The 71424-nt window shown below is 44.9% G+C and overlaps 1 protein-coding gene across 1 annotated transcript; it reads left to right on the plus strand.

The window, feature by feature from the left end:
* Positions 1 to 18302: 18302 nt before the first annotated feature.
* Positions 18303 to 58986, plus strand: SLC36A1 (solute carrier family 36 member 1). Its single transcript, XM_065875601.1, has 10 exons — positions 18303 to 18445; positions 23485 to 23575; positions 24550 to 24638; positions 25112 to 25207; positions 27237 to 27321; positions 27891 to 28109; positions 33452 to 33550; positions 37839 to 38005; positions 48607 to 48776; positions 58617 to 58986. Exons 1-10 carry the CDS (start codon positions 18303 to 18305, stop codon positions 58886 to 58888), a joined length of 1431 nt encoding a protein of 476 aa, XP_065731673.1. The 3' UTR covers positions 58889 to 58986.
* Positions 58987 to 71424: the final 12438 nt, after the last annotated feature.

Here is a 71424-nt window from a genome sequence, read left to right on the forward strand (position 1 = left end):
GTCCTTCTGAGACAGCGGGGGCAGGAATTCTCCTTCCTTTAAGGTGTTTGTAGGTCGCCCTTCCCCTTCACATCCTCATGAAGCCAAACAACTCCCAGTTCCTGAATGAAGAACCCAGAGAGGCGAAGCACATATGTTCCCCCCATGCTACCCAGGTCTGTCCCTTCACTGGATGTGGACAGTGAGAGTAATGAGAATCACCTCTGTGTGGGTATATTGATCCGTACAGTGTGCCAAGTGCTCTGAAACCCAACAGACCCTCTTCTGGCTGAGAGATGAGGAGGCAGAGGCTCAGGGAGGTTAAGCCCCAAGAGGTCATGTCATGTGTCCAGGGGTATAGGAGGCTGGGAAGCTCTATCTCAACACTTTTGTCCCAGTACCCATAACCTGGGGAGGCATTCGCTCAGCTTCTCCGGGGAGGCTGGGCTCCTGCGTGTTCTCTGCCCTTTGATGGCGTTCCCCACCCTGCTGCTTCACTAACCGTGGGTGCTGCTGAGTGGTGGGTGCGGTGAGATGGTCAAGTACGTGGTCACTGGCACTCTGGCTTCAGCGATGATCAGCCGTGCGACCCTAAATGTTTTAAATCTTTCTAAAGCCCACTTTCCTCATCTGTAAAATGGGGGTAATGCCTTATGCCTAGAATGAGAAGCTGAGACAGGGTTTCTTGAGAAAGTGATTTACTAAGGGAGTGTTCTCAGGAGAAGGGGTGTGAGGGAAGCAGAAGGGAAGAAAAGGGAAAAGCTAAGTGAGGGTGCAGTCTCAGGTGGAGACTAGCTTCAGCCTGATCCCACAGGGAGCTCTGGAGCACAGGTTGCATCATAAGCTGGTCCCACCTTAAAGTCAGGGGACTGACCTTTGGTTCCCATCCCCCTTAAGTAATTGGCTGTGGACTGCACTTCCCCCATCTGTCATAGAGTGTGAAGGAAATGGATCGGGGACCCAAGGGATCCTGAAAGAAGAGATGGAGAGAAAAAGGGGAAATTGAGCAGGACTCATATGACATACACAATCAATAAACATATACCCTCTCCTTTTTATACAAAAGGCTGTATCACCATTCTCTTCATATTTTCCCTTAGGAATATAACTGGAATTTGCTTCAAAATAATTTAGGGTGCAGGGGCATTAGGTGGGAATAGATAATCGGGGTGGTGGTGGTGGTGGTGATGGTATTGGGTTGGGATACAGATAAATAATGTTGGCCAAGAACTCTCTCCAAACAGAGTTGGTTTCACTCCCAGCGGCCAATCAAATCTGCTCTTTTGAACACCATCAATGGTCATTCTTTACTAAACACAATGGTCTGTTTTCAGTCCTCTTCTTATGTGAACAAGCAGTAGCATTTGACATAGGTAGTCTCTAACCTCCTTGAAAAACTTTCTTCACTTGGCTTCCCAGACACCACCACTTCTGGTTTGCCTCCTAGCTCAGCCTTCATGGTTCCTTCTACTCATTCCTAGTCATCTTTCTATGCTCTCCTAGACTTGATTTTTCGATTTCCTCCCATAGTTATTTGCACTCACTTCCCTGGTGAGCTCATCTAGTCTCTTTGCTTAACTACCATAAATATGCTGACAATGGCCAATTTTTTATCTCTACGCTGGACCTCTCTACTCTCCACAATCATCCCAATGCCTACCTGACCCCTTCCCTTAGATATCTAGCAGGCGCTTCACACACAACCGTCTCCCCTTGCTCCCCACCAAAACCTGCCCTGCCACTGTCTTTCTGTTCTAGTAAAAGGCAACTCTATCTTTCCCGTTGCTCAGGCCAAAGTGTTTGGCTCCTCCCTCATACTCCACTTCCAGTCCATCAATGTGTCCAACCTACGATAAAATTATTTTCAGAAACTGACCACCTTCACTGCTGTCACTCTTGTCAAGTCATCACAATCTTATCCTGGCTTACTACAACTGCCTCCCAACAGGTCTCGCTGTTTCTGCCCTTGCCTATATCAACCCAATAGACAAAGCATCCTTTTAAGCCCAAATCAGATCATGGCACTCCTCTGCTGAAACTCCTCCAGTATCTTCCCATCTCACTCAGAATAAAAGCCAAAGCCCTTAAAGTGGCTCACAGAGCACTATACAATTTTCACCCATTTGTTGTTGCTCTGACCTAATCTACTTCTCTTTCCCTAGCTCTCTTTGCTCCAGCCACAGTGACCTCCTTGTCATTCTTCAAACGGATGAGGCGCAGTCCCACCCCAGGGCCTTAGCATACGCTATTCCCTCGGCCCAGAATGCTCTTCCCAGTGTTCACATGGCCTGTTTCTTCACCTATTTCAGGTCTTTATTTACATTTCATCTTCTCAGTGAGAGCTTTCTTGACTATTTTTAAAGTTGCAATCCCTTCCCTCTGCCTCCAGACTCCCTCTTCCACTTTCCTGATTTATTTTTCTCCGCAGCAGATACACCGCTGACATATGTATATTACTTAGTTATTCTTAGTTATTTCTGTTGCCTGTCTCCTCCCACTAAAATATAAACTGCACAAGAGCGGGGGTTTTTGTCTATTTTGTTCACTGTTGTATCCCTACAGCCTGGCACAATGATACTCAATAAATACTTATTGATAAAAATATGAACACATTTCCTCATCCTTATCTTCTTACTGTTTGATTTGATTCTTAATTTCTGTTATTTTAAATTTCCAAATTTTAATTTTAATTTAAAATTAATTTTAAAATATAAAATTTATAATTTTTATTTTTCTCAGAATATTCTTTTTTAAAGCATATTGTTTTTATTTCATGATTACAACATCTTATCTCTCTGAGGTTTTTTTAGGGCAGCATTTCTCCAACAAGAGGCAACATCAGAATCACCTGGAGGGCTTATTGAAACAGATTGCTGGGCCCCACTCCTGGAGTTTCTGATGCAGATTCTGGAGTGGGACCCCAGAATCTGCATTTCCAGTAAGTTCCCAGGGGATGCTGATACTGTTGGCCCAGGGACACCAGTTTGTGCTTTTATGTTTTGCATAGTTTCATCCAACGTGCTTTCATGTGTTTGTGCATTTGATTATTCTTCTTAGAGGCTTTTCTCAGATGTCTGGTAATCTCTTTCAAATTTTAAAATTAACCTTTTAAATACAGTAAAGTTCATATATTTTAATTGTCCAGGTAATGGCTTTTGACCAGCGTTTAAGCCTAGGTAGCCATCATCCCAATCAAGATGTAGCATTTTAGCACTGCCCCGGAAAGCTCTCAAGTCCCTTTGCTGTCAGTCCGCACCCCACACATCCCAAGCAACCACTGATCAGTTTTCTGTCACTAGATTAGTTTTTTGCTCATTCTATATATTGTATTAGTTGAATCGTGTAGCATGTAGTCTCTTGTGTCTAGCTTCTTTCACTTAGCATAATGAGATTCATCCTTATCAGTAGTTCCTTCCTGCTATATATGCCACAATTTGTTTATCAATTCATCTATTAATGAATATTTGAGTTGTTACTAATCTAGCTTTAGTAAGCTGCTTGCTGTGAACCTGTGAGTACAAGTCTTTGTATGGATCACAGCCAGGACTAGGGTGAGGCAAGCCGGGAAACCTAGTTCACAAAATTTAAGGAGGCCCTCACTCTTGTGTACCTATAAGTGCCAACTTTGCACTTGCACAACCCCGAGAGGGAGCCCCTCCTTAAATTTTCCACTCAAGGCACAACTACTGAATATGCTTCTATTTTTCTTGGGTAAAGAGTGAAATTGCGGGCTTCCCTGGTGGCGCAGTGGTTGAGAGTCCGCCTGCCGATGCAGGGGACGCGGGTACGTGCCCTGGTCCGGGAAGATCCCACATGCCGCAGAGCGGCTGGGCCCGTAAGACATGGCCGCTGAGCCTGCGCGTCCAGAGCCTGTGCTCCGCAACGGGAGAGGCCACAACAGTGAGAGGCCCGCGTACCACCCCACCAAAAAAAAAAAAAAAAAGAGTGAAATTGCTCCATCATAGGATAGGTATGCATTTAACTTCGTAAAAAACTGCCAACGAGTTTTCCAAAGTGGCTGCACCATTGTACACTCCCACCAGCAAGGGATGAGAGTCCCAATTGCTCCACATCCTCACTAACACATGTATTTCCACTCTTTTCTTCTCTGTTGCCACAGATGGACTGCTGCAAATATGGCTCACCTGTCTAGTTCTTTCTGTCATCCTCATCTCTTTGGCTTTCCCGATCCAAATGAGACTCAGGAGAGTTTTTGTTGTTAGTCTTGCTGAACTGTCCAAGAGTGCCGTTTCAAACAAAGGTGATATAAGCTGTGCAGCTCTGAGTGAGCTCTTCACCTTCAGAAAGAGTTTTTATTGATGCTTTTCTGAGATCTGCCCTCTCCCCTAACCCCCCACCCTGGGTCCCCTCACTCCTCTCTGAGTTTCTTCTCCTTTCTCCTGCACAGCTTCTGTCTGATCTCAGCTGCTTTTGTTGGTCCTTACACGTATTTTGGTAACTATGGATTATATTTCTCTTCTGGCTTTGCTGTAAATAGAATTTGCAGTTTTTTCCTTTTTGCTTTTGTACAGTTTCTAAGAGTAAAAGTCAAAGTGGTTATTTACACAACCATTTTGCACTAGAAATCTTTATATTTCTGAGTAAACAGTGGGGGCAGAGGTGGAGATTTGTATATTAGAGAAAAGTTATCTGGGAAAGATAAGGAGATGTTATTGTATGCCTGTTTCTAATTAGGGCTGCAAAATGATAAGGTTGATAGAGTCCTAACAGTATCTGAAAATTGTGCAGCCTTTTCTCAAGGGTCTCTCTGATAAAGGTGTAGTGGTCACCACAGAAGTAAGAACCTTATCTAGAGTCAGTGCATCCCAGGTGCAGATGGCAAAGTCCCACCTCCATCAGTAATTCCAATAGGGAGCTATGTGGTTCTCACAAGCTCTGCCTTTCTGGGGTAAAACATTAGGAGGAGCCACAGAATCAATGAAATTTGAGGTGGGAGATGACCTAAAGGGGGCATTCCTAGACTTGGACTCAGCAGCATTCCAAGCACAGCTCCTAGCACTGAGCAGTCAATGAACTGGGGACTTCTACCAGGGATGGGATGAATTCATTCATCCTCATATTTTGACTACATTCTTTTCTCTTTCCCTGCTGAAATGAATCAACTGGAATAGATTTTTAAAAATATATATATAGGTTATGGAACATATAGAGATTTTAAACATACATACATAAAGTAATATATGTTTATGAAATAATTTAAACAGTACAGACAGTGAAGAATAAAAGTCTTAAGGAAAACAGTAAGTACTGGTATTCATGATTCTAAATTTTAACACCACACATCTGTACATGCCTATATATAGATACTTCTATAAATACATGGCATAGGGTTTGGAAAACAATACTCAAATGCTGGTAACTGTAAATCTTTGGAGAGGAGAGTGAATTTGGGAGAAGGGAAATTTTCACTGTTTATATATACCAGGGAAGTCCATGTTCATTATCTTGATTGTGGTGATGGTTTCACAGGTGAATACATATGTTGAAAGTTATCAAATTATACACTTTAATTATCTGCAGTTTATTGTATATAAATTAAACCATAATAAAGCTGTTAAAATATTCAGTAAAAATTATATAATGCAGTAACATATTTTTATTAGAAATGTTACGCAAGAATTTCCCTGGTGTTACAGTGGTTAAGAGTCGGCCTGCCAATGCAGGGGACATGGGTTCAATCCCTGGTCCAGGAAGATCCCACAGGCCGCGGACCAAGTAAGCCTGTGCGCCACAACTACTGAGTCTGCGCTCTGGAGCCTGTGAGCCGCAACTACTGAAGCCTATGGGCCTAGAGCCCATGCTCTGCAACAAGAAAAGCCACAGCAAGGAGAAGCCACTGCACCACAATGAGGATTAGCCTCCCCCGCTCACAGCAACTAGAGAAAGCTGGTGTGCAGCAATGAAGACCCAACGCAGCCAAAAATAAATAAATAAAGTTATATTAAAAAAAATTTTTTAAAAGATAATGAATATATTTGTCACCTTGAAAGTTTCCTTATGTCCCTTTATAATCACTCTCTCCTCTCCTGATCTCCTCAGCCATTCCCAGGCAACCGCTGATGTGTTTTCTGTCGGTGTAGAGTATTTTAAAATTTCTAGAATATTATATAAACAGAATTTTTTTTTTCTGGCTTCTTTCACTCAGTATAATTAAGATGTATCCATTCTGTACCTGTTTCAATAGCTTTTTTTTTTTTTTTGCTCCGTAATTTTTAAAAGTAAAATCTGCTAGGAGGAGGGAAGAGGAGCGTAGATAAGACATACACCCCCGTTGCCATTAAAAAATGTTATTTACATTTTTAAAATATATTAAAAAGAGGGTATTGACTTACCTCACTGCCCCATTTCCAGTCGCAACCACACGTTTGGGCAAACGTTTAAAAGTATGACGAAAGTTTTGAAAAGATGCATTATTTCTCGATTATTAAGCGCAACATATGCTCGGTGAGACGTGTTAACGTACGGCTAGGGTAAAACTGAGCCACCTTTCACAAGCCCACAGCTCAGGGGACCGCGCTCTCCGACTCTGGACTCGCGGCCGCGCCTGGATCTTCGACGCGCGGCTCACGCCCAGATCCCGCGAGCACCGTCCTTCCCGCAGAGGAAGCTCCCGTCGCCAGGTGGTGCTGCGAAGCCGAGCCCCCGAGCCCCGCGAGAGGGGAGGAGCAGCCGCGCGCGGGAGCATGTGATCCGGGCCTCGGGTTTGGGAGCCTGGATCACGTGATGGCGCCCGGAAGCGGCTGCCTGGGCAGCGGAGGGTGGGGATGGCTAGGGCTCCGAGCTGAGGCAGGGAGTGGTGGGCTGCTGCGCTGAAGCTGGAGCCAGAGCCGGAGTCGGAACCCGAGCGGTGAGTCCGCGCGCTGATGGCCTGGGGCTGGCGGCCGGTCGTCGCCTTCTGCTGGACCCACGTCGCCTTCCTCCGGGCTCAGCGGATGCTCCGGGTCAGGCACCGACCGGCTTAAGCTGCGGGTCCGAGTCTCCTCGGTATCCCGGTCGCAGCTGCGGTGCGATGAGGGCACTCCTCCTGGATGAGGGGTGGTGGAGAATCCCTAGTCCTTCGCGCTGTCTCCCTTGACCTCCCCGACCTGTTTAACAGGTGTGGAAACTGAGGTCCCGAGACGGGAAGAATCACCGAAATGACCAGCTAGAGCTTCTGTTGAGCGCTTTCTAGAGGGGTCCGGACATCGCGGGCAGGTGACCCGCCAGCTGCGGGAACCCTGCTTGGGACTTGCTAATAGCGGGTCTTTGGGTCATAGAATACCGAAACTACCACGATGCAGCGAAATTATCTTTTGCAGCCCCTTTCTAGAGCTGTGGGGAAATCGAGGTCCAAGAAGCGGTAGGGTTTGCCTAAGGTCATCCAGTGAGTTAGTCGCAGCCCTGCGACTAGAATCCAAGTCTCCCTGAGCTCCAGTGGCTTTTTGCTTTTCACCACACTGCCTCCTGCAGAAAACTTGACAGGTGAAAAGCACGCTTTTCCTGTCCCCTTTTCTTTCATTCCTCTCCCTTTTTTAGCTCTGCATTCTCCATCGCCGCCGGGATCGACTTGGCTCTGGGTGTGGTTCCCTGATTCAGTGTTCACCGATTTTTCTGCAAACTCATCATTCTGTAGGTTTTGTTTCTAAGCGTTCTGAAAATACCAAAATATGAAATAAGAAGCAGAGTATGCTCCTGGGAGGGTAGGTGGCTCACAGCTGAGGTTGTGGAGAGCCCTAACATTAACTTGAAGAATGTCAAGACCTTTGCTTTATTTTTAATATAGCTTGTTAGATTTGGGGAATGCTGGTCATTCGGATGGATGTTTTGCTTGCCAAAAGAAGATAGCAGCGTGGTGTAATGGAAAGAACTGAGACTGGGGAATCAGGAGATTTTGTTCTAGTTCTGACACTTGCTTTGCAACCTTGGGTGACTCCCATCCTTGCTTGGGTTTAGGTTTCCCAGTCTGAACAGTGATGGGGTGGAATCCCTAAGGTCTCCTTCTGCTGTGACATTCTCTGCATCTCAGTCTGTTTGTTGTCTATTCAGAGAGATATTTTCTCCTGGATATTAGTATTTCCCTTGCAAAAAGGTTTAATTCAGTTGTCCAGGAAGCAGTTTCTGTACTTATTTCTAGGTTACCATGAAATCCACCTCTTCTTTCTACCTATCTCTGTATTATATCTAAGCTAAATGCTGATAGCTGAAAATGGTTTTGACTTTTATTATTTTAAATATGATCAAGGCCCTCTTTGATTCTTGTTGAGAGGCTAGTCTACAGTAATTAACGTGATTGTATGTTTAGAGTGTGTTTTTTTAAAAGATGTTCTTGAAGTCAAGAGGACACAAAAGACTTGACCATTCCCTCAGGGTTTGAGACTGTTTGGGGTGGAGGCCTTATGCAACAGAGCCTGCTCTGATGATCATATTAAGTCTCTCTCCCTTTGTTTTCTGGTTGTGCCATTTATAATTGTCTGCTCTTGAGTCCTTGTTTTCCCTTTAAAGCATATATCTGTTCATTTGGCCTCATCCCTGTGGCAGCTTGAAGTGTTCAGAGCTTTGTCTATTTTAAAGGCAGTGTAAGGAGGTGGAATCCATTTCTTTTGTAATGTTCCAGAGACCACAACTGGGACGGTGGATGAAGTGCCATAAAGGAAGTGGTTTTGGGGTGAGCATAAGAACTTTAAAAGACTTAGCGCTCTAGCATGTTGCAACACAGAGCATGGCAGTCCCTGTCTCTGGAGGTCATTGTCACTGGGCAATTACTTTTGGGAATGTTGTAGATTAGGTCATTGTGTTGGGTAGAGGGTCAGACTAGATAAAATTATCAGTTTTCGGGCTTCCCTGGTGACGCAGTGGTTGAGAGTCTGCTTGTAGATGCAGGGGACACGGGTTCGTGCCCTGGTCCAGGAGGATCCCACATGCCGCGGGGCGGCTGGGCCCGTGAGCCATGGCCGCTGGGCCTGCGCGTCTGGAGCCTGTGCTCCTCAGCGGGAAGGGCCACAGCAGTGAGAGGCCCACGTACCGCAAAAAAAAAAAAAAAAAAAAAATTTCAGTTTTCTTCTAACTCAGAAGTTCTTTGAAATTGTAGGACTGGACTCGTTAGCATGTGGGATGTGAGGTAGAGTAGATGGAACCGAGGTCCACTTTTGTGAATGCTTTATTTTTCCCCTTTGCTCAGATAACAATTCTCATGTTAAATATTCCACTTTTTCTTTCTTTTTATCCCTCCTCTCTTCCCCAGTGAGTGTCTCAGTTCTTTAAGTTCTTGATACCTCTTCCAGGGTCAGATGCTGAAGAGTCATTGCTGTTAATGGTATATTCTTTCTTTCCATCCTGACCTGAAGTGAGATCCTAGAGCTGGGCTGAGTGAGTGGACTTTGGTTTCTACTTTTGCTGACTGGTCCTCATACTTTCTTCCAGAGGTGTGTGACTACCCACTGAGTCCTAGGCTAGCTTTCTCTTTTTCCCAAAGAGGAAGCTCACATTGTCTTAACCCAGATCTTGGCGGAATCTTGTACCTCCTTCCTTTGGCCGGACCTTACTGGGTCTGAGCACACAGAGCTAGTCTCTATTTAATGAGTGTGGGGTCCAGTGGATAGGATTTCTGCATATGCCAAAAGAGAAACCTCCTGATGCTGTATTTGGTGCTGTCTCATCTTTTTCCTTCCATACATTTCTCTTGGAATCCTTGACACCCAGGGCCAGTTCTCAATGACCCTCTCTAGTAGGAAAGACTCCTCTGTGCTTCCCTTTTCCATGAAGTTCAGGAATCTGTCTACATGCGTTACTGGAATGCTCTTGGCACATAGATCACTGTTTCCGAGATGGAGACCTGGCTCAGCTCTCCAGAGTGATGGAATGGAGGAAGCCCTGTAAGCGCTTTATTTGTGTAGTGACTCCCTGACTTGAACTTCTGACTTCTGTCCTTGAACTTCTCTCTGGTAATAACACAGTTGCCGCCATTAATGAGGGTCCATTATGTACCAGGCAACATAATTAACATCTTTTCCTTCTACCTTGTAACAAAATTGTGATGTAAGCATTCTTTTTTTTTTTTTTTAATGTAAGCATTCTTAATGACATTTTTCAGATGAGGAAATTGAGACAAAGGGAGATCAGGGTCACACAACTAGGCTCTGAACTCATGTACTTTTTATTATTCAGGATTCCCCCTGTAGACCTAATCCTGCCCCAGTTTTGTTCCCAGGGAGATTTTGGGGAGAATAGATGGTGTGTTAGAACACTGGACTAGGAATCGGATATGCTGTATTCTAATCCCAAACTGTTAACCAGCTGGGGGCTTGGTTTTCTCACCTATAAATGGGAAACTGGAGCTTGGTTACCTGTCAGTCATGCCTGGTCCTAACATTTAGAGATTTTTATAATTGTGGGTAAAAAGTGAGTGTGTTTGCTCTTTCAGCTGCTTCCGTGCAGAGCCTGCTGATGTCAGCAGTTGTTTTGCGGCTGTCCTTGCACCAGAGCCTCTCAGGCAGGAGTCTCAAGTTAGGGAATGTACTTTTTTGGTAGATCAGATGGAGTCCTATCTGATGTCCTCTAAAATAAATCTTGTGGTTGTCAGAAATGTTCACTTCCCTCCCTGTAGACCACATATAGGAACACAGTCTGTGTCTTTGTTCATGTTTTTGGAATTCCAGCAACAAAGAGAACGTATATCTAGAGAATTCGCTGTTTCTCTGGGTTCCAGAGAATGTAATTGTTTCAGAATAATAGGTAGCACTTTTAGTCTGCGTATTATCACCAATCCATGCACTTTGGTAGGAGGTGAGGCCTGTGGTATACCTATCATAAGATCATATATATATATATATATATATATTTTTTTTTTTTTTTTTTTTTCTGCGGTATTCAGGCCTCTTACTGTTGTGTCCTCTCCCGTTGAGGAGCACAGGCTCTGGACGTGCAGGCTCAGCGGCCATGGCTCACGGGCCCAGCCGCTCCGTGGCATGTGGGATCCTCCCAGATTGGGGCACGAACATGTGTCCCCTGCATCGGCAGGCAGACTCTCAACCACTGTGCCACGAGGGAAGCCCTATATGTTTTTTTTCATAGTGCTTTATATAAATCTGCCTGTAATCGGGATCATCTAAGAAGCTCGTTAAAATTAAAATGCTCAGGCTGAATCAGATTGGGCCCAGAAATCAGTTTTTTTTTTTAGCAGTTTTATTGAGATATAATTCACATAGCATACTATTCATCCATTTAAAGTGTACAATTCAATAGCTTTTCCACTGAACTCACAAAGTTATGCAACCGTCAACACAATCAATTTTAGAATATTTCATCACCCAAAAGAACCTCTGAACCCTTTAGCTGTCACGCCCCAATCCCTCCCAACTCCCTACCGCAAACTCTAGGCAACTACTAATCTACTTTTTGTCTATAGGTTTCCCTATTCTGAACTTTCATATGAATGAAATCATACACTATATGATCCTCTGTGACTGACTTCTTTCCCTTAGAATAATGTCTTCAAGGTTCATCTGTGCTGTAGCATCTATCAGTATTTCATTTCTTGTTATTGCTGAATAATATTCCATTGTATAAATATTCCATATTTCACTTATCCATCTATCAGGGGTTTTTTTGGCTACTAGGAATAATGCTGCTATGAACATTTGTGTGTATGTTTTTCTATGGACATACATTTTCATTTTGGTATGTACCTAGGAGTGGAATCATTGCTGGATCATATGGTAACTATGTTTAGCCTTTTGAGGAACTGCCAGACTGTTTTCCAAAGTGATTGCACCATTTTACATTCCCACCAGCAGTGTAAGAGGGAACCCTCTACAATTTGTCTACATCCTTGTGGATACTTATTATTATCTGTCTTTGAGTCTAGCCATGCTGGTGGGTGTGAAGTGGTATCTCATTGTGATATTTGTTTCTCATTTACCTGAAAGGATATTGAGTATTTTTACAGATGATTATTGGCATTTTCACATCTTCAGTGAAATATTATTCAGATCCTTTGCCCATTTTTTAATTGGGTTTTCACTTTATTATTGAAGTGTAATATATTTGCAGAAAATTTTTCCCATTCTGTGGGTTGATTTTCACTTTCTCGGTGGTATCCTTTGAGGCATATACATTTTAAATTTTGATTAGGTCTAATTTACCTATTTTTTCTTGTGCTTCTGCTGTCGTATATAAGAAACTCTGCTTAATCCATGGTCACAAAAGTTTATACCTATGTTTTCTAATAAGAGTTTTTATAGTTTTAGCCCCTACATGTAGGTCTTTGACCTATTTTGAGTTAATTTTTATATATAGTGTGAGGTAGAGTTACAACTTCATTCTTTTGCACGTGGATATCCAGTTGTCCCAGTGTCAACTGTTGAAAAGACTATTTTTTCCTCCATTGAATTGTCTTGGCACCCTTGTCAAAAATCAATTGACCGTAGGTATGAGAGTTAATTTCTGGACTCTAAATTCTATTCTGTTGATCTGTCTGTCATTATGCCAATACTGTATTGTCTTGGGGTCACTGTAGCTTTGTGTAGCAATTGGGAAGTCCTCCAACTTTGTTCTTTTTCTCCAAAATTGTTTTGGCTAATTTGGGCCTCTTGAATTTCCATATGAATTTTAGAATTAGCTTGTTAATTTCTACAGAAAGGCAGCTGGGATTTTGATAGGGATTCAATTGAATCTGTGGATCAATTTAAGGAATATTGCCATCTTAACAGTATTAAATCTTGTAATTCATGAATATTGGGATGTTTTTCATTTATTTAGGTCTTCTTTAATTTCTTTCAACAATGTTTTATAGTTTTCATGTACAAGTCTTACACCTACTTGGCTAAATTTCTTCCTGAATATTTGATTCTTTTTGATGCTGTTGTAAATAGAACTGTTTTCTCAATTTTGTTTTCAAATTGTTCACTGAAAGTACAAAGAAATACAACTGATTTTTGTATATTGATCTTATATCCTGCAACTTTGCTGAACTTATTAGTTCTAATGGTTTTTAGAGGATAATTTTTTATGTGTTTACAAGTCACCCTTAGAAGTATTGTTTAAATTTTAGTAATGAAGCTAACAGTTTAGTACTGCCTCTCCCTCCCTCCTCTCTTTTCCTCTCCCTGACCTTCCCGTGTGCCCTGAAAGAGACCTACAAACTCATACAGATGGATTCTCCTTCCGTTATTGGAATTTATCTTGTTTATTGTACTGAATTTGGAATAGAATTTAATCACTAAGTCTTAAATAGCTATCTCGAGAACATTTTAGTATATTCAAAAGTAAGTTGGGCTTCCCTGGTGGCGCAGTGGTTGAGAGTCTGCCTGCCGATGCAGGGGATACCGGTTCGTGCCCCGGTCCGGGAGGATCCCACATGCCACGGAGCGGCTGGGCCCGTGAGCCGTGGCCGCTGAGCCTGCGTGTCCGGAGCCTGTGCTCCGCAATGGGAGAGGCCACAACAGTGAGAGGCCCGCATACCGCAAAAAAAAAAAAAAAAAAAAAAAAAAGTAAGTTCAAAAATGAGTTTAGTATTTCCAAAAGTATGAGTCTGGTAGGTGGGGGAAAGATACTCTTACAGTTTTTATTATCAGTGGTCTTTGTTGGAAATTAAAGAAACATAAAATAAAATAAATACAAGGAGCCACCCATTCATCAGAAATAGCAAAAATAAAAATGATAAAATCCAGGAATTCCCCGGCAGTCCAGTGGTTAAGACTCAGTGCTTTCACTGCTGGGGCCCAGGTTCAATCCGTGGTCGGGGAACTAAGATCCCACAACCTGTGTGCACAGTGTGGCCCAAAAAAAAAAAAAAAAGATAAAATCCAAAGTTGGCAGGGTTATGAAAAGATAGGCATGTCCATATATTGCTAGTGATACTGTATGTTAGTTCAGTCATTTGTATGGTGATAACCATAGAAAAGCCTATTCATCTAGCTCTACTCCAAGGATATGACTTGAAAACTAGAAACTATTTGTAGGAATTTTTTTAGCTATGATGTAAGATAGTCCAAAAAAAAAGCTCAAAAGCCAACAGTTGGGAGCTAGTGAAGCAAATTATTTTATTAATATAATGATGGACCATTATATTACTGTATTACAACTAAAGATCATCAGTGTGTGTACTGTGTAGATTCAAGGAAGAGTAGATATAAAATAAGTGGAAAAAAACCTTAAAATAATGAGAATATTGATTAATTAAAAATAGTTTATATAAGGAAATTTATCAGGGTTATACAAATAGTTGGTATTTCAATGCAATTTTGGTTGAATGTACACTTGAAAAAAACAATATATATGTTTGCCAGTAAACATGCAGACTTTTCTTATGTAGTACACTTTTTTTTTTTTGGCTGTGCCACGTGGCATGTGGGATCTCAGTTTCTTGACCAGAGATCAAACCCGCGCCCCCTACACTGGAAGTGTGGAGTCTTAACCACTGGACTGCCAGGGAAGTCCCTTAGTACACTCTTTTGAGTCTAAATATCTTATGGAGATGTTACTTTGTGTTGATGGGCCACACATATTGTATAAACTCTGTCCATTGTCCTCAAGAACCTGAAGGAAGAGCTGGTCTTGAACTCTTAAATATTACAACTCTTAAATAGTAACTGTCCATACTCATTTAGACAGTTAACAGGGTCTAATAAAATCTCCCACAGGGCAGGAAATGGCAATTATAGCACTAGACGGTAGAAACCAGATTTCATCACAGAGAGCCCAAGGCAAGGTGTCCATGGAGGCTTGCACTCAGTGGGGACAGCTAGAGAGAAGAGGAGGACGCCTTGGTTGCCAGAAAGAACCCTAGAAGGCACTCCAGGGAGTGACCGCACCCACCCTCTACAGTGCTTCAATTCCTGCTTAGCAGCTCTGAGAGGGGCTTCTGCTTGGATCTTTCCAGGGATAAGGAACTATCTCCTAGAGCGATCCATTTGGACAACTCCCTTTTTTTTTTTTTTTAATATATTTATTTATTTATTTTTGGCTGCATTGGGTCTTTGTTGCTGCGAGCGGGGGCTACTCTTTGTTGCGGTACGCGGGCTTCTCATTGCGGTGGCTTCTCTTGTTGCAGAGCATGGGCTCTAGGCGCACGGGCTTCAGTAGTTGTGGCATGCAGGCTCAGTAGTTGTGGCTCATGGGCTCTAGAGCGCAGGCTCAGTGGTTGTGGTGCACAGGCTTCGTTGCTCCGTGGCATGTGGGATCTTCCCGGACCAGGGCTCGAACCCACGTCTCCTGCATTGGCAGGTGAATTCTTAACCACTGTGCCACCAGGGAAGCTCTGGACAACTCCTTTTGATAGTTGTCTTTCTTATGTCTAGCCAAGGACCTGCCTCCCTTTACTTTCCACCTACTGATCCTGTATCTGAGTAATCTTTGAGGCTCCACAGAACAAATCTGATCCCTAGGACAGATTTTAAAGACAGTTTTTTGACCTCCCGAGTTGCCAGTTCTCCAGGTTGAAACTTCTCAGGGCTTCCAACCGTTCTTCATTTAGCTGGTTTTCTTTCCCCTCATGACCTTGGTGCTGACCCCTGGCTATACCGCAGTTTATCATTATCCCCTTTATAGCATGCTGCCTGGAACAGAGTACAAAGTATGGCAAAAAAGAACAGTCTGTCATCTCCCTGGGGTTCTCTCTTGTTGTAGTGCAACCAAGAATTGCATTAGTTGAATTGGCATCTATTATGATATCAATGATTTCTGTTGAGCTTATCAACTAAAACCCATAAGTAGCATTTTTTTTTCCTTTTTCAACATGCACACAGTTGCCAAGCCATATCTTCCACATCCTGCAGTTGTTCATTGGACTTTTGATCTGTAGATTTCAGCTTCTTTCTGAGCAGTTTTCTTAGTGATAATCTGCTGTGGGTCACAACATAAAGAGGCCTCTTTACAGTGTTTGAAATAAATTGAGCATCTGTACCAAGTAAGCAAGAGTGGTTTTTGGTTGATGGGGAGGGATTGGGGAAATTGTCAGTGCCTGTTTTCTGTCCCTCTCCCTCAGTAATATGCAGGGTTCACCTGGAAGGCTCTGTTCCTCAGATGCTTTTGGTGTATTGGAAGAGACTAGAAATTAGCTGCTGTTTGCATAAAGAATTGCATTAATTGATTCCTGGAATATTAGAGCAATAGTTTAGTACACCGTACCCCCCACCCCCGCCTTTTTTTTTTTTTGCGGTACGCCGGCCTCTCACTGCTGTGGCCCCTCCCGTTGCAGAGCACAGGCTCCGGATGCACAGGCCCAGCGGCCATGGCCCAACCGCTCCGCGGCATGTGGGATCCTCCAGGACCAGGGCACGAACCTGCGTCCCTTGCATCGGCAGGCGGACTCCCAACCACTGTGCCACCAGGGAAGCCCCACCCCCGTCTTTTTGAGCATGTGGAACTAAGACCCGAGAGAAATAAGAATTGTTCCAGGCTACTGAGCAAACTGGTGTTAGAGGCAGCTTTAGCACCCAGGCCTTCTGACATTCATAGAAATGAATTTAATTGCTTTTGCCTGAATAGCAGCTTTCAACTGTTCATATTGAGATACTAAATAGATTTTTTGTTTCCTGGCCCTCTTATGAATTTCATTGCCCCAGAGCTTAGATGACTTCCTTGAATTCCTCCACCATGTGAGTAAATGATGCCGACTTAGATATCTAGCAAAGTCGGCTCTGGTGGTGAAGTGAGGCAGGATCCTCTCTGGGACTTCCAAGCCCTTCACTGGCTTTGGAAGCACTTTCCCCGTGAGATTACGTGGGGTTCTTCCTCCATTATAGTTGGTGGGAGAAAATGAGATCAACCTTGGATCACTCAGGTGCTAGGTGGGGTCAGTTTCCAAAGAGTCCCTTGGGACTGGACCTCTGGGAGCACTTGACACAGAGCTGTCTATCCTCTGGCAGCTAGTGATGGGTGTTGGGCGGGACGGTGTGTTGTGATGGCCGTCAGAGGTTCTGTCTCTTCACCAGGCATCTGAGATAGCACATCAGACTAAGGATGGGCATCCAGCCACGTGCTGGGGGAGAGCCCCTTATAGGCAGCTGGTTGTGCCAGTCTGCCAAGTGTCAGAAGGATTTTTATTGGTAATTTTCAATGTTCATGAGCCTTTTCTTCCTTACTTGATTGCGGATTCTTGGAGGAAGTTGACTCTCTTTCATTATGATATTCCATCACTGCAACTGGCAGTGTATTCGGTAGGTGTTTCCAGATTTAGGCAGGGCGCCAGGATGTATGTTTACGGCTTGGTGCTACCTGTCTGTAGCAGAGCAGGTCCCTTCCTCTTTTGGGGGAACGATTCTTCATCTGTGAAACGAGTAGTTTGGTGTGACCTCCGAAGGCCCTTTTAGCAACCGTCTCTAGGATTCTGGGAGCCTACACAGCACTCAAAATGTATCCTTATAGTGTTATCTTAGCGAAGTCCTTGTATTTCTCTTTTCTGGTGTATAATTATTAAAAACTCCACTCGTGGGACACCACCCTCACTGTCCTTCCTCAGCACACAATAGGAAGGGTTTCTTCTTTCACCAGCTTTTGAAAAATTGGCAAAAAAAGGAGAAGGGTTGCGGCAGGGAGATGTTGCTACAAGGGCCAGTGGTGAGCATGTCTCATGCTCCTGGTCATCCTTTGTGCTGCTTTCAGCTGCCATTTCTCAGTATGCAGGCTGGTTGCAAGAAAAGAGTCCTAGGATGAGGGAATGAGCATCACTGATGGCCTCCAAAGAGTATAGGACATACCAGAAATCACGGCAGAGAGAAAGAGAAGATCATCTGTGGCTCTGGGGCCTGGTGGCGAGTTTGAGCAGAATTAGATGATCTAGAAGGGATTTCTGGAATGCAGAAGAGGCTCTTTCTGGACCGAATGCAGAGGAAAAATAGAATACAGCTAGGAATATTTAGGTTCCCATCCTCTGAGAGCTTGCTCTTGGGGAAGGTGGATGTAGATACAATGTCAGTATTGTTCAGGGTCCAAGAAATTAGCTCAAAGGAAGGGGTCGTTAATCCCAAGCTAAGGAATGGGAAAGGCTGCCTAGAAGTGCCTGTCTGCGTCTTTCCCCATCCCTCCCAAGCCGTGCCTCACCTTTGCTCTGTCCAGGTGTGCGCGCAAATTTAGAAACTTACGAATGTGGCATCGACTAGATAGGTTGCGAGGGAGAAGCCAAGAGAGCTCAGCCTGCCCATGTGTACTTTGTACCTTTTTCATTTCTCTTGATATCAGGCAACCTCATTGTACTTAATCCATAGTGCAGCTGTCACTGAGCTACTGTGGCAATGGCTGCTTCTGCCCCAGAGCCGACTCCAGGCTTGGAGCTAAAGGCCCCAGCCACTGGAGGTCTTAGCACTGCCCCTGTCCCCCCAGTTACCATGTCCACGCAGAGACTTCGGAACGAGGACTACCGTGACTACAGCTCCACCGACGTGAGCCCGGAGGAGAGTCCATCCGAAGGCCTGAACAACTTCTCTTCCCCGGGATCCTACCAGCGGTTCGGGGAAAGCAACAGCACAACGTAAGTAGCTGTTCCTGTCTACCCTCCTGGGTGGGGCTCGTATTCCTAAATTCTGTATTAGTAACGTAATCTCCATTAGAGTTATTTTTGCTCCCCTATTTTTATCAATTCCCTACTTTACAGGTGAAAGTAAGAGGTAAAGAGATTGAGTGAGTAATGGTGCTGAGATTTGCGCTTCTTGTCTGCCACTCTCTAGTCTGTTTCTTATTCTTTGTTCATTTCACCTGTGTGGTCCCAGAAGGCTGGTGCCGAGTAAGAGCCTGAACATCAGAAAAACTTCTAGAGAGAACATTCTCTTAATTTAGAGCCATGAGTCGTCTGTGCTAGAACCTTAAATGCCTCCAAGTCCAATTGGAAGCCTCCTTTGCAAAGTCTCCCCCAGACTTCCGTCCCCATCACCAATCAACTGGGACATTTGGCGGAAGAAGTAGGAAGAGGGAGGAATAACTTCTCCTGCCCTTAAAACATTCAAGGGCTTGTTAAAGGTGATCTGCTTTGCATGCCCTTGGGAGGGCTTAAGTCTTACCCCTGGAAACTGAATTCCAAGTCTCTGGGTGAGTTTGGCCCTCTATGGGCCTCAGTTTTTCCAAATGTAAGATCAAATTGAGGACCCCCTTACCCCGTGAAGCTATACCGACTCACTGTTCAAATGAAAAGATTCAGAGGAGGGTTTTCTACTCCACTGAGTTGTCTGGCTCAGTTCTGAAAGTCAGCAGAGCCCTGACATTTTCTCTGGACCCCAGCATTCCATCTTTTGCAGCCCTTCTCTTTATTCCTCAAGCTTTGCCATCACCTGCTCTGTGTTCCCTTGCGGGTTGGGTGTGACTTAACTGAGGGATCCATTACGTTCTTGACTCACACTGTCCCCCTGTGACTGCCCAAGGAGACCATGGAAGCTTCTCTTGGAGTTCATTACTGGTGAAGCTCCGCCTAGCTGCAGTCTCTCCTAGTGCAGAGCATTTTCCCTAGTGAACTCAGAACTAGAGGAGATGGTTGGCCCACGTTATAAGCCCCTCTCCACCTCTAGCTGGTTTTCTGCTCATAAAGATTCAGTCTCCATAACTTCTTTCTCCTGTGGCATGCTATTTTAGATTCCCCCATTTGCTTGCAGTGTTAGCTGATGGAAAATACTGCTTAGACCACAACTGGCAGCAGTGAGGACTGTCTTTCCTCTTTTTTCCCTAACCTTACCTACCTAATTGGCTTCCCCCAGGTGGAAGGAGTGTCAGATGCAGCCAATGACATTTGATAGCTTCCCTTCCGAAGTCACTCTTGTTACTGTGAAATACTCCTTCCAAGCTTCTCTCTCTCTAGTTTCCTTTCTAGTTTTTGCTCCTTGTTCTCAGGCATCAGCTTGTCTATGCAGTGCTTGCCGTATGGGGTCTAGATTTTCATATTTATTTTTTCTTTTCTTTTTTTGTCATTATTTTTTTTGGCCGCGAGGCTTGCGGGATCTTAGTTCCCCAGCTAGGGATTGAATCCGGGCTCTGGCAGTGAAAGCGTGGCATCCTAACCACTGGACCGCCAGGGAATATGGAAAAAGTACATGGAACGAAGTACAAGAAGCAAAGTATATGTACTTCGTTCCACGTACAAAAAGCATGCACACACCAGGCTCTTCTAAGGGTTTAGGGCTCAGTAAAAATCCCTAATCAGGGGTGCAAATAGGAACCCCAGATGCTTCCATGGTGATGTGTTTGGTGAGGGTATTTCCTAACACTTGAATGTTATCAAGCTGTCGACTGCTTTGATGACAGCCTCATTTTTTACTCTTTTGGGCAAAGTTTTCTTGTTGCCCTATTGAGCTACATTATACTGCTCTTGATCAGGCTTTGATACTTTTTCTCCAGGCTGGCAGGCTGAGAAACCAGTTGACTGAAACTGGTCTTCTGTAGGTTATCTGGAGCAGCCACTTGCAAAGTATGGTCTTCAGACCCTTTAGGGCTCCCAAGACCATTTTAAGAAGCCACGAAGTCAAAACTGTTTTCATAATAATACTAAGATGTGATTTGTTTTTTCACTGTGTTGACATGTGCACTCATAGTTCAGAAGAAATGATGGGTAAAATTGCTGGCGCCTTAGTGGAAATCAAGGTGGTGGTACCAAATTTTGCTTGTCATCGTATTTCTCACTGTCACACATATACGTATACAGAGAATAAGCCGGTTTCACTTAAGCACGTCCTTGATGAAGCAGTCAAATTACTAATTTTGTTAAATCTTGACCCTTCGGTACAGGTCTTTTAATATTCTGTGTGACAAAATGGAAAGTACACATGCAATAGTTCTACTGAACAACTAACAAAGTATAGGTCATTCAGACCTGAGTACTTGGCAGACATTTTCTTGAAAATGGCAGTAATGAGACCGTCACCTCAAGAAAAACAATCAGTAGTATTTGTTGCCCACAATGAAATTTGAGCTTTCGAGCAAAATCAGAAAAAAAAAAACTCGTATCCAGCACTGTGACCTTGACAGCTTCCCTCTACTCAAAGACTTTTCTGATAAGATTAGGAATGATATTAATGAATGTGATTTTTTTTGATATCGTATAATGAAATGTGCCAGCATTTGGAAGATCCACATAGCTCAGGGAATCAGTATCTTCCCAGATGACCAAAGGGCGATGTTAGGAAATTGTGCGTGGGTAAAAGATCCATCCAAGGAGCAAGATTACCAGTGCGTTTTCATGTAAGAGAGGATGAAAAGGTCAGATTCCACATTACAACTAACTTCTAAGAAACTCCATGTGTCGAGTTTTGGTGTAGTATCAAAGAAAAATTATCACAATTGTCAGAAGAGGCTATTAAGATACATACTAACTACATGTCTGTGTGAGGACAGATTTTCTTCAGGTACTTCCACCAAAACAACATATCACAACAGCTTGAATGCAGAAGTAGGTAGTCCAGCTGTCAAACAAGACATTAAAGCGATTTGCAAAGAAGTAAAACAGTGTCCTTCTTCTCACATTATACTTTTTGGAAAATAGAGTTACTTTTTGTTAAAAATTGGTTATTTATATTAACATGTAATAGGTTTATTGTTATTTCAAATTAATAAATGTTTTTAAATTTCTTGGTTTAATTTACAATATAATATATGTCAGCAGACATAATCCATATAAGCAAAAACTGTTTGGGATCCTCAATAATTCGTAAGTGTATAAAGGGGACCTAAGACCAAACAAGTATACAAGAACAGATTTGGAGCGTAAAGAGATGACAGAGATTTGTGAGGCTTCTTTCTCCCTCCCACCCCCCGCGGTTAAGACTCTGCAGTCCATGGAGTTGATTTCATGATAGGTCATATGGGTAATCCCAGCTCATGGCCATTGATTAAAAAGCATGATTTTGGTCAATTGCCTGGAATCCTGCTGTTTCACAGCTGAGGTATGCTGTTCTGGTCCAGTGCCCTCACTCTACAGATGAGAGAACAGGACCGGAGAAGGGAAGGGAATTGCCGTATGGAGTTAATGGCAGAGCCAGGGCTGGAGGGACCTGGTCTCCCATGAAACCCAGCTCAGAGGCATTTTGGGGAGGCCTCTGGTAGGCAGGTGGTTTTGATACGGTGCTTATCTTTGCCCTTAAGTGGATTAAACATTTGCCAAGAGAGAAATTTGCTTAGTCCATCACCCTGCACTTAATCTCCTGGTCACTGGCCACTGATAATGAATGAGTCACCCCTGGACCCTTACTGTCCTTTAGTTTAATCCAGGAGAGCGCTTGCCTGTTCTCATTCAGACTTGAAGCAGTTTTCTTCATCTTGCCTGAGAAGCTTGGGAGACGGTAGGAAGGTCAAGAGATTTTCTTCCTGGAGATAGAGGGAGAAAGGTTACCGAAAGTAAAATTCCTTTCCAGAGAGTGTAGATGGGTCTTATTTATTACGGTCTTTACAAGTTAACACATGACTTGCTTTCAGTTTCTACTGAATTGCAGATTAGAAGAAATATGTGGAAGCATCATTTATGACGTATTTAGGTTATTTGCACAGAAGAATTTCCAGACAGTGCCAGGGGCCAATTCCTGATTAAGTCTGTGGTACCATGTTTGATCTTTTCCGTATCCTGCTGGAGTAACAGAGGATGGAAAATGCTAAAGATGAGGCCACTGACGTAAGTCCTTTGAGGAGCTCCCATTCTGTATGGAATGCCCACCCTCACCCAACCTGAGCGGCCGCAGAGTTGACGCACTCCTCTGTGTTGGTGCTCACGCCTGTGTCTGGGCGAGTGTTCCCAGGCTCTTCTTCCCTGTTGGCACACACACAGAGCCCTACGTAGGGCCCAGCTGGGCTCAGCCCAGGTCTCTGCACGCTACAAGCCCTCACCTCCCTGCCCCTCCCTGGGCACTGTTCCTGGACTCTTCCTAGGACAGGGATCTTTCTACCTTGGGTGGTTGTTAACGTGTCTGCTTTATCTCCTTGGAGACTTTTATTAGTTTCTAGAGACTGAGGTCCGTATCTGGTTCATGCTGATTTCCACCATTGCATTAACACAATGTTTTACACATTATAGATGGTATTTGTTGAGTGAAAAAATAATGAGGACACTTGAGAGACTTTACAGTTGCAGCTTCAGGTGCACAGTCTGTACAACAGATGAGGGAAAACTGTGTCCTCAAGGCAGAAGGATAAACTAGGTGACTGTGTGAAGAGGGCTTCTCCAATCTTAGGCATTTGACTTTTTTTTTTTTAATAAAAAGTACACCAGGGACTGCAGACCCCCACTGTCCCTCTGATCTAATCTCCAAGAGAGGTGGACTTTTCAGATGCTTCAGGGAACAGAGTTTATAGCCCAGTGACTAAGAGAGTGGGCTCAGGGGCTAGACAGCCTGGGTTTGAATCTAGGCTCACACTCAAGGTACGTGGCCTTGAGCAAGTTGCTCCCTCATGCATAAGGTGAAGTTAATACCTATCTCATAGAGTTGTTCTGGAAATTGAATGAGATAACTCGTGAAGGCACTTAGCACAGTGCTAAGTGCTCAGTAAATGCTAGCTCTCATTATTGTTAACATGCCCTTGTCTGCCTTCTTCCCACTTCAGATGGTTCCAGACCCTGATCCACCTATTAAAAAGCAACATTGGCACAGGACTCCTGGGGCTGCCTCTGGCCGTGAAAAATGCAGGCATCTTGGTAAGGGTCTGTGTCGGTGCAAGGAAGTATTGTGACACATTTTAGGAGACAGTGGTTTTATTTTAATTTACTTCATGGAAAACATTTTAAAATGGGAAGCTTTTCTTTTTCAAATTCAGTTGAGAGAAAGCAAAGTTCAGGTGTTCATTCATCTAAAGATATATATATATTTTTTTACATCTTTATTGGAGTATAATTGCTTTACAATGGTGTGTTAGTTTCTGCTTTATAACAGAGTGAATCAGTTATACATATACATATCATCTAAAGATATTTATTGAGGATCTTCTGTGTGCCAGGCACTGTTCTAGACTCTTAGAATATTATCAGTGAATAAAAACAGACGATGATTCCTTTCCTCATGGAGCTTACTTTGAGGCGAGGAGGAGGTACTTGAAAAGTTTCTGGAAGTTTCTATCAATAATATTAATTAATGAGTTAGTAGTAGAAGTCTGTCCATTTTCTACACAGTCCTTCCATGCCCTACCCTTAGATGGCCAACTCTGAGAATCGTATTTTTTTCCTTTCATGATTCTCCCCCTATAGGCTGCCTATCCAAAGCCATTCTGGTTTCTTTTAAAGTTGGAGAAGCTTAGAGACGGGGATTGTCCTCCGCTAAGGACGGTGTTGTGGCATTGCTCTGGAGAGAACTCTCCCCCTTCCACCACCCCTTAGCCTGTCTCTTCTTCCCAGACAGTCCCAGGAGCCTTCTATTCTGCCGATCGGCAACAGTCTCGGAATAGCCTTATCTTGTGTCATTCTCCTCCGGGAGGTTAATTCTCTAGAAGGCCTGCTGAGGTTCAGATGATGCCCGTCCTACTCAGCTCACCTCTGTGAGCACGTTTGTCTCTCGAAAGCTCTGCCGGAAGTTCTGTCATTGGAAGGTTCCCTAGTAAAGTTTTGATCATTTGCAAATCCAGTTCTAATTCTGTCTGCTTGTCTCTCCCCCTCTTACCCACAACGCCTGTCTGCAGATGGGTCCCCTCAGCCTGCTGGTGATAGGCCTCGTGGCTGTGCACTGCATGGGTATCCTGGTGAAGTGCGCTCACCACTTCTGCCGCAGGTGAGAGCCCTCCGAGCCACTTCTCAAGTGACAGATTGTCCTTTGGGGTTCCGTTGCCAACACTGAAAGTGAGCACTTAACACAGATCACTCTGGACTCTGTGCCGGCTGAAGGTGGCTGCTAGTCATCGCAGCACTGCCTTTCCCTGGCGATTTTTGTGTTCCTTTTTAGCTTGCTGTCATCTGTCGCACTTACTTGTATCCAGTGGACAGAGACCACATTCTGGTTTTACGTGCTTTGTAATATTTACCCCATTGAAAAGGTTTTACCAGATGGTTGTTAATTATAAGGGAAGTAATCGTCCCATTGACCTAAAACTTCTGCTCCTTGAAAGCATCAGACCCAGGACTCAGCGGTATGTCTAGGGTGGCTGATGCGGAACCGACCCAGGTCTCCCGTGAGCTGTGTTTGTTCTGTTGTTGTCGTTGTCTGACCCCTGCACTCTGCCCTTCCTCTCCCTCCCCTCCTCCCAGACTGAACAAGCCCTTTGTGGACTATGGGGATACGGTGATGTATGGCCTGGAAGCCACCCCCATCTCCTGGCTCCGGAACAACGCCCACTGGGGAAGGTAATGGGTTTCCTTTTTCTTTGCGGCTGTGGCCGCCGGGTGTGGAGACCTTCGGATAGGGAGGTTAGGCGTGGGAGACAGTGCAGCTCGTGAGAAGAGCATTGCTTGGGTCTGTGGACTTGAGTTCTAGCTTAGCTCTGCCAGTGGTCATTTGTGTGACCCTGGGCTGTGTGACCTCTCCTTTCCGTGGGCCTCAGTTTCCTCATTGGTAAAACTTGGGTCCTGCCCTGAAAGATACTGAAGGGCTCTCCCAGCTTTAACAGCCTGTGACCAGTGATTATATTTCATCCCCTTGTTTGGTTAACAGATATATTTAAGCACACTCTTATAAGTGGTACAAAACAATTTTAGGTATAGGGAGGGGGGTTTCCCTGAGGGATATTATGTAGTCCTGGCACTCCAATAGACAGAGAAAGATGCATGGGAATCTTGAGAACAAGAGATCAGGAAAAGGATATACCAGTAGAGAGAGTCATGAGCTAGAAATACACCGCAGGAGCCCTGAGAGGGAGGAGCCCTAAAGACGCTCTTGTCCGCCGTGGCAGATGAGAAGCGCACCTGATAGGAGCTTTCAGGGCAGGGTACTGGGCAGGAGAAGGAAGGCTTCAAGGAGGAGGTGAGGTGAACCAGAACAAATGGGTTTGTTAGGGAAAGAGACGTTTCAGGAGCTGGGTTGGGAGGTGTTTGGAAGTTTCTCCTTATGGTAACTTTTCAGATGCCTGGAGAGAAATATTCTACTGTTTGTTTCCTATTTGAGGAAACGGTACATGTAGATGTAGAAAATTGATAACATCGAGGGCTGAATCCTTTTTTTTAAAAAAAAGTTGAATCACATTAAAGTTATGTTCTCCAGAAAAACTCCTTGTTGTGATCATAGGGAGACTTTTACCTTCACACATAGTCAGCTTCTTCCTGTGATGCAGGATTATGTAATTCTTTCAGCAAAGTCGTTTTCTGTGCCTGGGAGAAGCCAGATTGCCAAGTGACCACTGTTGGTTGGTTGGTTGTTAGTTGATTCTTTCTTGACCTCTCTTCTTCTCTCCTCTTCCTTTCTTCATCTCTTTTTTCCTCTCTCCTCCTCCTCTCTTTCCCTCTAGCCCCATACCTTCCCCCTCCTTCCTTACTCCCTCCCTCCCTGCCTTCCTTTAATAAAATTAATGTGTGCTTGTGGTTAAAAAAAAAATTTTTTTTTTTGGAACAAGATAGGAGAACATAAAGTGAAGAGTAAAAGTATATCCCGGTCACAGTTGCATGGGTTTTCTTTTGGAATTTTCTGAATATATATAAACATACACACATTCTTAACATTTTTTACACTAATTACCATACTATGCATACTGACTGGAAACTTGTTTGGTCTTAGACATTTCTTTATCAGCACACGCAGATTTAACATATTCTTTTTATCTGCTGTATTCTGTTTCATCTCATAATGGCCTATAACTTAATCATTTTCCTTTTGGTGACCCCTTAGGTTGTTACCAGCTGTTGTAACAGTGCTTCAACCAGCAGCCTGTTTTGGTACATCAATTTCTGTGTCCTTATGTGAGAGTCAGTTGGTTCTTAGATCCAAGTTATAGAAAGAGGTCTGTGAAGGGGTCCACTTCTTGGGCTTTTATGCTGAGGGTTCCCTGTAGCTTTAGGACAAACAGTGTGAGAGGGGATAGGTGGGCTATGGGAAGCGGGTAGCCAAGGGGCTGGGTAGTGGTCCTGGTGTATGTGCTCCGCACCGGCCAGTGCAGTCTCAGGACTGTCTCGAGTCTGCCTGACCGCGTGCAGCATTGCTGACACGAAGCCAGGAAGGGGACCTCGGGAACCACACAGATAGCACCTCCTTCACCTTCCTCTAAGGCTCTAGACCAGTGGCACGTGGCACATTTTCTCCTCTTTCCTGGGCACACTCATCCTTGTCACCTGATGGGAAGGGTCTGTGATGACTTGGGAATAAGCGCTGTTCAAACACCTGTCTCTCTGGCAGTCTTGCTTGCTATCATTACGATCTTTGTCCTCCTTCCTTCCCCACCTGCAGGCACACTGTGGACTTCTTCCTAATCGTCACGCAGCTGGGATTCTGCTGTGTCTATTTTGTCTTTCTGGCTGACAACTTCAAACAGGTAGGCCCTGGTAAAAAGAGAGACTGGCAAGAGATGAGTGGACTTCCTGTTTAGGATCTCTTCCAAGCCAGTTTTGTTCAACACAAGAATTGAGATCTTAACACTTTACGTAGAACAGTGTCAGTGTCGTTTGATTTTATCTAAAGACCCAGGGCGTGGGACTTCCCCCGTGGTCCAGTAGTTAAGACTCAGCAGTTCCACTGCAGGGGGCACAGGTTCGATCCCTGCTCAGGGAACTAAGATCCTGCATGCTGCATGGCGTGGCAAAAAATAAATAAATAAATGAAAATTAAAAGAAAAAAAATACTTTAGAGAGACCCAGGGCGTCGAGAAACCTCAAGATGTCTTGCTGTCCTCCTGTCTTTAGGTAAGATGTGATCAAATCCAGCTCAGACATTCAGGTGGCTAACAATTACGAAGATCTCCAAAGACAGTTCATCGACCACTAACTTTCTATGTGGCCTTCTTCACATGCTGAGCCTTTAGCCAAGAATCCCTTCTGGTGGGAGGGCCACTGGCCTTTGTCATTTGAGAGGCTTTCCCTGCAGCTTTTCTTCCCCTCGTTCTAGGTGATAGAAGCAGCCAATGGGACCACCACCAACTGCCACAACAACGAGACGGTGATCCTGACGCCCACCATGGACTCGAGACTCTACATGCTCGCCTTCCTGCCCTTCCTGGTGCTTCTGGTGTTCGTCAGAAACCTCCGAGTCCTGTCCATCTTCTCCCTGTTGGCCAACATCACCATGGTGGTCAGCCTGGTTATGCTCTACCAGTTCATTGTTCAGGTATGACCCCAGGCTCCCCGCTCCACCTATTAAATAATCAGAGAAACAAAGAAAGTGAGTAAGTGGAACATAAATAGGGGTTTGTTACTTATGAGCAGTGTACTTAGGTTAGGGCTTCTCAGCGTGGGCACTGTTGACGTTTGGGCTGGATAACCCTTTGTTGTGGGGCTGTTCTGTGCATCGCGGGATGTTTAGCAGCATCCTGGTCTCTACCCACTAGGTGCCAGTAGCAACCGCTCCCCAAGTTACGACAACCAAAAGTGTCTCCAGACGTTGCCAAATGTCCCCGGGGGGGGGGACAAAATCATCCCCACTGAGATCACTGGTTTAGACTTTTTCCCAGTTAGATAATTAAGACATGATCATTGTATAAGATTGGAAAATAGAGAAAAATATTAAGATGATTCTTATATTAACTTATAACATTTATATTCTTATATTAAATAATATAAGAATCATCTTATTATATAACATATTGTAATAAGGAATATTTATTTCCTTACCACTCCAGTTTTATATTTATTTGTCAGAACTGTAAATCCGGTGATTATTCCACCTCACATAGCCCATGTGGGCACGTCTGTGGGGAGGTGCAGGAGAGGACATCTATCTATAGATGGGTAGAAGATCAGGCTGAGGAAAATGTGCCCTTAAACACTGGTCGATTATAGACATTTGCCAAGACTTGAGAAAAGGAAGAAAATGAAAGCATGTGAATAAAAGAATAACTTTAAAAAAAGGTATGTAAATTTAATTCCCCAAATAACTCATCAATACATACTTATGAAAATACAGACAACACAAATACCTTTTGAACACTCCATCTCCACCCTGAGTCTCCTCCACTCTGGGACCCACTGTGTGTGTTTCTAGGTCCTGCGAATGCATTTACACACTGTATTCCTATGTAGAGAAATATATAAAGCAAAAATTGGTTTTGTGCATTTTTTAAACATAATTTAAAAAATTATTACATGTAGTATTCATCTGCCTTGCTTTTTTTCTTTGACAATATCTCAGAAAGCCTTCCATGCTGATACACCTGGTTTTATCTCATTCTTTTTAATTGCTAAATAGTATCTCAGAGAATAGACGTGCTGTAGTTTCGTAGCCTGTCAAGTCATGTATCATCTGTAGTGTCATTTAGTATTATGGCAGTGAATATTCGTACGCCTTCCTTTTTGCGGACATGTATAAATACTTCTCCAAGATGAGCATCTAGAGGTGCTTAGAGACGCAATTGCTAGACAGTGTGCACTGTAGAATTTTTTACATTGCCAAGTTGCTTTTTCCAAAAGCTATTTACCAATTGCACATTGACTCCCTTCCACAGTTTGTAAGCAGCCCCTTCTAGCCACACTGTGTCAGTCGTTTAAACCTGGTTCAGTCTGACAGGTGAACATTACCTCATCTCACAGTCTGCTTAACAGTGACCCGGTTACCCCCTGATGAGGTTTCTAGGAAAACAGTGGGTCATAAAATACAAGGACTTCCTGTACTGAGGAAATGACATAATGAGTTTAGACTAACAGTGTAGTCAGTGAGCATTTACCGGTATTTCCTTCTCCCAGTAAGTCAGGTGGATGGCAGATATTGACTCTTCTCCTGCAGAACTATTTTCTTTTTTTTTTTTTGAATACAAATTTTTATTCTGGGTACTTTTTACCATTTCAAACATCATAAATAGCTAAAGACAAACAAACAAAACAAAACATATTGCAAAAACAATACCAAAAGATTTAAAGTATATAATTTACATATAATAATCATGTAAGTATATGTCTTCATTATATACATTTTATTCATAATTTTGTTTATAGCTTTATTTTAGTATCTTTTATGGTTCTAGTAATGTAAGTGATATCCTTTATAAAAAGCCTTGCAATATTCTTACTAGCAGTCAAGGTGCAAGAATACCAAATCAAACTAGCCAAGGATCTAAGCAGAACTATTTTCTAACGCATAAAATAGACAGCTGTCCATGTCCCATTTTTTTATGGGACTGGAAAGAGGACCTGTGAACACATGAATGACAATTTCCCGAGAGTTTCTTTCCCTATCTGGCCAATTAAGTTAAAACAAGCAAGGGTAAATAAATGTATGATTTAACTTTGTAATTAGAGATCTCAGTCAGTGCCTAGGACACACTGTGGTGAACGTTAAAGACAAAAACGGGTGATGCCAGCTCACGTAGACACCGCATTTAATTTCAAACCACTGCAGGTTGTTGGACTGTGGTCGTTGCTGTGATCAAAGGGCTGGGATGGGAATATGGGTTCCATAGCATCTCAGTCCCCCCTGAAAGTCCATCCAGGGCATTGCCTGTGCCTCGTACAACCTGCGCTTTTGGATGAGGCAGCCCTGCTGACTTCGCGAGAGCGATTCTGAGCCTGTCTCTGGGCTCAGCCAGGAGGTTGGTTGTGATCTGGTGGTGCTATCTGCCCGGGTCTGGCTGTGTGTTCAGGAGCTTCATTTTGATGTGGTACACAGCTAAAGATGTCCCTCTGGGTTGTTTTCATTGTTGCTGTTAGTTCTGTCCCATCTTGGCCTTTTACCCCCTTTACCTTGATATTTCCTCCTGCTGTCCAAAGTTCCTGAATTTTCACCTAAACCCGAGCCTGTACATGACTGAGCCTCAGGCTCATGCCATTGTAGGAAGTCGCCTGATGCCTTCCACCCGAGCAGCTGTCTTCATCACGTGCATGACAAATGGCACAGTTCTGAGCAGAGTGCCTTGCCCAGAAGGGCTCCCAATAAATCCAATAAATGTGTTATCACTGCATATCCTTAATTCTTTTTTTTTTGGCCACATCGCACAGCTTGTGGGATCTTAGGTCCCCTGACCAGGGACTGAACCCGGGCCATGGCAGTGAGAGCTCGGAGTCCTAACCACTGCGCTGCCAGGGATATCCTTGATTCTGAGATGTATTTTTTCACGGTTAATAACGTTTCCAAAATTGGAGTACATCTGACAATCCTTGTGTACATTTAACAGCATTTTTTCAAAAAGCTGTTACAATTATATGATAATGTGGTACAAATGAGGAGATAATATGTTGCAAGTGAGCCGATTTTAATTTGTACATTTCTTTGTAAATGAAAGTTTTTCCCCAAGTTTAATTCGTTGGGGTGTAAGGCAGTAGCAGTCATTATGTATGTAGAATTATAAATTCCTTCTGCTGGTCTCATTCACACCGGTATCCTCAGACATGTATTTTGAAATTCCCTCTCTGATATCTCAGCCCGATCTGATATATCACTCTGGGCAGTAGTCATCCATTAACCAACAGATCCACTAACCTCCTGTTTTCAGGAACTTTAGTTACACTGTGACTCAGGGATAATTACGGGGTGATCTCACCCTCATATTTCATCAAAAAACAAAAATATTTACGAGTCTTGTCTTCATTCTAGGAACTGAAGTGCTTCTTTTTTATTTTTTGGCTGCGTTGGGTCTTCATTGCTGCGTGCAGGCTTTCTCTAGTTGTGGCAAGCAGGGGCTACTCTTCTTTGCGGTGTGCGGGCTTCTCATTGCGGTGGCTTCTCTTGTTGTGGAGCACAGGCTGTAGGCACATGGGCTTCAGTAGTTGCAGCATGCAGGCTAAGTTGTTGTGGCACGCAGGCCCTAGAGCATGCAGGCTTCAGTAGTTGTGGCACATGGGCTCTACGGCAGGCAGGCTTCAGTAGTTGTGGAGCGCAGGCTCTAGAGCACAGGCTCAGTAGGTGTGGCACACGGGCTTAGTTGCTCCGCGGCATGTGGGATCTTCCTGGACCAGGGATTGAACCTGTGTCCCCTGGCAGGCGGATTCTTAACCACTGCATCACCAGGGAAGTCCCTGAAGTGCTTCTTATGAGAGATCTAACTGATTTCTTAGCAGGGGCTCAGAAAAAAAAAAAAAAAAAAAAAAAAAGAAAGCATTTAAAAAATCCTTTTTGTCTTAGGAAGACTATAATATAATTGCTTTGAAATCTTTCAAAGAGAAGCCTGTTACAGAGAGGAATAGTAGATCTCTTTTTTGCTCTCTGATATTATTCCATCACACTGTTAGAACATTCCCCATATCTCTCTAGAGACCTCTTTAGGGAAATCAGTTTTAAAAGATTGTAAAAGGCAGTTTTAAAGTCATTTTTAAATCTAAAGGCCAGATTCTGAACGGATGGCAGCTTCTGTCGCCTCTGAGTCCTGCTCCTTCGATACTGTCCATCACTGGGGACTCTTGCCCATTAGTCAGCCAGGTGGGTACATATTTACATTGTACCTGCAGTTATCAAGTGCCTTGGTTTTTATATGCCTTCTTTTTAAAATGCTGTTTTTGCTATTTTTTTCCCATATGTGCCAATACTCCTGTCATGTGCCTATCAAAAATATTTTCCAAGTGTTGATTTACAGAATTTTTGAAAAAAGAGAGAAAGGGAAGTAGAGAAAGTGCTTATCTAAAAATCTACCACCTTTCCCTCCAGCTTTATCTGTGTGGAGTGTTTATGTAGTTGTATCATGGTGAATATATAAATTTTAAAAATATTTTTCTCATTACTATTTTATAAGCAGTTTTCATGTACTACTTAGTTATCCCACTCTTTACTTTTTAAATAGCGCATAATATTCTGTGGTGTATTGGATGTGCAGTAAACTATCTGTTCAGATGTTTGGGAGCATTTAGGTTGTTATCACTTACTGTTAAAAAGCCTTGCTCAACTTTTTTCATATTTTCATCATTTTTTTTCTACTTAGATTATATTTCTGGGGATGGGATTACCTAGTGAAAGAACATGATTCTTTTTATGCAGTCTCTAACATTTAAGGGTTTTTTTAATAATAAATTTATTTTTTTAGTTTTGGCTGCATTGGGTCTTTGTTGCTGTGTGGGCTTTCTCTAGTTGCGGCGAGCGAGGGCTACTCTTCGTTGTGCTGCGCGGGCTTCTCATTGCAGTGGCTTTTCTTGCTGTGGAGCAGGGGCTGTAGGTGCACGGGCTTCAGTAGTTGTGGCTTGCGGGCTCTAGAGCGCAGGCTCAGTAGTTGTGGGGCACAGGCTTAGTGGCTCGTGGCATGTGAGATCTTCCCAGACCAGGGATTGAACCCACGTCCGCTGCGTTGGCAGGTGGACTCTTAACCACTGCACCACCAGGGAAGTCCCAACATTTGAGTTTTTAATGGTACTTTGGGCTAGTCTTTCCCCAAAGCAAGTAGGGTTTTCTCAGCGATGGAAAAAAAAAAAAGAAAGGCTATAAATGACCCCAAATCACCTGTCCCAGACTTAGGAAAGGTTTGACCTGTCTGATGCTGGGGTTGAAATCATGAATCTCTATATAGCCTTTGATCTGTTTTATTTTCTCTCTTTCAGGATATCCCAGACCCCAGATTCCTCCCCTTGGTGGCATCCTGGCAGACCTACCCTCTTTTCTTTGGCACAGCCATTTTTGCATTTGAAGGCATCGGGATGGTAAGAGTTGCACTGTGATTCTCTGGTGCCCTCAGTGTCCTTGAGGTCTGCTTTAAGGAATGCTGAGGAAATGCTATTAGAAATTATCTTCTGAGTCTTATTGGCCAGTTAATGAATAGCATTTCAAAGACTCCACTGAAGTTTCCCAGCTCCAGGTTTTGGAAGTAAGTTGTATGTAATTTGAGAATGTTTCCCTTCAAGCCCTCTCTGTTACACACTCATCTCCTGTGTGTGCAGTAAGCAGAAGTGCCGGGCAATTCTGAACACAGGGTCTAGATTCAGACTGACTTGGGGTGGTCCTGGCTCTGCCAGAGAGTAGCTGTGTGACCTTGTGCAAGGACTCGCCTGCTCAGAGCCTTCATTGTTTGCTTCTGAAAAGTGGGCTTAATGTTTAGTAGTTGTTAGGATTAAATGAGATATGTGTAAAGTGCTTTGTACGGTCTCTGACATACGGTGAGCATAAGTACTTTTTATTTTCATTAATAATACTATTGATTTTATTGTTAAATCAATAAACATATGAACTAATTCTCTGCCCTGGAACACTGTTGAGCTGTATTTTCCTTGTATAAATGAGTAGCCTTTAATCCTAGCTCAGCTTCCCCGTGTTGGTGCTGTGATTCCACCAAATTCTTCTCCTAGAGGGAGGGATCTGTCACTCAGGTGTACCTATTTTGGTTTTTATTTGTGTTTTTCATAATAAAGGTCCAGTATTCTCTGAAGAAAGTTATTAGCTCTGCTGGCCTAGGGCTTAGGAAATGGGAAGACACTTCTTTCATGGAATATCTTTTTGTCCCCATTTGATTGTCCTGTCACCTTATACACTTTTAAGAAAACCTGGAAGCTGGACATTTTTTGTCACAATTTGAGGAATTGCTCAGGTGGTGTCCATGGAACGTGAGGCTCTAACAACATGGGGGAGACTTTTCAGGGGATTGTGTGTACGTGGTTGTCCTGAGGTTTTGAACCTTTCCCTGTGCTTGCTCTTGGGGCTTCTCATTGCCCAAGAAGAATGTCTCATCTTTTTTTTTTTTTTTTTAATAAATTTATTTATTTATTTTATCTTCGCTTTGGGTCTTCGTTGCTGCGCGCGGGCTTTCTCTAGTTGCAGCAAGCGGGGGCTACTCTTCATTGCCGTGCGCTGGCTTCTCACTGCGGTGACTTCTCTTGTTGTGGAACATGGGCTCTAGGCGCGTGGGCTTCAGTAGTTGTGGCTTGCGGGCTCTAGAGCGCGGGCTCAGTCGTTCCGTGGCATTTGGGATCTTCCCAGACCTGGGCTCGAACCCGTGTCCCCTGCATTGGCAGGCGGATTCTTAACCCCTGCACCACCAGGGAAGCCCCAGAATGTCTCATCTTGATTCACAGACATATATGGTTTCCCTGCTGCTGGGGCAGAGGCCTGAAGGGGCCTGTATTATAGCAGGAGAAAGAGGTCCCGAGCACTCGGGACTGGAAAGAAGAGGCTGAGTGAGTGCGGAAAGATGCTCGGGTTTCTTTAGGAATGTTGTACTGCATTTGTCAATTTCCCCTAACAGCACAGGGCAGAAATTGTTCTTTGTTTCATTTCATTAGCTGAGGCTTGGATAGAGTGATTCTGTAATCCTCATTATCTGTTACTTCAAGATTTGTCCATGTTTTCTCTTTTTACAATAGAGACACTGCTGTTTTGACTGTTAGTTTGGATCTGAGGGCTGTTGGGCATGACGGGTAAGAGCAGTGGACTCACTGGGATTTCCCGTGCTCTCTCTGTTTCTGCACCATTGACCTGGGCTGGCTGGGCTGGAGGAGATGGGCACCCTGCCCTCTGGCTCCTGAGACTCTCCATAGAAAGAAACCGAAGGAAAGCTTAGAAACTGTTTCTCATTGGATGTGGATCAACTGAAGCTTGAGCCCCTTGAGCCGGGCAGCGGGGTCTGGGGGGTGGGGGGCGGGGTGGGGGGTGGGGTTGCTGAGGGCCAGTTGGAGATACAGAGCAGTGATACGCCCCAGAGCCCCAGGCCGGCAGCTGGCTCAGGGTGTGCCTGGCTCAGACCTGCTCTGCCTCATTTCCCTCAAGGAAAATGAGCATAACGACAAGATCAAAGACAGTTGGGACGGGTGGGGGTGGGGTGGGGTGGGGCGGGGGCAGTTTGATGTTGCCGTGAGTCACATTTTGGGAGTCAGACCAGCCAGGGGCGGTTGACAGCAGATCATGAAGGTTGTCACAGTCACACTTGCTATTTTCCCTGTCCCTATACAAACCAGCCTTCATTAAGGGCCTTTCCTAACAGTATGGAGGTTTCTCAAAAAACTAAAAATAGGGACTTCCCTGGTAGTCCAGCGGTTAAGACTCCTCGCTCCCAATGCGGGTTCGATCCCTGGTCGGGGAACTAACATCCCACATATCACAACTAAGCTCACACGCTGCAACTACTGAGCTTGCGCACTCTAGAGCCGGTGCGCCGCACCTAGAGAAGCCCACATGCCGCAACGAAGACCCAGCACAGCCTAAATAAATAATAAATAAAAATAAATTTATTGAAACAAAAACCTAAAAATAGAGTTGCCATCCAGCAATTCCAGCAATTCCATTCCTGGGCATCTACCCAGACAAAACTATAATTTGAACACCCCTGTGTTCATAGCAGCACTGTTCACAATAGCCAAGAAAGACATGGAAGCAACCTAAATGTCCACTGACAGATGAATGGATAAAGAAGATGTCCACACACACACACACACACACACACACAATGGAATATTACTCAGCCATTGAAAAGAATGAAATAATGCCATTTGCAGCAATGTGGATGCAACTAGAGATTATCATACTAAATAAAGTAAGAAAGAGAAAGACAAGTATCATCTGATATCACTTATATGTAGAATCTAAAATACGACCCAAACAAACATATCTACAAAACAAGAACAGACTCACAAATAGAGAGAACAGACTTGTGGTTGCCAGGGGGTCGGGGGTAGGGAAGGATTGAGAGCTTGGGATTAGCAAATGCAAACTATTACATATAGGATGGATAAACAACAAGGTCCTACTGTATAGCACAGGGAACTGTATTCAATATCCTGTGATAAATCATAATGGAGAAGAATATGAAAAAGAATATATATATGTGTGACTGAGTTACTTTGCTATGCAGCAGAAATTAAACACAACATTGTAAGTCAACTATAATGTTTTAAAAGAAAATTTTCATAATAAAAATTTTAAGTGTTAAAAAAAAAAAAGGCGCCTTTCCTTGGCTTTGGCTAATGTTAAAGAAAGTCCTGGGCTTCCCTGGTGGTGCAGTGGTTGGGAGTCCGCCTACCAATTCAGGGGACACAGGTTTGAGCCCTGGTTCGGGAGGATTCCACATGCTGTGGAGCAACTAGGCCCGGGCACCACAGCTACTGAGCCTGCGCTCTAGAGCCCGCGAGCCACAGCTACTGAGCCTGCATGCCACAGCTACTGCAGCCTATGCACCTGGAGCCTGTGCTCCACAACAGGGGAGGCCACCTCAATGAGAGGCCCGCATGCCATTGGCTGGGGAGAGCCCGCGTGCAGCAGCAAGGACCCAACGCAAGCAAAAATAAAATAAATAAATTTAATAATAAAAATAAATAAATAAAGTCCTCTGCTATGAGGGAGAAGGCCGTGAGGATCAGTGGTTTGAAACAGGAGTCTGGAAACTGGGTTTTGTTATACATCTCCACGAGCCTCAATCTCCAGGGTCCTCTCGGTTTCTCTAACTTGGAGATTTCACTTGTCACTGCTAGTGCCCACCCCTTTTGAGGTAAGGAAACGGGTTCTGGGAAGTGGAGTGGCAGTTTTCCCTGACCTGCATTTTGCATTCTTGGGACAGGTTAGTAGAGCTGTGATTTCAGGTGAGGTACAGCTGGCTTGGGCCACCACCTGTGTCTCTTCCTTGTTGCACTGAGTGGGCATGATGCGAGAGGGCCTGCTGGGTGCCATGCCACCTGCATTTGAGGAATAAACAGCACTCCCAGCCCACAGGGATCTTGTAGCCGGAGGCAAAGAGCCAGCCTGTGCCAGGAGTCCTGGCTTCCGGGCCTGCCCGCCCTTACCTCCCGGGACTTCCTGCTTAGACAGCAGGCTCCAGAGCTCCTCCAGCTCGGCAAGCGTAACTAATGAGGAACAGCTTGCATTTGTCTGTCTAGTCAAGGACAGATGTGCTTTGGGGGAATTTGGGGATAGAGAAGTTACTTTTTTCTGAGAATATTACTTTGTTGTTGTCATTGGCCATCAATGTTGCTTTATTCTATGCTTTCTCTTCTCTCACTACTCTCCTAGGTTCTGCCCCTTGAAAACAAAATGAAGGATCCTCGGAAGTTCTCGCTCATCCTCTATGTGGGAATGGCTATCATCACTGTCCTCTACATCAGCCTGGCGTGTCTGGGGTACCTGCAATTTGGAGCTAACATCCAAGGGAGCATAACCCTCAACCTGCCCAACTGTTGGTATGTTGGGGAGGATGGAAGCCTGGGAGCACTGGGTTTTTAAAAAAATTAATGAGGGCCAGAATGTGATTATTTCCTCCTCCCTATCTCTTAAATCAGCCCACTTCGCTTTTTTTAAAAAAAATTATTTTATTTATTTATTTTTGGCTGCGTTGGGTCTTCGTTGCTGCAGGCAGGCTTTCTCTAGGTGTGGCGAGAGGGGGGCTACTCTTCATTGCGGTGCGTGGGCTTCTCACTGCGGTGACTCCTCTTGCTGCGGAGCACGGGCTCTACGTGCATGGGCTTCCGTAGTTGTGGCACGCGGGCTCAGTAGTTGTGGCTCGCGGGCTCCAGAGCACAGGCTCAGTAGTTGTGGCGCACGGGCTTAGTTGCTCCATGGGATGTGGGATCTTCGCAGACCAGGGCTCGAACCCATGTCCCCTGCACTGGCAGGCGGATTCTTAACCACTCTGCCACCAGGGAAGCCCCAGCCCATTTCACTTTAGCTCTCACTTGCCACCAGCCCCTAGCCTAGCACCATCCCTCCTTGGCTGCCCAGTAAGCCTTTTGGCTGGTTTCCCTGCCTGGGTCTGAGTCTCTCTCCACATCTGTTCTCCTCCTGTTACCCGCGTGAGCCATCTAACCCTTAGTGCAGTCATGCACTTCCCCATTGAGAAGGCTCAAAGGCTTCCTTTAGTTCTTATGATAAAGAGGAAACCTTCAGGTACAGTCAGGGCCACTCAGGCTCTAGCCCCACCCCTACCTTATTCCTTCTCAGTGAGGAGGACGCAGCCTGGGCGTCACTCTGTTTGAGAAACTTCTCTGATGTCTCAGCCACAGCAACTTCAAGTCTAGGTCAGTGGCCCTCCTCTCTGCTGCCCTGGAGTCTCGTGAGGATCCTGTCCTAATTCTTCTCCCATTGTGTTGTAGCTGTCTGTTTACCTGTACTGTGATCTCCCTACATTGTAAGCTCTGAGGGCAGCAACTGTCCAGTTCTTCATTTTACTCCAAGCCCCTGGCACAATGCCTGGTGTACGATCAAAACCCAGTGAAAAGTTTTTGAATGAAAAGGAGGACTAAGCGCTGAGACTGTGAGGCATTTATAAATGAGGAAAGGTTACCAGGAAGCCAGTGGGGCCCAGAGGATAGAGGTGATCTGCTGTGTCCCAGCTCTACGGCCTTGGACAGATCACAGCTTCTCACTGCCTCAGTTCCCCTTTCTGGGAAATAAGAATAGTCATTTCTGCCAGGATTGTCATGAAGAGCAAAAGATGTGTGTGAGCTTTCTAATACTGAACTGGCACTATGAGGAAGTAGGATGCTGCAAGAGCTTTTTGCTTTGGGTGAGTCATTCCAATGGAAATGGATGCTGCATGGATTGGCTGATCCCCTGACTGATGGTGCCATTTCTCCCCGGAGATCTGAGCCCAGAATGGTCAAGCATCCAGTCCATTGACCTTGAACCGTTCTAAATAGACGGGGAAAGAGGAGGGCAAACCTGCCTGGTTCCCAGCTTCTGCTGTGCCTGTCCCAATGGCTGTCACCTGCTCCACTTGCAGGTGCAGATGGAGCCTCTCACCGTGGGCCCGGGATGCTTGGGAACCCTTCTGTATCTCATTTTCCCTAAGTCATGGTTGCTGTATTGTAGAGAAGCACTGAGACATACTGAAATGCTTCCTAAAAAGGTAGCTGTCACAGAGTGTGTCTTAAGCAGCAGTTCTTTTCGGAAGATTACAGTTTCATTGCGGAGAGCAGCCGTGAGCAGATTCTGAGAAGCTTGTCGAATGCCCTAGGGATCAGAATAACCTTTCAAGCCAGTCTGGTATTAGAGCTCTGATCAGTGAGGCGTTGTACAAGGACAGATTGAGAAAATTGAGAAAAACATCTTTTCAGGAGTATCAGTGTTTCGCACAGGACACCCTGATCAGCAGGGCTTTGGGGACTAGGTTTGTTGTATGGCCAGCCAAGTGGTAGCCCTGAAATGGGTTTTTGTTTTCTGAAAGTCCTTCTCTTTCCCTCTGATGCCTGCTTTTAAATTTCCAAATGTTCCTGCTCTTTCAAGAGAGAAGAGTCGGGTGGTAGCTCGCATAAGTGAAGATAAGTGGATCAGGGGCCGCAGAAGCAGCCCACCTAACCTGAAGCCATAGCTGAGCATCTGTCTTCTTTCCTCTGATGTTTCAAACCCAGCTACCCCGATCTTTCTGCCTCCATTCGGGTGTGATTTCTTTGGCCATCCCAGCAGGTGACTATCCTGATTCTGGACTTGCCAGCACTCCAGAAGGCTTCGGTGCTGCACTGAGTTTAATTATAGAGCCACTAGCTGGTTTTTTCCCCAAGGATTTTTATCATCTCTTCTTGGAACAAGTAAGACGTTTTGTCAATCTCAGTTTCTCCCAGGATGTTCTGCTCATAGCATTAGAGCATCTTCTAGGTATTAATTTCGACCACAGAGACATTCAGTAATGCATCATGCACAATATAATCACCACTTTTAAATAGATTTCCAAGGCAGGGAGGTCCGTGTTTCTCGCTTCATAATGCATGAGGGTCTTATGTGAAGTGGAGCTTTGCATAGGGGCAGTGTCCTTCCCTTTAATGATCAAGTCAGTTCTGTGAATACTTATTGATCAGACCTTTTTACTCCTCTGCACAGTCCTAGGCCTGGGATAAGATAGAGATGTCCCATGGTGAGTCAGCAGTCTCCCTGAGAAGCTATACATGAAGCAGTAGTAGGATAGTAACCCTAGTGGAATGCAAAGATGGATTTTGCTCCTGCCTCTTGCACTGTGTGGTCACTGTCTGATTCTAGGGAGCACTGAATTGGATGGGAAGGATATAAATAGGCTTGTTGGAGTTATATTGCCTTTTTTTTATAACATCTTTATTGGAGTATAATTGCTTTACAATGGTGTGTTAGTTTCTGCTTTATAACAAAGTGAATCAGTTATACATATTCATATGTTCCCATATCTCTTCCCTCTTGCATCTCCCTCCCTCCCACCCTCCCTATCCCACCCCTCTAGGTGGTCACAAAGCATCGAGCTGATCTCCCTGTGCTATGCGGCTGCTTCCCACTAGCTATCTGTTTTATGTTTGGTAGTGTATACATGTCCATGCCACTCTCTCACTTTGTCACAGCTTACCCTTCTCCCTTCCCATATCCTCAAGTCCATTCTCTAGTAGATCGGTGTCTTTATTCCCGTCTTGCCCCTAGGTTCTTCCTGACCTTTTTTTTTTCTTTTTTCTTAGATTCCATATATATGTGTTGGCATATGGTATTTGTTTTTCTCTTTCTGACTTACTTCACTCTGTAGGACAGACTCTAGGTCCATCCACCTCACTACAAATAACTCAATTTCATTTCTTTTTATGGCTGAGTAATATTCCATTGTATATATGTGCCACATCTTCTTTATCCATTCATCTGTTGATGGACACTTAGGTTGCTTCCATGTCCTGGCTATTGTAAATAGAGCTGCAATGAACATTTTGGTACATGACCCTTTTTGAATTATGGTTTTCTCAGGATATATGCCCAGTAGTGGGATTACTGGGTCATATGATAGTTCTATTTTTAGTTTTTTAAGGGACCTCCATACTGTTCTCCATATCGGTTGTATCAATTTACATTCCCACCAACAGTGTATGAGGGTTCCCTTTTCTCCACATCCTCTCCAGCATTTATTGTTTGTAGTTTTTTGATGATGGCCATTCTGACCGGTGTGTGGTGATACCTCATTGTAGTTTTGACTTGCATTTCTCTAATTATTAGTGATGTTGAGCATGTGTTTGTTGGCAATCTGTATATCTTCTTTGGATAAATGTCTATTTAGGTCTTCAGCTCATTTTTGGATTGGGTTGTTTGTTTTTTTGATATTGAGCTACATGAGCTGCTTGTAAAGTTTGGCTTTGTCAGTTGCTTCATTTGCAAATATTTTCTTCCATTCTGAGGGTTGTCTTTTGCTCTTGTTTATGGTTTCCTTTGCTGTGCAAAAGCTTTGAAGTTTCATTAGGTCCCATTTGTTTATTTTTATTTCCATTTCTCTAGGAGGTGGGTCAAAAAGGATCTTACTATGATTTATGTCATAGAGTGTTCTGCCTATGTTTTCCTCTAAGAGTTTGATAGTGTCTGGCCTTACATTTAGGTCTTTAATCCATTTTGAGTTTATTTTTGTGTATTGTGTTAGGGAGTGTTCTGATTTCATACTTTTAAATGTACCTGTCCGGTTTTACCAGCACCACTTATTGAAGAGGCTGTCTTTTCTCCACTGTATATTCTTGCCTCCTTTATCAAAGATAAGGTGACCATATGTGTGTGGGTTTATCTCTGGGCTTTCTCTCCTGTCACATTTTTTTTTTTTTTGCGGTACGCGGGCCTCTCACTATTGTGGCCTCTCCCGTTGCAGTGCACAGGCTCCGGACACGCAGGCTCAGTGGCCATGGCTCACAGGCCCAGCCGCTCCGCAGCATGTGGGATCTTCCCGGACCAGGGCACGAACCCGTGTCCCTTGCATCGGCAGGCGGACTCTCAACCACTGCGCCACCAGGGAAGCCCTAGTTGTTTCCCTACAAATTGTGAAAGTTTTTGTTCTAGTTCTGTGAAAAATGCCATTGGTAGTTTGATAGGGATTGCACTGAATCTGTAGATTGCTTTGGGTAGTAGAGTCATGTTCACAATGTTGATTCTTCCAATCCAAGAACATGGCATATCTCTCCATCTATTTGTATCATCTTTAATTTCTTTTATCAGTGTCTTATAATATTCTGCATACAGGTCTTTTATCTCCTTAGGTAGGTTTATTCCTAGATATTTTATTCTTTTTCTTGCAATGGTAAATGGGAGTGTTTCCTTAATTTCACTTTCAGATTTTTCATCATTAGTGTATAGGAATGCTACAGATTTCTGTGCATTAATTTTGTATCCTGCTACTTTACCAAATTCATTGATTAGCTCTAGTAGTTTTCTGGTAGCATCTTTAGGATTCTCTAAGTATAGTATCATGTCATCTGCATGATACTATAGCTTTACTTTTTCTTTTCCGATTTGGATTCCTTTTATTTCTTTTTCTTCTCTGATTGCTGTGGCTAAAACTTCCAAAACTATGTTGAATAATAGAGGGGAGAGTGGGCAACCTTGTCTTGTTCCTGATCTTAGTGGAAATGGTTTCTGTTTTTCACCATTGAGGACAATGTTGGCTGTGGGTTTGTCATATATGGCCTTTATTATGTTGAGGAAAGTTCCCTCTATCCTTACTTTCTGCAGGGTTTTTATCATAAATGGGTGTTGAATTTGTCAAAAGCTTTCTCTGCATCGATTGAGATGATCATATGGTTTTTCTCCTTCAATTTGTTAATATGGTGTATCACATTGATTGATTTGCGTATATTGAAGAAACCTTGTATTCCTGGGATAAACCCCACTTGACCATGGTGTATGATCCTCTTAATGTGCTGTTGGATTCTGTTTGCTAGTATTTTGTTGAGGATTTTTGCATCTATGTTTATCAGTGATATTGGCCTGTAGTTTTCCTTCTTTGTGACATCTTTGTCTGGTTTTGGTATCAGGGTGATGGTGGCCTCGTAGAATGAGTTAGGGAGTATTCCTCCCTCTGCTATATTTTGGAAGAGTTTGAGAAGGATAGGTGTTAGCTCTTCTCTAAATGTTTGATAGAATTCACCTGTGAAGCCCTGTGGTCCTGGGCTTTTGTTTGTTGGAAGATTTTTAATCACAGTTTCAATTTCAGTGCTTGTGATTGGTCTGTTCACATTTCTTATTTATTCCTGGTTCAGTCTCAGCAGGTTGTGCATTTCTAAGAGTTTGTCCATTTCTTCCAGGTTGTCCATTTTATTGGCATAGAGTTGCTTGTAGTAATCTCCCATGATCGTTTGTATTACTGCAGTGTCAGTTGTTACTTCCCCTTTTTCATTTCTAATTCTGTTGATTTGGGTCTTCTCCCTTTTTTTCTTGATGAGTCTGGCTAATGGTTTATCAATTTTGTTTATCTTCTCAAAGAACCAGCTTTTACTTTTATTGATCTTTGCTATCGTTTCCTTCATTTCTTTTTCATTTATTTCTGATCTGATCTTTATGATTTATTTCCTTCTGCTAGCTTCGGGGTTTTTTTGTTCTTCTTCCTCTGATTGCTTTAGGTGTAAGTTTAGGTTGTTTATTTGAGATGTTTCCTGTTTCTTAAGGTAGGATTGTATTTCTATAAACTTCCCTCTTAGAACTGCTTTTGCTGCATCCCATAAGTTTTGGGTCACTGTGTTTTCATTGTCATTTGTTTCTAGGTAATTTTTGATTTCCTCTTTGATTTCTTTAGTGATCTCTTGGTTATTAAGTAGTGCATTGTTTAGCCTCCATGTGCTTGTGTTTTTTTACAGGTTTTTTCCTGTAATTGATATCTAGTCTCAATGCATTGTGGTCAGAAAAGATACTTGATACAGTTTCATTTTTCTTAAATTTACCGAGGCTTGATTTGTGACCCAGGATATGATCTATCCTGGAGAATGTTCCATGTTCACTTGAGAAGAATGTGTATTCTGCTGTTTTTGGATGGAATGTCCTATAAATATCAATTAAGTCCTTCTTGTTTAATGTATCATTTAAAGCTTGTGTTTCCTTATTTCTTTTCATTTTGGATGATCTGTCCATTGGTGAAAGTGGGGTGTTAAAGTTCCCTACTATGATTGTGTTACTGTCGATTTTCCCTTTTATGGCTGTTAGTATTTGCCTTATGTATTGAGGTGCTCCTATGTAGGGTGCATAAATATTTACAATTGTTATATCTTCTTCTTGGATCGATCCCTTGATCATGATGTAGTGTCCTTGGTCTCTTGTAATAGTCTTTATTTTAAAGTCTATTTTGTCTGATATGAGAATTGCTACTCCAGCTCTCTTTTGATTTCCATTTGCATGGAATATCTTTTTCCATCCCCTCACTTTCAGTCTGTGTGTGTCCCTAGGCCTGAAGTGGGTCTCTTGTAGACAGCATATATACGGGTCTTGTTTTTGTATCCATTCAGCCAGTCTGTGTCTTTTGGTGGGAGCATTTATTCCATTTACATTTAAGGTAATTATCGATATGTATGTTCCTTTTCCTGTTTTCTTAATTGTTTTGGGTTTGTTATTGTAGGTCTTTTCCTTCTCTTGTGTTTCTTGCCTAGAGAAGTTCCTTTAGCATTTGTTGTAAAGCTGGTTTGGTGGTGCTGAAGTCTCTCAGCTTTTGTTTGTCTGTAAAGGTTTTAATTTCTCCGTCAAATCTGAATGAGATCCTTGCTGGGTAAAGTAATCTTGGTTGTAGGTTTTTCTCCTTCATCACTTTAAATATGTCCTGCCAGTCCCTTCTGGCTTGCAGAGTTTCTGCTGAAAGATCAGCTGTTAACCTTATGGGGATTCCCTTGTGTGTTATTTGTTGTTTTTCCCTTGCTGCTTTTAATATTTGTTCTTTGTTTTTAATATTTGATAGTTTGATTAATATGTGTCTTGGCGTGTTTCTCCTTGGGTTTATCCTGTACGGGACCCTCTGTGCTTCCTGGACTTGATTAACTATTTCCTTTCCCATATTAGGGAAGTTTTCAACTATAATCTCTTCAAATATTTTCTCAGTCCCTTTCTTTTTCTCTTCTTCTTCTGGGACCCCTATAATTCGAATGTTGGTGCATTTAATGTTGTCCCAGATGTCTCTGAGAGTGTCCTCAGTTCCTTTCATTGTTTTTTCTTTTTTCTGCTCTGCAGTAGTTATTTCCACTATTGACCCCTTCTAGAGAATTTTTATTTCATTTATTGTGTTGTTCATCATTGTTTGTTTGCTCTTTAGTTCTTCTAGTTCCTTGTTAAACGTTTCTTTTATTTTCTCTATTCTATTTCCAAGATTTTGCATCATCTTTACTATCATTATTCTGAATTCTTTTTCAGGTAGACTGCCTATTTCCTCTTCATTTGTTAGGTCTGGTGTGTTTTTACCTTACTCCTTCATCTGCTGTGTGTTTTTCTGTCTTCTCATGTTGCTTACCTTACTGTGTTTGGGGTCTCCTTTTTGCAGGCTGCATGTTCATAGTTCCCATTGTTTTTGGTGTCTGTCCCCAGTGGCTAAGGTTGGTTCAGTGGGTTGTGTAGGCTTTCTGGTGGAGGGGACTAGTGCCTGTGTTCTGGTGGATGAGGCTGGATCTTATCTTTCTGATGGGCAGGTCCACGTCTGGTGGTGTGTTTTGGGGTGTCTGTGGGCTTATGATTTTAGGCAGCCTCTCTGCTAATGGATGGGGTTGTGTTCCTGTGTTGCTAGTTGTTTGGCATAGGGTGCCCAGCGCTGTAGCTTGCTGGTCGTTGAGTGAAGCTGGGTCTTGGCGTTGAAATGGAGATCTCTGCGAGATTTTTGCCGTTTGATATTACGTGGAGCTGGGAGGTCTCTTGTGGACCAGTGTCCTGAAGTTGGCTCTCCCACCTTAGAGGCAGAGACAGCACTGACTCCTGGCTGGAGCACTAAGAGCCTTTCATCCACACGGCTCAGAATAAAAGGGAGAAAAAATAGAAAGATAGAAGATAAAATAAAATAAAATAAAGTTATTAAAATAAAAAATTATTAAGAAAAAAAAATTTTAAAGTAAGGAAAAACAAAAAGTCGGACGGATAGAACCCTAGAACAAATGGTAAAAGCAAAGCTATACAGACAGAACCACACACAGAAGCATACGCATACACACTCACAGAATGAGGAAAAGGGGAAAAAGTAATAAATCTCGCTCTCAAAGTCCACCTCCTCAGTTTGGGATGATTCGTTGTCTATTCAGGTATTCCACAGTTGCAGGGTACATCAGGTTGATTGTGCAGATTTAATCCGCTGCTCCTGAGGTTGCTGGGAGAAATTTCCCTTTCTCTTCTTTGTTCGCACAGCTCCCGCGGTTCAGCTTTGGATTTGGCCCCGCCTCTGCGTGTAGGTTGCCTGCGCATGTCTGTTCTTCGCTCAGACAGGACGGGGTTAAAGGAACCGCTGCTTCGGGGGCTCTGGCTCACTCAGGCCGGGGGGAGGGAGGGGTACAGAGTGTGGGGCGATCCTGCGGCGGCAGAGGCCGGCGTGACGTTGCACCAGCCTGAGGTGCGCCGTGCGTTCTCCCAGGGAAGTCGTCCCTGGATCATGGGACTCTGGCAGTGGCGGGCTGCACAGGCTCCCGGAAGGGTAGGTGTGGACAGTGACCTGTGCTCGCACACAGGCTTCTTGGTGGCGGCAGCAGCAGCCTTAGCGTCTCATGCCCATCTCTGGGGTCCGCGCTGATAGCCGCGGCTCGCGCCCGTCTGTGGAGCTCCTTTAAGCGGCGCTCTTAACCCGCTCTCCTCCCGCACCAGGAAACAAAGAGGGAAGAAAAAGTCTCTTGCGTGTTAGGCAGGTCCAGACTTTTCCCCGGACTCCCTCCCGGCTAGCCGTGGTGCACTAACCCCTTCAGGCTGTGTTCACGCCGCCAGTCCTCTGCCTGCGATCTGACTGAAGCCGAGCCTCAGCTCCCAGCCCCGCCCGCCCCAGCGGGTGAGCAGACAAGCCTTTCCGGCTGGTGAGTGCTGGTCTGCACGGATCCTCTGTGCGGGAATCTCTCCGCTTTGCCCTCCGCACCCCTGTGGCTGCACTCTCCTCCGTCTCTCCGAAGCTTCCCGGCCCCCCCCCCCGCCCCCCGCAGTCTCCGCCCGCCCGCGAAGGGGCTTCCTATTGTGTGGAAACCTTTCCAACTTCACAGCTCCCTCCCAGAGGTGCAGGTCCCGTCCCTATTCTTTGTCTCTGATTTCTCTTTTGCCCTACCCAGGTACATGGGGAGTTGCTTGCCTTTTGGGAAGTCTGAGGTATTCAGCCAGCGTTCAATAGATGTTCTGTAGGAGTTGTTCCACATGTAGATGTATTTCTGACGTATTTGTGGAGAGGGAGGTGATCTCTGCGTCTTACTCTTCCGCAATCTTGAAGCTCCTCCACCTTGTATTTTCAATTGTTTTTATTTTTGAAAGGATATATGCCTGTGGAAAAGACTCCAGATGTTCAAAGGGCATACAGAAAATGTTAAGTTTCCACTTGCCTCTCCAGGACCCCAGTTTTACAATTTTCCATTTCAGGGACAACCATATTACCAGTTTCTTATGTTTCCTCCTGAAGATGTTTGGTGCATGTAAGAATGTCACATGTATGTGTGTGTGAAGGGGAGTGTTTTTCCCTCTTTTTCCTTTTTTAGACAGTTGGTACCATACTGTCGACACTGTTCTGCTTCATGCTTTGTTCACTCCATCATATATCGTGGAGCTCGTACCACATCAGCGCCTGGAGTTCTGTCTCCTACTTTTTAACAGTTATATGGGGGTGCCATGATCTATTTAACCAGTTCCCCGCTGATTAACATTTAAACTCTTTTCAGTCTTTCAGATTTAAATAATGCTGCAGCAACTTATTTTTTATGTAAGTTCATGTGCGCATGTGTAAGTATATCTACAAGATAAATCCCTAGACCTGAATTTTTTTGTCCAAAGGACACGTGTGCTTGTAACTTGGATAGATATGGCCAAATCACCTTGGGACTGTTTTGCACTCTCATTGCTGGTGTATGAGCGTACAGAGCCGGCTCTGAACGTGTCTCGGCTCTCTCTGCAGGCTGTACCAGTCAGTTAAGCTGCTCTATTCCATCGGCATCTTCTTCACCTATGCCCTCCAGTTCTACGTCCCGGCCGAGATCATCATCCCCTTCTTCGTGGCCCGTGCACCTGAGCATTGCGAGCTGGTGATAGACCTATCCGTGCGCACCATGCTGGTCTGCCTGACGTGTGAGTAGAGGACAAGATCATTGCCTTGTCTGTTTTCTTCCAGAGGGCATCGAGTCCGCAGGGCTTTCATGAGAGAGAACTTGTATCATAGTGAAATGGCCAGTGCTGTGTGAGCAGAGAACTTGGGGTGCAGTGTCAGCTTCAGAGTTGAGGCACGTCCGTGAAGGGAGTGAATTGATTATAGATGTGCTCTAAAGGACACGGGAATGGAAACGGTGCTTTATTTATAGATATGGCCTAAAATGCAATGACGATGGTCATAATTCATGCTAAACATGCGCAATTACTATTCCGTATGAAATATGGCAAAAGTTTAAAAGAGAGCCATTTAAGCCATATGCATAATGAGTACTATAGGTTACTTTGATAGCAGGTGTATGTTTGTTTGTTTTTTCAAATAATTGGGTTTCCAATGTGACAGTCTATTCCTTGGATTTCATTTTGAGACTGCTTGATACTATTCCAGACACTTTTGGATGTTGGTCTTAACTAAATTGTGTTTCTTAGAAAATTTCTGTTGATTAATATAGGTGTTTGACTTATCACTTTGTGTTTTATTCCTCTTCCCTGACCACACACCCAGGAGCGTGAGTTGAGAGACGAGATATCACCCTATTTGCTCTTGGTTAAAACTGGTATAAGTTCAAAAATAAAAATAAATTCTTTTTTTTTTTTTTGGAAGATTCTGTGAATTGATAGAATAGAGAATCCTTGAATAAATTGGTCTGTAATATCTGATTTAAATTTCTAGGCGATTTGCAGTTCCTTTCCAAATTGAATGCTTGAATCATAGATTTCTCTTTTTGGCTGTGTTTAAGTTTTTTTTTGGGGGGGGGGGAAAGAAACGTCTTTCCTATTATATTGAGACTTCCCTGGGACTTTCTTTAAATTATCCAGTCCGAGCCTCTGTCTTTGGAGTAAAGATAGTTCTATGTGATTTTTTAACTAGACCAGAATGGAATGTTTTAGGGATGAATGATGTGAATGTTGTCTAGCATGCACTCATAGTATGGAAAGTCAGAAATGATTTTATTGGTTAACTGTTAGCAAGAGGAGGACAGGGAAGAGGCTGTCCATCCTTACCCAAGCAAACGTGGGGATCAGACTAGTGCTCATCCTGGAATGGACCACCTCAAGCCACCTGCAGTTGTCTTCCTGATATTACTTCTAGGGCAGTGGGTGGAAGCTCAGCATCCTGGATCTGCGTGGAAAGAACTCACTGGAGCTGAGGAACTAAAGACTGTCCCTTGACCTTAATCTTGGGCAGCTGTCCTGCTGAAGATTTCTTATAGGGTGGACCTGGGTAGGACCGTGGGTACCTTGGATTCCCCAGCCCCAGAGAGCTGATGGCAACCAAGAATCTGACTTCTTGTAGCCTTTATTTGACAGCCCTTCCGGCTCTCTCCTAGACCAGCCTAGAGAAACAACCCACTGGCTGCAGGCCACTGCTGCCCCAAAGCGACTGAAAGGAAGGAATGTGATATAGCTTGCTTTTCCAGTAAATTGCCTTAATGTGTGATAAGATAGGATGCTTAGACTCTTCTAGATTTTACTCCTGTCTCCTGCTTGGCAACTCTGGAGGCTTTGATCAAATATGTATGTTTCCTCTGTGGATGGATTAGCTCTGAGTGTTGAGGAGACAGCTTGCACGTGAAAAGTGTTCATAATGTCAACTCTCAGGGCCCTGATTCTTGAATGCAAGGGGCATTGGAAGAAAGGATAGGGATAGCTCAAATAATGGGCTTTGTTTCAGAGTGGTTCCTCGAGAGAAGGTAGGTCTGTCTGGGTACAATGTGCTGTCTCTGCCGGAAGAGCTGGGGCACTGAGCTGGCCCTGACTCCTCTCACCGCCCCATTTTCTTCTCAAGCCTGGCTTAGCCTCCGCTACCATATGTCGCGCTTCCTGCCAGGTTCCTTTCTGCTGCGCCCCGCAGGAACCAGCAGTCTCTGATTCACAGACCTCATACTATCCTTAGATGCCTCTTGGTTTTCGCTTTGCTTTTCCTGGCACTGTCTGTGGGTCTCACCTCCCTTCTACAGCGTGACTCTCAAATGACATGAGCCGCTTTTGATCTTCAAGCGCATTGGGTTGTTTTTCCCTTCTTCTGTGGTCGCTTGTGACTTAGCCTTACATTGTCATCCTATTAAAGGGTGCAACCCCTTCATCTCCCAGCCCTAGGCTTCTCTTGCTTTCCCTGGAGACTGTGAAGTAATTGTGGGATTCAGGAGAGGCATTTTACTGTAGCACCAACTTAATTGCATTTATCTGAGTTCATTTGTTTTTGTTCCTCTGTACCTTCAGATCCTTTTGCAGAAGGTTAATTGGTATATGATTTTAGATCTTTGATATAACTGATTGTTTTCAATTATACCTATAAATTTTAATGGCAGCTCATTTTATTGCCATTTTGGGTATTTTTCTCATCATTTTCTCAACTTTCTCTCCTCTTCCTCACCCTCGTCCCCAAGGAAAGCAGGAGCATTTGGTCCAGCCTCATTTTTTTTTCCACTTGGAATTCAACCGTCTCACCACTCTTCCTCATCCACCAAAGATGGTTGTGCCTACTTTTTTTAAAAAAATTTATTTATTTATTTATTTATTTAATTTTGGCTGTGTTGGGTCTTCATCGCTGCACGCGGGCTTTCTCTAGTTGCGGCGAGTGGGGGCTACTCTTTGTTGCGGTGCACGGGCTTCTCATTGAAGTGACTTCTCTTATTTCAGAGCTTGGGCTCTGGGTGCCCGGGCTTCAGTAGTTGTGGCACACGGGCTCAGTAGTTGTGGCTCATGGGCTCTAGAGTGCAGGCTCAGTAGTTGTGGCACACGGGCTTACTTACTCTGAGGCATATGGGATCTTCCCGTACCAGGGATTGAACCCGTGTTCCTTGCGTTGGCAGGCGGATTCTTAACCACTGTGCCACCAGGGAAGCCCTGTGTCTACTTTTTGATGCTTAATTTCACACTGCTGGAGAGGAGAGGAAAGGAAAATAACACACGTCAGAGACTGGTGCTCATTTTCTTATGATTTCATGTGGGACAGTAGTTACTTCCAGTCTGTATGTTTGGACATGCAGGCTCAGCAGGCCACCTTATGTCCAGAACTTGTGTAGAAGGGGCTGGAAGAGGCTGGCTCCACCTGAGGGCAGCCGGGGCTGTACGAAGAGTAGTTTCTTTGGATTCCTTGAGGCCCTAACCTGTCCTTCAGTGGTTCGAACTGATTCTCTGTGGCATTTGCCACTTGAAACATTTTACTTCAGTTAGGTATGAGAATGTCACACACCTGTTATTGAAGATAGAATAACAAGAAAACCACCTCAGTTAAGAAGCCTGTTTAGGCTAGAATGTAAAACATGCCAAGCAGCCAGACCCTTTAGAGCATGAAGCTTCCAGGTCCAGACAAAGCGGTTTTTCAATGCCTTTCGGCCGTTCACACGTCTCAGTCTTGCAGCTATAAAGAAAAAGGGCAGCAGCATTAATACCTGTACACTGTGCCCCCTGTCCCCACTGCGGGGACGGTCGCAAGGCTTCAGCTTCTTCATCTGTAAGATAAGAAGGGTACCCGATCGCCTCATGTCTAAAATTCTGTGATGCTGCACAGCTACTTTGAGCCTGATTTTAAATTTCTACCAAAGTATTGCTCGAAAAAAGAAAGTTAATGTAAGAACACCTGAAGACTGTCTAGATCTGGAGTAAGTAAAAATGAAATTCCCAATATCCCAGTGACTTAAAATAATTTTTCTTGCATTTTATCTTCTGTGTTAATCCTCATGGGCGCTTTTTCTTTTTCTTTTTTAAAATTTTATTTATTTTTGGCTGCATTGGGTCTTCGTTACTGCGCGTGGCCTTTCTCCAGTTGCGGTGAGCGGGGGCTACTCTTCGTTGCAGTGCGCAGGCTTCTCATTGCAGTGGCTTCTCTTGTTGTGGAGCACCGGCTCTGGGCGCACGGGCTTCAGTAGTTGCAGCAGGTGGGCTCAGTAGTTGTGGCTCGCAGGCTCTAGAGCACGGGCTCAGTAGTTGTGGTGCACGGGCTTAGTTGCTCTGCGGCATGTGGGATCTTCCCGGACCAGGGCTTGAACCCGTGTCCCCTGCATTGGCAGGCGGATTCTTAACCACTGCGCCACTAGGGAAGTCCGTCATGGGCGCTCTTTACAAAAAGTTGCAATTCTAGTGTACATATAACTTTGCCTTTTGCATTTTGTTTAAAATTACATCATGAATATACATATCCTTCATAAATATTTTTATGACCGCATGGTATCCCATTTTATTGATGAATTGTATTTACTAAACTATTCCTTTAATGTTGGACGTGTAAGTTGTTTCCCGTGCTTTTTGTATTATTTTTAAAATTTATACTCCCACTAAATGAAATTGTATATCCTGTGCAAGGCTGCTATTAATTTAAAGGCAGATTTCTAGCAATTTAAGAGTCACATAGGTGGGCCTCACCAGCGTTGATCATAATAAATAGCAGTGAGCACTTCTGGACACGGGAGCTGTAAGTGTCCAAGGGATTTCTGTCAGTGCGTGTTTGTCTCTAAAGTGCTTGCTCTCCTCTTGTGCATAATTCAGCTCTTTCTGCTGCTGGTCTACAACCACAGGCTCCAGAATCCCAATCAGCTCCTCCTCTGAACATGGCCGTTGGCCTCCTGCTGCTTCAGCAGTTAAAGTCACATTCTCAGTGTTTCTTAACCCAGAGGGAAGATGTTTTGTAACACCATTGGAGCCCTCTTCACTAATCATGTGGTCTGGTTATCCTCAGGGCCCCCTTTCTGTTCATGCCACAGCTGGGCTAATGCAGAGGTCTGGCAACTGCCAGTTGGGAGTTTGTGGGCTTCCTCTTTGCATGCGGTGCTCTTTTCGTGGGGAAGTAGGGATAGGGTATTCCCAGTTGGCTGCTTTCTGAGATCTCTGCCTTCTTAGGTTTCTCTTTCTAGAGGGCTTTATTTTAACTCATGGAGTAAAGACATTCAGTGCTAGAAGAGGTTTTAGTTGCTCCTGTATCTTTCCCAAGTACTGATTCCCACCTATGGGATTAGTGAATACTAGTTTGTCACATTTTGCCTTGTAGGTAAACAGATGCCTTGGCTAGTGAGCCCTCAGTTTGGGCCCCTTTCTCTTCCTCTTCCCCCAGTGTATTAGCGGGAGGCTCACTCTTCCCGCCTTCTTCCCCCATTATCTTTCTCCAATGTCAGCCTGTATTTTGGTTCAGCTAAATATCCAGTCCAGCTAGGACAGGAAGACAGTGCTCCATTTGCAACCCTGTGGTCCTGGCTTTAAAAGAAAAGTTTTTGCCCTTTTAAAAATATTTCTATTAAGGATATTTTTGCTAAACATACTTATCTTGTGTATCTGTTGTAGTAAAAACAAGAACAAGTGTTTAGATTGCTTTTTAAAGTCATGATGAAATGGAACATCTCCGTCCAATCTGAGAAAAGATTCTGATCTCACAAGCTTCTGTTTCTGTTTTCATTTAATTCTTATCAGTGTGGAGCACGAGTGACTTCACTTAACTCGTATCATGAAGTACCCATCTGTCCTCCGGGCTAATACGAGAGAGGGAAGGGGAGAGAGGGAAGGGAGAGGACAGACTGTCAGAGCTGGGAGGGCTGGGCAGGTCCTCTGACTTATCTCCTCCAGGGACTCATTGCCTCTGCTAAAATCCTCCCTTCTCTTGAGTGGGCTGGAGCATCCTGGGGACCAGGAGGAATAACTCACACTCCCTTTAACGGTACAAAAGCAGGCAGGCTAGAAGCTACGTTTTTGGCCCAACCATGTGTTCTTAGAGCGGAATCCCGTCTCTCCGCTTTGCCACTCTGGAGCAGCACACATTGCTTCCCAGTTGACAGTGAGTTGAGGGACATATCCCAGAACACATTCCTACGTGACTAAATCTGCATTGCACAGTTCCTTAAAATTTCAGAGTCGAGTGTGACTTGAGTGATCATCCAGTGTTAATACAATCACCATACTTCATGGGTAAGTGAACTGAGGCTCAGAATAGGAACTGATTTCCCCCCCAGGTCACACACAGCCTACTACTGAGCAGGGACGGGTGATGCTATTAGCTGACATGTATGAAGCACTTGTTATGTGTGTAGTACTCTAGGTTCTTTACGTGAATGATCTCATTTGACCATCCCTTTTTAGCAGTACGGGAGATGAGTCTTAAACAGGTTAAGAAACTGGCTGGTGGTGGATTGGAGCCTAGGTTCTGAGTCCAGACCCTTAACCACACCCAGGCTTAGGTCTGATGGCTGCCTCAGCTGTTTCCACCCCACTGCTCACCCAAACTGGAACATCTGGAGCCACCACTGTGTGGTTAAACATTAGGCAGAGAGAGACCCAGACCCCAGAGAGGGCAAGTGTCTTATTCCAGGTCACACAGCAGATCAACATTTGTTGAGCGTCAGGTTATCCATGATGAGAATGCCGTTTTGTCATCAGCCTACGGACACTTCACTTCCACCTTTCCTCCATATTCAACCCTGAAGGTTTGAGGGACATCACCAACTCTATTTAGAAGTAACTAAAGGCTGAAACAGACTATTTTTAACTTGCAGAGCAAGTTAAAAGCTTATCCTTTGTTTAGACTTTCTGAAGGCTTCAGAACAGTGAGGGTATTCATGGATAATTGCCATGATGGTTGAATATAGAAGAAAGAAAGAGGAAGGGATTGCCCCAGGGCTATAAAACCCTGGGCGGCAGAGGCAGATCTGAGACTCATTTTCCTTGTACCCCCTTTTGTTATCCAGGCTTCAAAATCCTTGTCTGGTGTCCTCTACAAAGCAGAGAGAGGTCAGGGCTGACCTGTACCGGATTCCCTACCACATGATTGTGGTGCATCCCTGGGAAAGCTAACCCGATATCAAGACTCCCCCAGTTCTTCACAGACAGGATCTTTCCGCCGATCAGCCAGATCCCCTGTTATCCCTCCTGCTGCATGTATCATTCTGTATTTTCTTTTTTGGCTGCATTGGGTTTTCGTTGCTGTGCATGGGCTTTCTCTAGTTGCAGTGAGCGGGGGCTACTTCATTGCGGTGCGCGGGCTTCTCACTGCGGTGGCTTCTCTTGTTGCGGAGCACAGGCTCTAGTTGCATGGGCTTCAGTAGTTGCGGCACGCAGGCTCGGTGGTTGCAACATGCGGGCCCTAGAGCGCGTGGGCTTCAGTAGTTGTGGTGCTTGGGCTCAGTAGTTGTGGCTCGCGGGCTCTAGAGCGCAGGCTCAGTAGTCATGGCACATGGGCTTAGTTGCTCTGCGGCATGTGGGATCTTCCTGGATCAGGACTCAAACCCGTGTCCCCTGCATTGGCAGGCAGATTCTTAACCACTGCACCACCAGGGAAGTCCCATTCTGTATTTTCTTGATCATCAGGTCTCTGATGTGACTGTAGCAGGGGCTTAAGATCCTGGACTCTAGTCCCAGCTCTGTCACTTTCTATCATTTAAATTCTTTGGACCTTTCCTTCCACAGGGACCATAATAATGTGGAGTTCCGTACCCGTGGAGCAGAGGGAAATTCAGCTCAGTGAGTGGATGCTTCCCAGTGCTGTCTACTAGACACTAGACGGTCTGTGTGATGGGAGTGTTCTAGGTGTGCTGTCCAGGACAGTAGCCACTAGGCACAGGTGGCAGTTGAGTCCTTGCAATGTGGCCAGTGTGATTGGGGAACTGAATTCATTTAGATTTAGATAGCTAGTGACTGCTGCGTTATCGGACAGCACAGCTGCAGAGTGAGTATAAGACAGGTGACGTGACCCTGCTCCTCCCCTGCTAAATCCCGGCTCCCAGCATGCCTCTTCCTTTACCGCATGGAGCGGTATTCCAGTTTAAAAGTAGGTGTTTCTCATAAAGCCTGGCCTCTAAATGCAGCCCACTGCTCTCGTCTGGTGCTCAGCCAAAGAAGCAGCGATCGATTCAGACAATCCATCTGGAGGGTAAAAAGGCTATATTGGACTCCGGCCAATACAAGATGTTCTGGTCTCTCACCACTGTGATGCCTTCCTCAGAGCAATTTAACTACATTTCTGCTTTATGAAATGAAGTGAGAACTGAAACCCCCGTGTCTAGTGTGAGACTCTCATAGGGATCAGTGAGGTAACAGATGTGCCCTGGATCGCTGTCTCAATGCGCAGGACCTCCCGCTGGAGCTCCGCAGCCAGGAAGACAATCCATCAAAATACATTCGATGACTGACGCATTAACAATGCACTTTCCATGAGCAAAAAGATATACACTAGTGAAGAGTAATATTAACTGTATTATGTGCCTGGTGTACACCAGGACTCTAGTTAAGTGCCCGTGTAATCTCCTTTGATCATCGCAACATCTCTGTGACATAAGAGCTTTTTGTATCCCTGTTTTGCCAACAAGAACGCTGGGAAATAGAAAGGAGCCATGTATCACTCAAGGCAGAGCCAGGGTTCACACACAAGTGCCTAATTCCAGAGGCCATAATCCTCAATAAACCTGTGAAACATTGGCCTTCACCCCCAAGCTGGCCGGTGGTACAGGCGCTGGTGTGCTCTGCAAGCCGATGGCGTTTCCTCATGCAGCCCCCACTCATCTTTTTTTTTTTTTTTTTTTTTTTTAAGCCAAACACATCAGGAGCTTTTTTTTTTGTTTCAGGCAGTAAATCCGGATGGCAATGGCAATTCAGTTTCTTTTTTTTTTTTTTTTCTTAAATTTATTTAGTTATTTATTATTTTTGGCTGTGTTGGGTCTTCGTTTCTGTGCGAGGGCTTTCTCCAGTTGCGGCGAGCGGGGGCCACTCTTCATTGCAGCGCGCGGGCCTCTTACTGTCGCGGCCTCTCGTTGCGGAGCACAGGCTGCAGACGTGCAGGCTCAGTAGTTGTGGCTCACGGGCCCAGTTGCTCGGCGACATGTGGGATCCTCCCAGACCAGGGCTCGAACCCATGTCCCCTGCATTAGCAGGCGGACTCTCAACCACTGCGCCACCAGGGAAGCCCCTCTTTTTAAAAAATATTTATTTATTTATTTAATTTTGGCTGCACTGGGTCTTAGTTGCAGCACGTGTGATCTTTAGTTGCAGCATGTAGACCTCTTAGCTGCAGCATGTAGACTCCTAAGTTGTGGCATGTGGGCTTTTAGTTGCGGTATGCGGGAACTAGTTCCCTGACCAGGGATCAAACCCGGGCCCCCTGCATTGGGAGCGCTGAGTCTTACCCACTGGACCACCAGGGAAGTCCCCCCCATTCACCTTTATCATCAGTTGCACCTTCCTCGTGTACACCTGGGCTGAGTTTCAGGTGTGGGAGCCACTGGTTTGTCCTGGCACAGGGACACAGTCATCATGGGGGGCCTTGCTTCTGAGGTTGGCCTGCACACAGACCTGCTTCTCCTTTCCCTGTATAAAAAAGCTCTGTGCAATGGGGCTGACGTGGGATCGTTCCAGAAGAAGGAGGGTTTTCTCCCCATTTCGTTTCTTGTCATTCAAGTAGAGTGGTTTGTGTTGGAGGTACCCTCAGTGGTAAGAAGATGAGCAGTCGCTCAGAAAAGGTTCACCTCCTCTTCTACTCTCCACTCGCTCTCCTTTGGTAGGACCGGGTTACCCTGGAATGTAATTTGGTTCCTTTTCCTCAGAAAGGTGGAAGTCAAGGACTGTGGCAGGCGAAACTGGGAAATCTGGTTTCCAACCCGGGTCATGCCACATCTCAGGGCATCAGTTTTCTCATCTGTGGAATGAGAGATTGGACTGGACGATGTCTCAGCTTCCTTGGAGCTCTCCATACTATGAGAAGAACACTTGCTAAATTTGCTGAACAGTGAGGCGGTCTCTCTCAGCTCTGGGCAGTCATCAACAGGCGTGTCCTCTCTTCCACAGGCGTCTTGGCCATCCTCATCCCCCGCCTGGACCTGGTCATCTCCCTGGTGGGCTCCGTGAGCAGCAGTGCCCTGGCCCTCATCATCCCGCCCCTCCTGGAGATCGCCACCTACTACTCAGAGGGCATGAGCCCCGTCACCATCGTCAAGGACGCCCTGATCAGCCTCCTGGGCTTCGTGGGCTTTGTGGTGGGGACGTGTGTGACCCTCTACGAGCTGATCCAGCCCAGCAGCGCTCCCATCTTCGTCAACTCCACCAGTGCCTTTGTATAGCGGGCTGGGTGCGTTCCCTACACCGGCCCACTCCGCCCTGTATGTTCCCCAGCACCTGGCCCCAGAGCCTCAGGTAGGGTCCAGGCTCTGGGGAGAGGCAAGGTTGCCATCCACGTACCCTTGCCTGGCACCTGGGTTCCCTGAGCCAGATAGGGTTGAGGGCAAGGTAGAGAGTCGGCAGCAGATGTGTGGGAGGTACCTCTAGGGGCAGTGCCATCTCTGTTCATTTGTACTTATTTTAACCCGGAACTTTTCAACTCTTTTCCCTGATCACGCCTCCTCCCTTACTGCCTGCCCTTCTCCTTCTGACCCACCTCATCCAAATTATTCCTGTTGCACAGCTCACTTTATTTAAAAATTTTAATGTCTCTCACCTCATGTGTTCTCCTCGCCCGGGCCAGGCCTAGATGATGTCAGTGGAAATGCCCTTCTTTATGCCCTTGCCGGACCCATCTCTTATCTCTCTCCCAAATATTTTACCTCAATATTTTCCTACCTGTTCAAGTCTCCACCTCGTAGTGGAGACTACCTAGCAGTTTAAAACCAGCTGCCCAAAGCTGGAGTTTTTAGCCTTTGCTGTCTCTGGCGTGCTGTCATCCTCGGCGACACCTCCTCTTCTCCGGTTTCCTCGTGTGGGTCACGATACTGTTATTATCTTAGTTGCTGGAACTCCTGGAAGGTATCAAGTGCTGCCAAAGTTGAAAATATTTATATTTTATTTAAAATCAGCCTTTGTTTTTAGACTCCGTCTCTGGATCTGGGACTGTTGTGAATTGTTCCTTCTTCAGTAAACCCTTGCTCGGCTTCTCCCGCTGAGAAGAAGCTAAGTGCAGGAGATGTCTGCTTAGACCCTCAGCACCCTTGGCCAAGGACCCCAGAGATTTTCATCAGGGTCATCAGAGTGTGGACCTTAGTGGGGCACCATGGACTTTGCCTCCCGTTGACCAGCCACATTTCCTACTGAGAAGACATGAAGGACTCAAGAGATGCTTGCCGGTGCACAAGGCCAAGGGGAAGGATGGCCACATGGGGTGTGTTTCTCTCCATAGGAGGCTTAGAAAATGGCTGCATTGTGCATTCAGGCCTGTTTCCCAGCCTCAGCCCCTGACAGACAAGCGTCACGGCAACGTCCAGGAAGACACCCAGACTCTTGCCATGGACAAGAAGACGAGGCCAGTGTGCCCAGAGTGTGTGAGATTCAGTTCCTGGAGTTTGCAGCAGCTGGTCTGACACTACGAGTGGTGCTCAGTTGTTTACAATCCCCAGAGGATGAGGAGGATGGGCAGAAACAGTGCTCCGCCCCAAGCTGCCTCCAGGACCTGGACTTCCAGTGGCTGGGGCTTCGGTCTCCTGTGTTCTAAACACTAATCATGCCCTTGTCTCTGCCCGCCCCCGCCCCCCACCGCAGCTCCACCCCCCCATGCATGCCTCCCTGGGTATCAGAAAAGAAACAGCCTCAGGGCTGACTCACCTCAAGGTCGGCCTTCAGGTTTGGGAACAAACTGCCGAGAAGGCAGGGGAAGGTCCCTTGCCTTGCTTTCGGCTGCCCCGTCTTCCCTCTTGGTGTGAGAAGTATTGCAGAAGGGTGTTCATTGACTCTCCATCTCTTGAGCTGTGTGTGTGTGTGTGTGTGTGTGTGTGCGCGCGCTCCCCTGCATATATAACAGGGTTCTGCTGTCCTCTACCCCTGCTACCAGGCTCTTGCCTGAAAGTGGGGAGAACAGCACCACTTTATCAGGGGTTTTGTTTTTGTATTTCACCAAAGCTCCTAGGGGCTGTGACTCACCCTCACAGCCCCAGCTTTTTCTTTCTCTTCTGTTCCAAAGCCAGATTCTCTCATTGCAGTGACTCCTGACCTACCTAATAATTTATTCACTTAGGAAGATGCAGTCAGTGGTGATTTGGTCTCCCTTAGGAAAATGACACTTTCCTCCATCCTTTCTGCTCTTTGGTGGTCACTCACAGGTGCTTACATGACCAGGGTTCTAGCTGGAGGTGGCAGCAGCCCTGCCCTCTGAAGGCTTTCCCTGCCCTCGGGCTTTCTAAGTAACTTCTAGTACCAAAATGTAACTTCAAGAACTGTCAGCTCCTCTTTGCAAGCCCCGGTTCCAGCAGTCTCTCCAGAGTGGTCCCGAGAGTTGTCTTCAGCGAGAAGGTGCAGGCCGGTAGAAGGGGGTCAGATGTGTAGCCCACCCACAGCTTCCACTGCGGAGGCTCTGGGCACTGCTAGAGGCAGTCCTCTCCAGGTGGGTCTTGAGACCCGGACTGTGATGCTGGGACCTGGGGACTGGGTGGCACAATACTGAGGTCCTCTGGCCCCAGGTCTCTTGCTTCAGAGCCCCTGCCCAGGGAAGGTGGTGCATAGGAGAGACAGCTCTAGCCTTGGGGCTTCGGGAAGGCTAGTTTGGCCTGGCCTTCGTCCTGTTCAATTGCATTCCCATGCTTTTGCTGCTTTGACAGCCCGATGGCATGGCTGCTTCAGGAGACCTAGGCAAGGCGGACCCCGTGGGGACCTTCCGGCTAGTGCAGTTGCACAGCAATGAGGTATCAAGTAAAGGGTCGGCCAGAGGTCGTAGTGGAGGAAGCCCTTCCTCTTCTGGAAGCAGCCCGCGGGGCCAGCTCAGGGAAGCTTACTCCTCTGCTGCCCGCAGGGCTGCTCAGTCAGGGAGCCCTGCCTGCTTTCCTCCCAGTGCTCTTAGGAACCAGCTGCCCAGCCTCTTCCTGGGCCCTGCTTTAGTCTCTGGTGAGAAAGCCCCAGCATCAGTAAGAGACTGATCGGGGAGCAGCAGAGCGAAGGCTTTCAGGTGTGTGAGGCCACATCTGTCAGACCAAACCAAACCGTGGGGCTTTCTGGCCCAGTGCTGTTGGGCTCTGTGTCCTCCTCCAGTCTCCCCGGGGCAACCCCAGATTCCATCGGCCCAGAGGTAGCTTCTCGGAGCCCCTTGTTCTGTCCTGCAAATGCCGCTATTGGGAGCAGGTTTCCAACTCCCTGTAGGCAGTATACCTCTCCTTAAATGTAGGTTCTTGCTGGGAACAGCATGACCTGGCATCTACTATTCCCTTTTTCCTAGAAGTTGTACCATTCACAAGTGGCATTATTTATATTTATGTTGTGCTGTTGTCCAGCTGCTAGGAGCCCTTCATCTGCACAGAGATATGTGACTGTGTGGCATGTCTTAGCCTAGAGCCTGCCGCTTACACCCTCCTTCTCTGTCACTCACCTCTCCAGCCAAATTCACGGGCTGATGCTCACCATTCAACTCTCTACCCCCAGGCAAACAGGTACATTAGGAAAATCTCTTCCCCCCTCCCTGTTCTCCTGTCTCTCTTTTTTTCTAAAATTTCTCCCTTCCTAATTGTAGAACATCATCTGTGTTTAATACCACATGTTCACCTCATGCTTCTTGGAAGTGCAGAGTCTCAATTTATGTCTGTTTACAGCTCCCTCTGTTCACTATTCACCGCAAGGGGGTCTGTTTCAGTTTAGTTCATGGCCGATTGGACGTTAAGGCGAGACCTGGCATCAGCCCCGCTCAGAACACAAAGCTGCTTTGTCACGGTGGAAATAAAAAATGTAAGTGGCATGACTTGGTATACAGGAGTCGGCTTGACGTCTGCCTTAGAATCAATTTTTTCAAAGTACATTACACGTCTCCAAGGGGAAAGGAGAGTGCTTTGTCTTTGAAATCACGGTCAATACTTTTTAGACAGTCCTGCTGGTTGCAAGGCTGTTTGCTCTCACAGCATCTGCCTGTGGCATTTCTTCCCTGTCCTTGTACCACTGGGTCCTTTCCTGGCCAGGAGACATAAACGGTGCTGATCTAAGGTTGCCAGAGTTGCAGTGGGGAGTGAGGGTGAGGGTGCCTGTTGTCAGCCGTGTTCTTTTGTTTCAATCAAGGTGGTGCTGTAGAAGTGATTTTGTTTTACTGAACAATAAAATCACGCGGCTCTGTTGTAGAACATGTCAGTGGATGTGTGAATAAGAGGAATATGAAAAACTACCCTCCAGCAGGTCTTGATAACAAGACAGTCCTGTGTATGTTATGTGCCTGCGTTGGATGTGTGTTTCCCGCATGGTATGTATAGAGATGTGGATCATGCTGGAGCTCATGGAAGATCTTATTTTGGGTTCTGCACACGATTCATGTGTTAAACTTTTCCTTAATAAATGAATTTTATTTTTGATTTTTGAGAGGTTGCAGTCTATGTCCTTGTTTTCACTTTTTTTTTTTTTTTTTTTGGTCACTCAGATCCCTTTACTAGATGTTATGTCAAAATGTTTCTGGTTTATGTCACAGAGCTCATCCAGGGGTGTAGTGGGAACAGCAGAACCATCTGTGGATGGAGAGTCCCCAAGAAAGGGCGGTAGTTATTTTTGTGTTAGACAATCCTGCCCTTCCTAAGTGTGCTCCTGCTTCTCTCAAAAACTTGAGTAGGAATTCTCAGCCCCCTCTGTGTGTGTCAGATGACCACCCAAGACAATTGTGATGGTCAGTTTTAAGTGTCAAGGTGGTTGGGCGATTGTATTGAATAACCCAGTTATTCAGTCAAACACTAACCTAGGTGTTGCCGTGAAGATGTTTTATAGATGTGGTTAATGTCCACAGTCAGTTACGTTTAACTAAAAAGATTATCCTCAAATATGGGTGGGGTTTGTCCAATCAGCTAAAGGGCCTTAAGAGCAAAACTGAGGTTTCACTGAGAAAGAAGAAATTCTGCCTCAAGATTGCAGCATCGACTCCTGCCCAAGAGTTTCCAGCTGCTAGCTGGCCCTGTAAATTCTGAACTTGCCACCCTGCACAATCACTGAAGTCCTTGAAATGTCTGTCTGCCTGTCTGTGTCTCTCTCTCCTTCTTTCTGTTTTCCCCTCATTGTCTCCCCCACCACCTCCTGTATATATGTAAGTATGAATATCTCCATCTTAACTGTTTCTGTGTCTCTGAAGAACCTGACTGATACAAGAGGTAACACCTACCTTTCTGGAAGTGACAAGATAGATTTCAGGACATGCAAGAGATGACTCCCTTTTTGTCACATTTAAGAGGAAAAACAAGGCCATCCAAGCTGCCCCTGAGATGATTTGAATACTGATCTTCATTGGCTGACTAGATTAGACTTGTCTAAAAGCAGAGCCCTCAAGGAACACTGTTGAGGTGTAAGACTTTACTGACAGAGGAAGGTGGGGAAAGTAGGATGACTTTTGTACGATCAGTGTTATTACTTTTGTACGATCAGTGTTATTACTGGCGGTGGGTGGATAGGGGGGTCAAAGGCATTCAGTGACTCTTCCAGGACACCAGCCAGCAAGGGGCGGAGTCGGGATATGTATGCGAGCCCTGTGGTTGGAAAACCCAAGCCCTTCCCAAGGCAGTGGCATCCTTGCCCTCTTTTTTGCAGCCTCAGGAGGGAGGGCCACCCTTAGGGACTATTGAGAGGGTTAGAGAGAATGTTATAAAGTACCTGGCATGAAGGGCTTATGAAACATTTTATGAAACATTAGCTGAACTGAAGAAAACCAAGACTTAGAGAAAAGCAGTTTTACTTGCTTTTTTTCTTTTTTTTGGTTATGCATTCATTATAATCTTGTCTTGCTCACTGGCTTTGGGCAGAGCATTCAGCCCTTCTTAGACTGTTCACCTCTACATGTTTTTATTCCTGCTCATGTCTGTACATAATGCCATAATCCCCCCTTCCAGGTAACCAAGACCCTCAAGGTAAGCCCACTGCACCTGCACAGACATAAATTGAGTGACAGGGACTGGATTTGTGTCCTAAGTCTAGCTAGGGCATTTTGCCAAGTAGGCTGGCTTCCTCAGACCCAGCCCATTGCAGACATATGCCAAGAAACTGTGTGTCTTCAACTGGTACCCTTTACTAGACCCTTGGCCTTTGGTCTCCCCCACCTCTTTTTTTAAAAATTGGGGAATAATTTACCTAAGTCACCTGTTTTTTAAGTGCACAATTTGATGAGTTTGGGCAAATGCATGCCAACCACCATTTCCATGAAGATCAGAATGTTTCCTTTACCACCCAAAGGTCCCTTGTGCCCCTCTGCAATCCCATCCCTGTGCCACTCGGCCCTTGGAAACAACTGAACTGACTGTAGTTCTGCCTTTTCTAGAATGCCATATAAATGGAACGTTAAGTATGGTCCTTTCTGTCTGACTTCTTTCACTTTGCATAATGCTTTTTATATTCACCTCTGTTCTGACATGTATCAGGAGTTTGTTTTTATTGCGGAATAATATTCTGTAGTGTGGCTGAACCGTAGTTTATTTATTTACCAGTCGTTGGACATTTGGGTTGCTTCCAGTTTGGGGTGTTATGAATAAAGCTGCTATAAATATTCACGTACAGATATTTGTGTGGACATACGTGTTTATTACTCTTTGGTAAATACCTTGGAGTGGAATTGTGAGGTTGTGTGGTTAAGTGTATACTAACTCTGTAAGAAACTGGAAAATTGCTTTCCAAAGTGGATGTACCATTTTGGATTCTTAGCAACAATTTGTGAAAGTTCCATTTGCTCCATATCCTCACCAATACTTCATATTGTGGTTTTTAAAATTTTACCCATCTTAATGGATATGTAGTAGTACCTCATTGTGATTTTAATTTGCATTTGCCTAATGACTACTGATGCTGTGCATCTTTTCCTGGGCTTATTTACCATTGGCCTTTTTTTTTTGAAAAAATACCTTTTATTCATAGACAACGATTGTCTATGTAGAAATGCAAAGTACAGAAATACAGAATAAAATTTACCGCTAGAGGCAATCAGCTCATTCACAGTGATGTGCAACCATTACCACTAGCTAATTCCAGAATATTTTTATCACCCCAAATGACAACCATATACACATGAAACACTTCCTATTCCCCCCTGTTTTAAAATGTACCTGGGATTTGTTTTAATTAGGTGTGGTAAGGCACACAGAAACAGATATGACTGTCACGAAGGACGAAGGTTTTATACTCACAGATCCACAGAAACAGTAGGCAGAGCCACGTGGGGAAGTGCCAGGGGTGATCCGGAGGCAGGAGAGGGGGAAATGTGGGCAGGAGCCTTTATTGAGGTTTTTGTGGGAAAGGCAAGGCAGGGCAGGGTTAGCAAGCTGAGCAGACTTAGGGTTAGATAGGTAAACACTTTGAGCAGCCTGGGCTGTAGAGGTGGTCCCTAGTTGTCCATAACTGGTCCTGGGGTGATTGAGGGCAGAGACTGTGTTCCAGACTGATTAAATGAGTTGGGTTGGGGTTTGCACTCAGGACTGATTGATTTGCATTTCAAAGGGATGTCCTCAGGCAAGCTGTTTGCTTTCTCCAGGAGTTATCTGACTCTGGGAGGGGCAAAACCCCCTCGGGGTCCACAAGGCCCCAAGATGTCAAAGCATCATAAAATACAGAAAACAGAAACCACCATTAATACACCCCCTCCTCCTAACCCCTGGCAACTACTAATCTGCTTTCTGTCTCTATGGATTTGCCTATTCTGGACATATCATATAAATGGAACCATGCAATATGTGACCTTTTTCTCTGGCTTCTTTCACTTTGCATAATGTTGTCAAGGTCCATGTTGTAGTATACATCAGTATTTCGTTCCCCAGCAGCAAGCGCGAGGCTGTTTTCTGTTTCCTGGTTTTGTTACTCGATGTAACCAGCATCTTGATCACCTTGTCTCCTCCTCCTTCACCTTCCTCTTCATCAAGTTGACCATTTTCCTTCTTTTCTTGGTTCCCAAGTTCCCTGATTCCTTGGTTCTCTGGCCCCCTGGTCTATCTTCTTTAGCAAGGTATTCATTCAAATAATTTTCCTCCTTTAAAATTTGGTTTTTAGGGCTTCTCTGGTGGCGCAGTGGTTGAGCGTCCGCCTGCCGATGCAGGGGACACGGGTTCGTGCCCCGGTCCGGGAAGATCCCACATGCCGCGGAGCGGCTGGGCCCGTGAGCCATGGCCGCTGAGCCTGCGCGTCCGGAGCCTGTGCTCTGCAACGGGAGAGGCCACAGCAGTGAGGGGCCCGCGTACCGCAAAAAAAAAAAAAAAAAAAAAAAAAAATTGTTAAAATTTGGTTTTTAAAAACATTAAGCTTTTTATTTTGAAGTAATTATAGATTCACGGGAAGGTGCAGGGAAATAGGGAGATCCAGTGCACTTTCCACCCAGTCTCTTCCAGTGTTGACAGCTCGTATAACTATAGCACATTATCAAAACCGGGAAATTGACATTGGCACAATCCATAGCACTCATTCTTGTTTCTCCAGTTATATATGCCCTCGTTTGAGTGTGTGCATGTTCGTGTATGTGCGTTTGTGTGTGTAGCTCAGCAGTTTTATCATGTGTGGCTTCTTCTACCGCAATCAAGATGCTTAATTGTACCATCACCACAAGACTCCTTCATGCTACCCCATTACAGACACATCCATGCCCTGTACCTTCCCAACATCCCCTAACCCCTGGCAACCACTAATCCGTTTGTTCTTCATCTCTGTCATTGTTATTTCATGAATGTTCTATAAATGTAATTATACTCTGTGTCCTTTTGAGTTTGGCTTCTTTCACTCAGTGTAATTTCCTTGAGGATCATTCATGTTGGTGCATGTATGAAGCGTTCATTCCTCTTCATTGCTGAGTACTATTCCATGGTATGGATCTACCACAGTTTGTTTATCCATTTACCCATTGAAGGAAATTTGCATAGCTTCCAGGTCTGGCTATTACAAATAAAGCTGCTGTGAATACTCATGTACAAGTTTCTTCATGAAGATAAGTTTTTATTTCTCTGGGATGTTATGTCAGTACAATTGCTGGGTTGTATGGCAAGCCCGTTTTTAGTTTTAAAAGTATTTTGCAAACCATTTTCCAGAGTGGCTGTACCATTTTACGTTTCTGTCAGCAATGTGTGAATGATCCAGTTTCTTTGCATTCTTGCCAGCATTTGGTGATGTTATTTTTTATTTTAGCCATTTATCAGATCTTGTAAATGTTTTGTTAGATTTATACCTAAGTATTTAATTTTCTTTGGAGCAATTGTAAATGGTAATGTGTTTTTTATTTCAGTTTCCACGTGTTCATTGGTAGTATATAGAAATGAAATTTATTTTTGAGTGTTAAACCTGTCTTATGACCTTTCTGCACTCACTTTGTAGTTCTGTGAGTGTTTGGTTAAAATTCTTGGGATTTTCTGTGTAGATAGCACATGTGGTCTACAAATAGAAGTAGTTGTACTTCTTTTCTGATCTGTATACCTTTTTTTTTTTTTTTTTGTCTTATTGCACTGGCTAGAACTTTCAGTACTCTGTTAAAAAAGAGTGGTTCCAGTAACATCCTAGCCTTGTACCTGATCTTACAGGGAAAGCCTTCAGTCTTTCACCTTTCAATATGATGCCAGCTGTAAGATTTTTATAGAAGTTCCCCTCTATTCCTGTACTGAGAGATTTTTCTTGAAAACATTGAATGGCTTAATTTTGTTGAATGCTTTTTCTGCATCAATTGCTATAATCTTAAATTTTTTCTGTTTTCACTGGTCAATATGGTAGGTTAAATGGATTCATCTTTGAATATTGAACCAGCCTAGCTTACCTAGAATAAATCCCACTTGGTCATGGAATATTTATAGTATATATAGATTATATATAAAATATACATGGATTGTTTTTTACTCACCCTGATATTTACTCTGACAAATGTAGGATCCAGACTGGTGCCTTTTTATAAATGAGCAAACCATATGCCGTAACTGCAATTCTTGGCCTACGTGTACTTTTGCCTCAGGCCAAGTTCCCAGCTGCTACCGCGTTACCTAAAGGCCACATATGTTTCCTTAGGACAGAGTTCCTCAGCCTTGATATTATGTTCATTTTGGGCTGGATCATTCTTTGCTGTGGGGACTGTCTTGTGCACTGTAGGGTGATTAGCAGCATCCCTAGTCTACCCACTAGATGCCACTTGCACCCTGCCAGTTATGACAACCCAAAGTGTCTCCAGACATTGTCAAAGGTCTGCGCGCGCGCGCGTGTGTGTGTGTGTGTGTGTGTGTGTGTTGGGGCAGAGGTATGTTTGGAAATCACCACGGTCTCTATCAAGAACCACTGCCTTAATATACTTAGCCCCTAACTACCCCAAGCTGGGGGGATGTCTTTTTGTCTTGGCTGTGGAACAAAGGTGTGTGGTCATGGATACTCTGAAAAGATCTGCCTCTTTTTTTTTTTTTTTTTTTTTAAGATCTGCCTCTTTAATAGCAGTGATAAAATATCTAACATCTTCTAAACATTTACTATGCCAACCATGCTGAGCACTTTACCTATATTATTTTCTTCGGTGCTCAGATCCAGTGAGGGAAGGTGCTGGTAATAATCCCCACTTTTCAGACTGAGGCATAAAAGGTTAAATGACTTGCCCAAGATAACACATTTTCTATTATTATTATTATTATTGGCCACACCACACGGCATGCGGGATCTCAGTTCCCTGTCCAGGGATTGAACCCACGCTCTCTGCAGCGGAAGCGCGGCATCCTAACCACTGAACCTCCAGAGAAGTCCCCAAGATCACACATTTTCTAAATGGTGGACTCAGGTCTGTCTGACTCCAGACCTCATGTTTTTGCTCGAAGGATTCACTTCCCTGCTACCTGATTCTGTCACTCCTCCCCTCACATCCCTGGGTGGACACAGTATATCTCCAGGCCCTGCTCTGGGCACCTAGCTCCTCCCACATTCCGACCCCAGGATGCTTTCCCCGCCCTGTGCTCCACAGTCCCTCCACTCCCACCCATCAGAACCACCCAGCACTACGGAAATACTGAAAACCTTCAGGCCTTCCTTTTGGGCTGTTTTCTTAGCCCAGCTGGCCCTTCTCCCTGTGCTCCGTCTGAAGCTCAACTTTAAGACCCCGCTCCAGTGGCTGCTGCCTTCTAGAACCTTCCCTGGCCACTTCTGTCAGAATTTATGGCTTCCTTCTCGGTGATGCTGTAACACTGCTTCTCTGGTTAACCTCCTCGCTACTGATGCTAGAGAGATGTGACTACTTGGCCACTTCCCCAGATCACGAGTTGATTGTGGTGTTGATCGGATCAGGATGAGTGCCAGTCTGTGGGGCTAATCGTGTATCTGGAATTGGCTGGTTACTAAATGCAGTGTCGTCTCCTTCAGGAGAGAATGGTGTCCCGGCCTGTGAGGAGTTGACATCACTCTATTAATTTTGAGTTTCCTATGGATCTAACCAAGCACTTTCCTTGGTTGGACCTTGTAGGTCTGTTGAGGAATCATGAGAAAATTCAGAAGGCTTGTCGTTCCCCAGCCCTGTCCTTGGGAATGATCCTGCTCTTCTTTCGGTGCCACAGCCTGTGCCGCTCCTCACGGTGGAGCTGGCAGAGTCACCGAGAACTCCCAAAGCCTGTCCTCAGATGCTGCACCGTGGGCTGTTGTTCTGCACCTGGGCCCGGTGTCTTCGCGGGCAGGCGTTTCACCCGTTCATGGTGTGGCGCCAGGAGGATGGGGCAGCTGTTCTCTAGGGGACCAGCGTGGGCCCTGGGCAAGTCACTCCATATCTCAAAACTTTACATACTGTATCTTTCTCCCCCTCTATCTTATAGAATCTCCATAATCTTCACTCCACATGAGAGTGGTTTGGCTCCGTCTGCCCTTCTTCTACCCCCAGATAGTCACTTTTTGCGGCTCTCCCCGCAAGACCTGATGTGTATCCCTCCAGAGCACTGCTCTGATTCCTGGAAGATGTATCTACCTTCTCCATAAGACCTTGAGAAACTCCGTGTGATGGTGCGGCAGTGCAGGCTGTCCATCCGAGGAGCTGTCTCACAATTCCCTTGCCATTGGTCCTGGTGGATTACAGGTGCCCCTGGTGGATTACGGCTGCCCTTCCTCGTGGGACGTGGTTGTGAGTCCTCGCCGCCCCCCCGCAGCCCCGCCCCCTTCCTAGCTGCCCTCCTCTAGCAATGCCCAAGGTTACTGGGTCGCTCTTAAGGCCCAGCCTCAGAACTGGATGCAGGATTACAAGGGTGGTCTGGAGTTGAGCCCTGGGGTTGAGCAGACATTCCAGCTGTTAACACCACTTAGAATTATAGTGACGTTCTTGGCCTCTGAACTCAGTTGGATCCTTGGACTAGTTTCTGCTATTCTTCAGTCTTCTGATATCCTGTATTTATAATTGGTTTCACGAACCCAAATGTAAGGCATAGTTCTGGAGTCCGGCAGCCCTGGATTGAATCCTGACCCTGTCACTCATGAACTGGGTGACTTCACTTTGAGTCACTACTGTAAGTTACAAGCCACTTAATTTCTGGATGCCTCCTGTTCCTTCATCTGTAAAACAGAGATGACAGTACTTACCTTACGGGTTTTTGGTGAGGATTAAATGAGATAAGACATGCCAAGTGCTTGCACAGCACCTGTCATATAGCAAGTGCCAGTAGTGGTGGTGAGGATGATTATGGTGAACTGTGTTTTCACCTGGGTCAGGTCAGGAGGCCTAGGTCTGGGTCTCTGCCTTTCTCTGACACTGTCACGCTGTGTCAGACTC

The sequence above is a fragment of the Phocoena phocoena genome, chromosome 3 (assembly GCF_963924675.1).
Source record: "Phocoena phocoena chromosome 3, mPhoPho1.1, whole genome shotgun sequence".
Lineage (NCBI taxonomy): Eukaryota > Metazoa > Chordata > Mammalia > Artiodactyla > Phocoenidae > Phocoena > Phocoena phocoena.

Coding starts and splice junctions, on each gene's coding strand:
- SLC36A1 (XM_065875601.1), top strand. CDS start 18,303: ATGTCCACGCAGAGACTTCGGAACGAGGACTACCGTGACTACAGCTCC. Junction 25,208..27,236: donor AACAACGCCCACTGGGGAAG/GTAATGGGTTTC, acceptor CCCCACCTGCAG/GCACACTGTGGACTTCTTCC. Junction 38,006..48,606: donor CTCAACCTGCCCAACTGTTG/GTATGTTGGGGA, acceptor CTCTCTCTGCAG/GCTGTACCAGTCAGTTAAGC.